At 32.9% G+C, this 71874-nt stretch overlaps 6 protein-coding genes across 23 annotated transcripts in view; 2 read left to right on the forward strand and 4 right to left on the reverse strand.

The window, feature by feature from the left end:
* Window positions 1–2468: 2468 nt before the first annotated feature.
* On the reverse strand, window positions 2469–8647 carry LOC106671337. The gene is made up of 2 exons (XM_014402230.2): window positions 8551–8647; window positions 2469–3501 (listed from the first exon to the last, which is right to left on the reverse strand). The coding sequence occupies exons 1-2, from the start codon at window positions 8610–8612 to the stop codon at window positions 3204–3206; spliced, it is 360 nt and encodes a 119-aa protein (XP_014257716.1). The 5' UTR covers window positions 8613–8647; the 3' UTR covers window positions 2469–3203.
* Window positions 8648–12749: 4102 nt separating this feature from the next.
* Window positions 12750–20627, reverse strand: LOC106672897 (ER membrane protein complex subunit 3). Its single transcript, XM_014404694.2, has 5 exons — window positions 20341–20627; window positions 17005–17105; window positions 15705–15860; window positions 13613–13774; window positions 12750–13544 (listed from the first exon to the last, which is right to left on the reverse strand). The coding sequence occupies exons 1-5, from the start codon at window positions 20487–20489 to the stop codon at window positions 13363–13365; spliced, it is 750 nt and encodes a 249-aa protein (XP_014260180.1). The 5' UTR covers window positions 20490–20627; the 3' UTR covers window positions 12750–13362.
* Window positions 20628–23040: 2413 nt separating this feature from the next.
* LOC106672731 (adapter molecule Crk) lies at window positions 23041–33667 on the forward strand. Of its 2 annotated transcripts, XM_014404394.2 has the most exons (9): window positions 23041–23292; window positions 27502–27640; window positions 28505–28642; window positions 30832–30945; window positions 31064–31186; window positions 31294–31498; window positions 31568–31696; window positions 31763–31864; window positions 33352–33667. In XM_014404394.2, the coding sequence occupies exons 4-9, from the start codon at window positions 30911–30913 to the stop codon at window positions 33547–33549; spliced, it is 792 nt and encodes a 263-aa protein (XP_014259880.1). In that variant the 5' UTR covers window positions 23041–23292; window positions 27502–27640; window positions 28505–28642; window positions 30832–30910; the 3' UTR covers window positions 33550–33667. The 2 variants fall into 2 exon arrangements, with proteins under 2 accessions (XP_014259880.1, XP_014259872.1); XM_014404386.2 differs by lacking the exon at window positions 27502–27640.
* An 863-nt stretch (window positions 33668–34530) lies between these two features.
* Window positions 34531–42032, reverse strand: LOC106672632 (GRIP and coiled-coil domain-containing protein 2-like). The gene is made up of 9 exons (XM_014404213.2): window positions 41855–42032; window positions 40477–40641; window positions 37828–37983; window positions 37573–37761; window positions 37305–37511; window positions 37140–37235; window positions 34916–35031; window positions 34702–34859; window positions 34531–34645 (listed from the first exon to the last, which is right to left on the reverse strand). Exons 1-9 carry the CDS (start codon window positions 41930–41932, stop codon window positions 34620–34622), a joined length of 1191 nt encoding a protein of 396 aa, XP_014259699.1. The 5' UTR covers window positions 41933–42032; the 3' UTR covers window positions 34531–34619.
* A 186-nt stretch (window positions 42033–42218) lies between these two features.
* LOC106672624 (dolichyl pyrophosphate Man9GlcNAc2 alpha-1,3-glucosyltransferase) lies at window positions 42219–51390 on the forward strand. Of its 2 annotated transcripts, none has more exons than XM_014404190.2 (3): window positions 42219–42340; window positions 48307–48684; window positions 50185–51390. In XM_014404190.2, the coding sequence occupies exons 2-3, from the start codon at window positions 48350–48352 to the stop codon at window positions 51293–51295; spliced, it is 1446 nt and encodes a 481-aa protein (XP_014259676.1). In that variant the 5' UTR covers window positions 42219–42340; window positions 48307–48349; the 3' UTR covers window positions 51296–51390. The 2 variants fall into 2 exon arrangements, with proteins under 2 accessions (XP_014259676.1, XP_014259686.1); XM_014404200.2 differs by lacking the exon at window positions 42219–42340 and adding an exon at window positions 42537–42640.
* Window positions 51391–57702: 6312 nt separating this feature from the next.
* Window positions 57703–71874, reverse strand: part of LOC106671441 (plasma membrane calcium-transporting ATPase 3) — a 118758-nt gene continuing 104586 nt past the window's right edge. For 8 of the 16 annotated variants that reach the window (XM_024227620.1, XM_024227623.1, XM_014402338.2 and 5 more), the window contains one exon: window positions 70203–70537. In XM_024227620.1, the coding sequence (XP_024083388.1) occupies window positions 70232–70537 (306 nt within the window). In that variant the 3' untranslated portion in view covers window positions 70203–70231. Of the gene's footprint in view, window positions 59241–61205; window positions 61271–62873; window positions 63005–63778; window positions 64323–66912; window positions 66982–70202; window positions 70538–71874 lie in introns of those variants that run through there. The other 8 variants (XM_024227622.1, XM_024227621.1, XM_024227624.1 and 5 more) reach the window with 6 other exon arrangements.

The following is a 71874-nucleotide window of genomic DNA, read 5'->3' on the forward strand; positions in this document are numbered from 1 at the left end:
ATCATTCATCGGAAATTCCTACCATAATTTGACAAACGCACCCCTCAAGGTGGTAAAACGGATAAATTTTCATTTTTATATATGTAGTGCAAATGAACACCGAAGACCAACATTTCATCATATTTATTATAAATTACATTTTTATGATGGATTGGACTTCAAAAGCAAAATCCCGATATTCAAGCCTTTATTGCTGAAAATTTCATCCCTACCCTAAATATAGACGACCTAACCATTCTTAAACCAACCTAACCAGACCCTATTCCTAGCACACTTAACCCAACCCAACCATTCGCCCTTCCCATCATATCGTCAATAATTTTCCCATAGTCGTTATAGAATGCGTGTTTATAAGTGAATTTTCAAATGGCTGCAGTTTAGAAAAATCAGAAAAAGAAGGAAAACACGGAGAGGGCTGACGATGACCTCAGCAGTTTGTCGGTCCATAAATTTCCCGCTTTACCCACACACAAATTTATACACAATACGCGCGAATTGCGTATACTTAACCGCAATCAGATATCCTTCGCCGTAGGTCTACGCAAATTTACTTCTGTTCAGCTTGAGCTTCCAAAATTCGTTTTTGTGCTTCACGTCTGAGATACTCAAGTTCTTCTGAATATGATTCTGTTACTGTTTAGAAAATTACCACCATAGGGTAAGTAACGTTTATTTATTTTTGAAGAAGCGCATGCATAAATAAAAAAATTAACTGGTAGGATGTACAAATTTGTTTTACATTTCGTCCCCATTATACCCTACCTTATCTAACCTAATTCGTCCATAATATGACCTAACCTTCCTTAACCTAAACTAAATAACACGAAATCGATTATGCAAAAGTGGTCACTAAAAAAAGTATATCCAGCCCAAAAACATATCGATGCATGTTATTGTATTTTGTAAAGTAGCATTTCAACTTAAAAGAACTACTTTATGAAACAAAAAGTCAAGACAACGGTCAAGCTACAGGTTCTTTGTAACAAGATGCAATCAGCTATCTGGATCTAGTCTACCTACTTGTTGAAATATATTTAGGGAAAAAAAATGAAAGGCGATAAGAATGTGGTTTACTCAAGATTTGTTATTGTATAATCAATCAGTTGACAAAGGATTAACGTAAGTTAGGTTAATGGAAATGATGAAGGTAGAGTGAGTATGTGTTTAACTTTTTTTAAAAGAACCCCTAGGGATTTAATTTAATGGCTGTGCAGCACACAGGATTCAGTTGGGCCCGTCTTGTTGAATCAAGAACAAACCGTAACATATGTAAAGCGTTCTTATTCTATTAATTTTAATTAAATTAACTGATACATTCTGGTTAGTTGGATAAAACAAAATAGAAAATACAAACCCAAAACCATCAAATGCCAATCCTCATTTTTAATAATGGATGTACTTAATAGTAAACATGAAGATTACTCATTTTTTAAACAAACACCTTTTCTCATCTTTTCTCCATTTTAGTCCAATTGTATTCTCTTTAACCATGGGAAAGCATCATCTGGAACCAAAAGTTTGCAATATTATTGTGACAATGAGTCATCGAGATCACCGGCAAGTGGATATGGCAGAGGCAGTTGGCGTTTCTCAGAGCACGGTCTCTTGGGCTTAAGCCCAATTCCAAGATACGGAAGTGCCAATAGGAGGCCTGGTAGTGGATCTCAGCACGTTATGAGGTGAAGGGAGTGCAGAAATATTGTCACTACTGAAAGACGGAATCTTTTTCATAGTGCCCGCCAGATCCTAAATGAAGTGCAAGTTGTTTTGGTAAGACTTCGATCGACACAAATGATTTATAATTGTTTGTGGGAAGTTGGCCTCACAACGTGTGCCCCTTTCAGACGACCTACAGCAACAGCCCTCCACCAGCAACTCAGGAGAATATGGTGCAGCGAGCACCCAGAAGAAAACCTTTTATGTTTACTGATGTGTCGCTTTTCTGTATGTATCTACTGAGAACAGGGGATGCGTACAATGCCCCAGTTCGTGCTCCATTCAGTGCAGGTTGGAGGATGCGGTGTAATGGTCTGGGCTGGAGGACGAACAAGACTCTATATTGTTGAAGGTCACTCACCGCAGTTTGTTAGGTCCAAGAAATTATCGAGGAATACATCCCTCAAACCAGGGATCACATTGGCAGGGATTTTCTATTTCTGGATGTTTGGAAACAACCTAATTGAAATAGACAAAACCCACAACTACACCTGCTAATAATGAAAAAGACATTACAGAAATTACAAACAGCTTTAACCTAGTTTTAATTGTTTGTAATTTCTGTAATATCTTTTTTGAGCTTTAAGCTTGAATTCCGAATAATTGAAAACAACAAACTGTGAGTACAAACTATCACGTTAGGTTAGATTGAATATTCATGTTTCTTTGATTTCATTTATTTCCTTTATTTTACTGATACATATTTAATAATTATATTACAAAAAATTGTATTAACTTATTATTAACGGGATGTATTTTTTTTATATGAACTCTATTATGTATTATTATGAGGCTTATACTGATCTGATAAGTAAGTTGAGTTTTTATATTGAATGATTTATTATATATTCATACTATCCATATACCACTGGCTTGGACCCCAAAAAAATATATAATTTTTTTTCATCATAATTATATAAAAAAGTTAGGGTTTAAAACAGTTTCACTGGAAAAACAATTTTCAACAGATTCTGATCTTATTTTTCTAATCATTTCGTCATCAAGAAAATCCAACATATCGAGAAAAAACAAACTGATATGAAGTACAACTGCATCCAATTTGGACAAGTGGGATAGAAATATGATACCCAATAAATACAGTCCTTCCGATATTCAACACTCCCTGTTTCCAACCTCAAAATATCCTTCATAGATAAACTAATCCACGACAGGTTGTCCAAGTTCAAGATAAATTCCAGAAACCAATTCAAATCAACATCCTTAACCCAGTCAGGCAGATATAACCCAGGGACCTCCTCCTCGATGCTAGTCCTTGATATGGTTGAATCTAAATCAACTCCACTTAACCAACATTGGAAATACAGCACAATTAAGATAATTACACATCAATTATTCAAAATCCAAATATTGTTAAATTTTTTCAGACAGTAATAAAGCACATGATGTCAGTTTTATTTATTTATTTTAATCCATGTAAAAAAGCCCAAATTTGTTGTTCACTTAATGACAAAAATAGTTTCCTGTTGTCATTCAAATTTGGCTTTCTTACATGGAGGTTCATCTAAAGAGTTCTCTGACATGTAACTGCACGCACTCTCCTCTTCGTAAGTAGCCTTTTCTCCCTGTGTAGATGCCGGCAAATAATACAAATCTACACCTTTGTAGTATTTGACAAGGTCACTTAATGAAGACGTGTCTAAAGTAGGAACGTTAGATTCTTCGTGTACTGCCGACTCAGTCTCCATAGGTTGCCACTTTGGAATTTGGCCCGGAGTTGGTGGGCAAAAGACACGATTAATAACCAACGGCTCATCACCAGGGATCCTGAAATGAACAGCAAAAATTAAAAATAAAATATAATAACTATAAATATAATAAATAAAATACTATTCAGTGGCTGAGGGAATATTGCGCTGAACCTGGCTGTACCACTTTGCATCAAGCTGTTTTTATGCATGGAGTAATTGATGATAAAAAATATAAAATAAGTGGGTTTCAATGATGAGGTCTTTTTAATCAGTAGGATATGAATTGGAACTTGTGTTGGCTTTATGTGCTCAGGTAGGTGTGAGGTCAGCTGACTACAGCAATGAGGAGATAATTTGGAGAGAAATTTAAGGTTTAAGTATTAGGTCAGTCACAGAAGGAATTTGGAAGTTTGAGTGGTTGGTAACCACTCAGAAGATTTTTCACTGGAGGTTTGATTTTTTTTAACTATTCAGTTCCAGTTTGTAAGTCCATATCACAGCCAGAAGGGCTGTGTAAAGTATTTTTTGTTATTGCCAAATTGTAAGTTAGATTGGTAATTACAATTTTTTAAAATTAATATTATTCTCTGAGCCTTGGTCGTCAAACACTAGAATAAATCTATCAAAATACAAAATGTGACACAACAGATGAGAAAAGTTGCTCATTGTGTCCTGCTTAAATGAAGCATTCCTTGGCACCGTGTAGAGAGTGTTCAGGCTTGCACCGATATGAGAATTGTCCTTAATTATTTGAGTCTCCTGTCCCCATTTTTGAAATGGACTGTTTTATTGCATAGTATTTTATAGATACCTTGTTTTGTTTATTTTTGTGGGTTTATATAGAAATTGAATGTATTTATTAGCTTGAATGTGTAGTGTGAGAGGATGGTGGAATATTAAGTACCCACCGACCCTCAATTCGATTAGTTATATTGTATGTATAAATGGTTACTCGAGCGAATGGTGTTTTCGACCAATACATTTGATTATAATTATTTATCACTGAGTGATATTGTTCATCACAATAGTAAAAATGAAACCCACACTTCTGGGGGAAAAAAAATTTAACAGTTTAAAAGATAATTTCAGGCTTTTTAGGTTCAACATCACATGGCACAAAAATGGCAATATAATCCTTCAATCAGTTCAGTACACTTTTACAAAGAATAAAGTAAAATAATAAACAAAGTAAACTGCTAAAAATAATAATTTAACATTTAATTTACTAATTGTCTATGGGTTAGATATGCAATATGTTGGGTTAGGTAAAGTTAGGTGGAGTTATGGGCCAATTGGGTTAGAAGAGCAGGGTTGGTAAAGTTAGGGATGAGTTAGGTTAGGTAGGTAGGGTTAGGGATAAGTGGGTTATTTAAGGTAGGGTTAGGGCTAGGGACAGGTCAGGTTACACATCCATGATTCAATATTTTTTTCGTGCATAGCTTTAAATAAAAAAATCTTAAACTTGTATTTATTCTGGTTGTGTAAACATGCACAGCTAAAACTGTTCCAAGATAATTTCTTACTGGAGAGGAATATTCTAGTACACTGCCCCATTTTTGGACACCTCAGAGATTTACATGACCTATCCATACGCGAGATATAATGATCATGGTGTTTGGATGACTTGTTTCATTTCCTTACAAACTTCAATCTAATAAATTTAAAAAACTAATAAATGAAGTTACAATGAAAAATAATAGTTTCAGTAGGAGTTTCAGCTTGTTGTTTGTTAATGGAGTGAGCGGCTGGTAGATCCACTTTATTAATTAAACTCATAAATTCATGAATAATTTAGATCTTGGTATGGTGGGTGAAAAAAACAAATTCAATTTTTTTTATTATTATTATTATTTACAGATAACACTGTCATGTACACAATTTTAACACAGTGACCCCAGGATAAGTTCCTTTTTTCATTCCTGCATTGGCAAAGCTGATCTCAACAATGCTAGGTATCTTCAGGGGAAAATTAGTAATTAAAAAATCCTGACATCTTATTCATAATTACGTTTTAATTAATTTCAGAATTTGAACCCTTTATAAAACACTTAATTTGTCAAATTGTAGACATATTTAAGATGGTTATCTCCTGATGATGACCTTAAAAAATATGCCGAAAGCTTGAAAGATAACAATTGAATTTGTTTTTTTCATCCAGACCATATCAATATCCATATTAGTTATGATTAAAATTGATTGATACATTTACACTCGCAGAAAATTCATAAGTCATTACAATCGAAGGCAAAATTTTTTATATTGTAAGTAGACGTTTATTTATGTCAACCATGTAAGTCATTAGAAATAGTTTCATTCACCTTATCTTTGGCATTTTACACAAAATTATATAAATACACAGCTGCAAGAAAAGAACAAAATTATGAATGCATGTAAAATCTCCAAACCTCACAAAATATTTATAGGAGCCAAAGGTGTAGGAATATGGCAAGTTGTTTTGCCTCGAACACTCAGATGATGTATTCGCTCTATCTACATATTTGGTTTGTTGTTACATTGCTTAAATCCAAACTGAAATGTATAAATCAATTCATTTAAGAAAGTGTTGATTTATACTAAATTTTTAATTATTTTATTGGGTTGTCCGGAAAATAATGCAGGATTTTGGTATTAAACAAAAAAAAAGAAACTAGTTACTTTAAAGCAATGTTCTTTAATCAAAATAATNGTCACAGGCGGGATTTGTCTTGATTTGTTTATAAGTTAGGTTTTTACTTGTGTTTTTTAAGTTAAGGAACTACATCTAGTTATGCTATTTATCCTGCACTCCAAGCATTCATTGAGGACAGTAATTTCATTTTAGCATTTGGCGACATTTGTTTGATTTCTGCGACAGATTTCATCATGTTTCATCATGTCTAGGACTTTTCTTTTTTAAGACTGTTTATGCTCTTGGTAAATTCTCATGAGGAGATATATTTGATCAGTAAGTCCGCTGAGATGATTTTGGACAATTCAATTAGTTCAATTCAAGATTTTAACTTTCAACTCATATTTAGCCATCATGAGCGATAGAAATTAAAATAAAGCATAATAATAATAAAAAAATAATAAAGCAATAAAATCAATGTTTGCATCTTAGAAAATTTTAAATATAACAAAAAATCATCATAAGACAGCCGAGACCCCCAAAAAGTATTCAGCATGTAAAAAGGTGACGCCCAAAATAATCAAGGAATGATCCAATATCTCAAAGACCTGGGAAAACCGAACAACTTTTGTAAGTGCAAAAGCACAAAAAAAATTCTGGGTAATAAAAAAGGAGACAAACTGACCGAAGGATCTGCAAGACCTCATCTATCACAATTCAGAATGCGTCCACATAGAACAAGCGGGCAAATTCCAGAGTGAAAATAAAATCATCATAGAAAATCTTAAACCGTCGAGAGCCCTAAAAGTATTCCGCATGTAAAAAGGTGACATCCAAAATAATCAAGGAATGATCCAATATCTCAAAGACCTGGGAAAACCGAACAACTTTTGTAAGTGCAAAAGCACAAAAAAAATTCTGGGTAATAAAAAAGGAGACAAACTGACCGAAGGATCTGCAAGACCTCATCTATCACAATTCAGAATGCGTCCACATAGAACAAGCGGGCAAATTCCAGAGTGAAAATAAAATCATCATAGAAAATCTTAAACCGTCGAGAGCCCTAAAAGTATTCCGCATGTAAAAAGGTGACATCCAAAATAATCAAGGAATGATCCAATATCTCAAAGACCTGGGAAAACCGAACAACTTTTGTAAGTGCAAAAGCACAAAAAAAATTCTGGGTAATAAAAAAGGAGACAAACTGACCGAAGGATCTGCAAGACCTCATCTATCACAATTCAGAATGCGTCCACATAGAACAAGCGGGCAAATTCCAGAGTGAAAATAAAATCATCATAGAAAATCTTAAACCGTCGAGAGCCCTAAAAGTATTCCGCATGTAAAAAGGTGACATCCAAAATAATCAAGGAATGATCCAATATCTCAAAGACCTGGGAAAACCGAACAACTTTTGTAAGTGCAAAAGCACAAAAAAAATTCTGGGTAATAAAAAAGGAGACAAACTGACCGAAGGATCTGCAAGACCTCATCTATCACAATTCAGAATGCGTCCACATAGAACAAGCGGGCAAATTCCAGAGTGAAAATAAAATCATCATAGAAAATCTTAAACCGTCGAGAGCCCTAAAAGTATTCCGCATGTAAAAAGATGACATCCAAAATACTCAAGGAATGATCCAATATCTCAAAGACCTGGGAAAACCGAACAACTTTTGTAAGTGCAAAAGCACAAAAAAAATTCTGGGTAATAAACCAGGAGAGAAACTGACTGAAGCATCTGCAAGGCTTCATCTATCGCAATTCTGCATGCGTCCTGAAAAAACAAGTCGACGAATTATAGAAGATGAATTTTCAACCTGAAACTAGAATCAATCCTTGCATCATGAAATTTAAAATCTTACAAAAAAATCATCATAAGACGCCAAGCATCCATAAAAGCATTAGGCTTGTAAAAATGTTGCATCCAAAATAATCAAGGAGTGCATCCAAATCTCCACAGTGATACAGTAAAACCATGATTAAAGAACCTTTACCAGAATTGGCAAAATCCTAATAAATGTCCTAATACTTCTGAGAAGAATGATCGAATCAATTGAACTGAACAAAAGTACTAGTAAAAGAAGAATAAGCCAGAAGGCTGTAGTGCTTGGGTAATTAACCCTTTCTTCCTAGTATTCCCTTATCATCATCATCATCAATAAATTTAGCCAGTAGATTTTTTTTTTAATTCAATGTAATTTTATCTGAGCCTGCACGCCTTGAGTTTGTTTTAATCAAATTAATCAGGACCTAAATATTTATTTATTGAATTTAATGAAAAATAGAAGATTGTTTATTTTCCTTAATTTTACAGGAATATGAACGTCTTTACCAAGATTCTATTGACGGGTATTTTATGTGTGAAATAATGACGGAATTAATTTAGTCGTCAAATCCGTTGATTGATCTTAGCAAAACTTCCAACTTGATCCTATGAAACTTTCAAGTGAAAAAATACATCAGAATAAACCATTAATTAAAACTACTAATAGTTAATTGGAAAATTTAACTAACCTTGAGTTTTTAGGTTCCATATCAGAGATATTGTCACATTCGCTTGTTAAATCGACAGCCATCTTCCGTTAATGGAGTCAGGAGAAGTTGAGGAATGAGGTTTATGATTTTTGACCGTTACGCTTTTTTTTAAGATCTATTTACCCAGTGCCGTTTATATTTTAAATACAAACACTGAAATTTATTTTAACAATAAACAATGTACAAAGTCAAACACCGAATTTCAATCGATAAAACTGTTCTGTGTAAAAATAAAATTAATTTATCTTGAATCATCAAAAAACTGTTAAAAAAACGTAAATTGGACGTGTATATACAAAGACAAATAATTATTTATCATACTAATTAGTTAATTTATTTATTATTGAATATCAGAGAAAATATATTTCCGTAAAGATATATTAATTTGAACTAATTATTTTACAAAAAAAAGTCTATTTTGGTTAACGTGTTTTGAAAACAAAACCCGATAGGGGTGCGACGTTAATATTGGTTTGCACGTGCTCAGTTTATGTATTATTCATTTTTCCCCTTATGAAAATTTTCGTCAATTTCCCCGAAAGATTTTCGTTTCTTTTAATCAAGCACAGAATTACTTAATCTTTATAATTATTTTCCAGACCCATTGATTACTTACACAGAGAGGCAAAAAAATGGCCACCCTTTATATTTTTAATTATCTCTTAGACAATCATCCATTGATTATCTTACAAAAATATTTGGTCCGTTTTAAAGGATTGGAGGAACAATAAATAAAATCATCCATTTGTTTTTACAATTGCGTTTTGTAAATAAATCTCAATCCCTTCTTTGTTGGTTTTTCGTAATGCTTCTTTCTAACATACCGGTTGCTTGATTTTTTTAAGTTGTTCCATTTTTTTTAAGTTTCAAATTTGTTTGAGTGATGGTTGTCAGCGATACAGTTTCGGCTGGAATCATAGCGTTGTTGGATGATGGAAGAAGTCAAGCGTATGTTGCCAGGGTGCTTAACATTCCCGGAACAACTGTCCAAAGGGTCTTCCATTGCAGATCACAAGAAAGCATGGAATAGGTGGTCATCGTGTCATATCTCAAACAGATTATCATTTTATTGTTTCAAATGTACTCTGCAATCGACATTCTATCACTGTTGAGATCAAGCAACGACTTCAACAAGTCTGAAATGTTAATGTCAATTTAAGCACCTGTAAGGTGAAAACTTTCAGAAGTTGGATTACGTGTGAGAAGGCCTGCCACTGGTCCAGAACTCTGACAAGGAACAGACAGCTCGGTTAAGTTTTAGCAAGAAATCACATCATTTGGTCTGAGCAAGATTAGACAAAGATCTTGTTTTCGGATGAATCAAGGTTTTGTTTGAGGTCTTCTGACATCCAAGAGCCTTTTTTACTTTCTGTCTCTGAAATAAACTCAGCCAGTCTGTCAACTGACTTTCTTTCGTACCATTGTTTTAAGCTGGAGTCAGTTGGTGGGTGTTAGGCTGTTAGATCCTCACTGAAGATGGCACAAAGCTGAAATGCGTTTGAGTTGCATCAAAAACCCATGACTACATGTACTCTACTGTAGATTAAAAAAAAATGCACCCACTTTTTATTTATTATAAGTCAATTCACCTGATAGACATGCACTTTATTATTACAAATATGAGGGTGTTAAAAATAAAATTATTTAAAAAATTAACAAAAATTTTACACAAATACGGAATCTGTCTGGGTAAATGGTCAAGTTACAGAGTTTTGAAACAACAATGGGCTTAAAAGTAGATGTTTTGAAAAGAGTTATTTGCTCTCACCCCAAGCAGAGGGACACCAATGAGGCCGATAAATTGACCAAGAGAAGTTCGAAGACACCTATTGGCCCTGAACTGTTTTGTAGTTCAAACTGCCACAAAATGTGTATCCATTTTAATGGACTAAAAATAAGTCCTCTGTTCAATGGGAATGTAGTCCAAGACAGAGGCAGGTGAAAAGTTGTTCAACGGACCATTGCAAAACCTAGCAGAACCAGTAAACCTAGGGCATGTTAGGACTGGAAGGATAGAAGGATTCCAGACCCCGGAGGCATATGCAATGACTGGAAATAGCAGAAACAGGCATATACAGATATTGCTAGGAAGAAGAGACACCGCAACATGTCCTCTGTGAGTGCGAAGGCTTATGTAGGCCGAGATATTCCTTGGAAGGAAAAGTTTACACACAGGAGTCCTTGAAAAAGCTTTGGGTTCCGGTAAAAAGCCTTAAGCTTAATGAGTAACTCTAGACAACAATGATGAAGTACAATAGACAAATACTGGTCGAGGTGCGCAGGTTGTAAAGAGACTGAGTCTATTTCTAATCTAATCTGATCTCACCTTATCTTTTTTCTCAATGATTCTCCATGGTTCAACATACTTACATTTTTTTAACACTGGCACCCCAGGGTTTAATATGAATTGCGAACCCCTGTAAAAAAATTTGAAGATTGAACAAGAATCCTATACAAAACTTATATTACTTAGGAATTCTTCTTTTAAGAATTTTCTTTCTATGGGCAATCAACAATGATTTTCAAAAGAAAGTTCATTTAGACAGATTTTCTCAAGTTATTCCTTGAAAAGTATCTCCAATCACACATTAAGGGCTAGATTAGATGTGTAATGTATTTGGTTAAGTTAATAAGAGTTAAGGGTGAGTGTTAGGTTAGGTAAAGTTAGGAAGGATAGGGGTGGGAAGTTAAATGTAGCAACCACTTTATTGCTCACAAATAATCTCTATCATGGTGTGGTCTTAATAAAAAAAAAAACAAATTCAATTGTTTCTGCCAAACTTTCAACCTATTTTAAGGTCATTAGGGCAAAACATCTGAAATATGTTACAAAGTGACATAATTAAGTTTTTAATAGATGATTAAGTTAGGGGGTGATTAGGTTAGGTTAAGTTAGATAGGGTTAGGGACGAGTTAGGTTAGGTTGAGTTAGGGACGAGTTAAGTTAGGTTGAGTTAGGTAGGGTTAGGGACGAGTTAAGTTAGGTTGAGTTAGGTAGGGCTAGGGACGAGTTAAGTTAGGTTGAGTTATGCAGGGTTAGGGACGAGTTAAGTTAGGTTGAGTTAGGTAGGGTTAGGGACAAGTTAGGTTAGGTTCAGTTAGGTTAGGTTGAGTTAGGTAGGGTTGGGGACGAGTTAGGTTAGGTTGAGTTAGGTTAGGTAGAGCTAGGGACGAGTTAAGTTAGGTTAGGTTGAGTTAGGGACGAGTTAAGTTAGGTTGAGTTAGGGACGAGCTAAGTTAGGTTGAGTTAGGTAGGGTTAGGGACGAGTTAGGTTAGGTTGAGTTAGGTAGGGTTAGGGACCTAAGTCTTTCAGACAAGGCAGTGAGTTGAACGACAAGTGTCAAGGAACCAATTTGGAACCGGCCAAACCCCTTCACACGCAGACAACTCGTCCGCCCAGGTCGGTGGCCATAACTCAGCATTAATTTTTCACACCAGTCAGCTTGAGTTTTTCAAGTAGAAATTTATACTAGTTTCGTTATATGGGGCATTTAATATGTGGACTGAACTTAGAGGGATATGGTACGGCAGTTGTGTGAAAGCGTCATTTTTTACAATTTTATAACAGATGAACCACACTTTTCTTTGACCTTTTTTTTGCTTCTTTTCTTGCAGAAGGTAAGTGCCCCGCTTCCTTGGGTAATACATCGCGCTTTGTTTGACTACAAGTTTCCTAAAATAAGTGTTCACAAGGCAGTCAACTAGTTCAGCGTCAACCAGACAAATTAGTTGAATCAACTGAACCACCTCGTCTGAAACTAGCCTAAACATGGAGTTTAAAAGTAAATTCATCGGCTAAAAACTTAAAAAATTAAAACAAGGGCATAAGTACAAAACTGCATTTTCAAAACGTGCATATTTTCTTTACTTCTCAGAATTAAATTAAAAAGTATACAATATAAGTAAAGTTCGTGTAGCTGTTCCAAAGCTATCACAATACATCATTAATATAAAATTTTAAACATAAAATAAACACAATGTTCAATAATTAATTAACAGCTTATAATAAGATTTGTATTGATCTATTAGAAATTTAATGTTTTCTATGACTCAGGTGCAGAAAAAAGTTTAGGGAAATTTTGTAACATGAATAATTTACCTCTCTCATTTTAAAGTCAGTATAAAAATACATCAAACTTTACTATCTGAGAATATCACAAATAGAAACAACGAAGCATGAGAAATGCAAAACAATATAACAGTAATTTATTTAATAATAATTACCCTAATTTAATAACAAAATGTTGAACTGAATTATGGGGAAAAACTACATGATTTTGCTACTGGTCGAAGATAAAGGTAATAATTGTATCAATTAATTAGAAGCCTTCCAACATTTAATAAGAATATACACATGTGTTCTCACAATTCCCGTTACGTGCTTTGCTCTTTTCCTCACCTCAAAAGTCAAGCAATTGAGATGATAAATGAAAATTTTTAAAAATTATTTTTACTAATTGGAATATCCCAACAAGATCTTACAAATATATATTTAAATACATAATAGCATTGGTTTAAAAACAAATAACTAATCGTTTTCGTACAAATCCATTTGTTTATTATGATCTAGTTGGAAATTCATACAGATTTATGTTAGACATTAAACGTTTATAATTACAGCATAAGAACCTATAGAACTAATTTCAATTTTCAGATTTAAAAAAAAAAAGGAAACAATATTCCAATAGTATTCGTTAATTTGTATTGTTTCAACAACTATTTCACTTTGTTTGTTGTCGTTGTTGTTTTGCAACTCCTTGAATAAATTAAATTTTTTTAAAGCGTTGGAATTATTCCTGTTTAAGTTTATTACTTGTACCAACAAAGTCTAATTCAACATTCGTCAACGCCCACTGGTGTTCATAAATTTCCAACGTTTCCCATTCGGACTTAAATGCCGCCTTTGGATCTTGCGGAAGGGCCATGGCTGCCCCTGACATCTGGTCTTGAAAATGTCGTGACTGATCGGCAGCTGTAACAATTACATGTACAAATGAATGTCATAAATTATGTTAAAAAAAAAAAAAAATAGAAAAGTACCATTGTTTTCTCCTAAAACTAATGTATATATGCTCCTGAGCCCGAATACGTTCAAAAAATACCAGGATGCTGATGACACCCATGAAGCATCTAAAGAGGCCAGCTCGATTCCCCGTTGTAACATGGGTTTAAATCTAAGGGTCAGTGGAAATGGAACTTTTGCTGTAACAAATGAATAATACATCAAAAAACAATATTATTTAATCTAGGCTATGTCTTTTTCAGCAGCAAAATATGAATTGGTCACGAGACTGAAGTGATAATTTTGAGTGGAATTGAATCAGGATTTTGTCTAGGTCAATAAAACAAGACATTTTTAAGTCTGAGTAGTATTTATACTGACAAAGAAATCTAAAAAAATATGATCGTGGGATGATTTTTCACTGGAGGTTTGATTTTTTATCAGTCAAGTCCATATCAGAGCCAGACAAGCCTGTACCTGTATTTGTGCAATTTAAACATTAATTTATAATATAGTAAAAAATTAAACAAAAATTACTATTATTCTTTAAGCAGTGGTCATCTGAAACTACAAGAAATCAATCAAAAGACAAAATGTAGCACAAAAAAGTAGATTAAGATTGCCTGATGTGTCATGTTTTGACTGCCAAAACCCAAAGTGTCATATGGTCAATTCTATTACATGTATGTGAATAGAGTTGTGATCATATACATAAATTAATGTTTTATTAATTTATTTTTAAAATTTTCATCTTTTTATCTTCTTGCTTCCTCGCTTTTGACCAATACATTTGATTATAAATATATATTACTGAGTGATATAATTCACCAGTAGTAGAGAAAATAAATCCCACACTTTTGAGAAAAAAAAAACAATTTTTTTATTCAGTTTAAAGTTAAGTTCAGTTTTTTAGGTCCAACATTATTTAGCAATGTAGTCAATCAATCAGTTCTGAACACTTTTACAAAAAGTAATACAATAAAAAAGTCAAACTTTGTTATAAACAATAATTTAACATGGATATGTTTTTGGGCTAGATATGCAATGTGGTGGGTTAGGTTAGATTCAGTAAGATTAGGTTAGATTAAGTTAGGTAGGGTGCCCAATAATATTCTGGCTATAATGGTCAAGGTTTTGGATGAGTTGTTTCGTTTCCACTTTTACAAAAAAATTATAGAATAAACAAAGAACAAATAAACTTTGGTATAAACAATATGTGGTATAAACATGGATGAGTTTCCGGGCTATATATGCAATGTGTTGGGTTAGTTTAGGTTAGGCTGGGTAGGGTTAGGGGTGAGTTAGTTTATGTTAAGTTAGGTAGGGCTTAGGGACAGGCCAGGTTGCATATCCGTGATACATATTCGGGCAAACTGTTATAAAACAATACAAATGTGTGAAACTTGTATTAATGCTGGGTGTGGAAAATCTGTACGTGTGTCACATTTCAATTCATTTCGAAGTGACGATGTTATGATTTAGATTTCATGATTAGGCCTAGAGTAAAAAAATAAAAGAGGATAGGGAAGGGACAGTTGAGCAGAGGTGAACAAGCCCATTCTAGGTAGATGATAGACAAGAGACGTGTGCGATCCTCAAAAGTGTTGTATTCCCTAAAATAGTGCTTCAGTCCACTGCAGATTGACGGTAAATAGTGAGTACATATCCACCCTTGTTCTAAATGGTCTGGCATACGCTTTGCAGGAAATTACTGTTTTGTTTAAATTTAAAAAAGTTGTAATTGTTTGTTTAAAATTTAAAAGGAAATTTATTGATTTTAATTATTATTTTCTTGTGTGTTTAATAAATTGTTTTTAAACTTTAATTAAATTTTATTATAAAAAGGCATCTGAACGGCTGTATTCAGGTTCGATCAAGACCTCTGGGACTCTGTTTCTCACAAAAAAGGATTCAGAGTTGGGCCCGTCTTGTGGAATCGAGAACAGATCGTGACAAGTGCACGGCAATGTCAAAAATGTTCCAACACTATTTGAATATCCTTTTTTCAAAAAGATAGTTCCTACTCACAGTAAGTTGTGAATTAAGCTTTAGAAATATAACGAAATTATGTAAGAAACAAAGTTAATATATGACCAATATAAAGCTAATAATTTATTATTTAATACAGACTTGTTACAAAACCGGAGAACATCCAATTAATCCAACCTCCAATTACAATCATTGGTAAGACATTTGTGATATTCCCTTTCAACATATCTGTCATTACACTAGGATCCGTCATTGGATTCTGTGCAGCTGAACTTCTCTTTTGAGTCTTAAAATAACCTGCAAATAAAATAAAAAATCATTAATGGGCTTCACATCGTTCAGTCTGTTTTACCAAATAATTGATTAAAACAAAAACGAGTAACAAACATTTAAATATTTCTATACCCAATAAGAAAGATTATTGAGGATTCAAAGTACAAAGATCATAAGTAATATATTTCCCAGTAATTAAAACAAACTAACAAAATTTGAAAATGGAAATTCAGTACATTCATTTGAATGAAGTTAAACATTATACAATTGTAACAATTAAAATGTTAATCTTTAAATTAAACCTTTAACTCTTTCAGCCCATTCAAAATCTGTAAATTCATCCGTCAAAATTCAAAAAAGTGGCTCAATTCTTTTAAAAATAGACTCTGAAAAAGACTATCCAAAATATCAAATCTTACAAAACCATCCCAGTATCATTTAAACCATATCCCTCCCTTAACTATTCCAAAGGCATAATCTTTGCCCCCAAATTAAAAAACTGTCCAAAAGAACTTAAAACCGAACTCCTTCCACATGGAGTTGTAGATGTTGAAGAATTTTGAAACATCAAAATGGAAAGAAACTTCCAACTTCTCTACTCTTACTCACAATTCAAAAACCTGAACTTCCCCAAAAAAATATACCTTTTGTTAAAACACAAATTAGGTCTCTCTGGAAAAAGTTTTGGTCATCCATAAACAATACCCCCCCCCCGTTTGGGGGTGGCAGTTGGTCCACCTGCATCTGGTGGCCTCCTTCTTTTCCTGTTCACTCAACTATACCAGGGCTTAAATAGTCTCTAAGCCACTAAGGTTGGCAGCCGGCAAAAAAAAAATATTTAAAAAAAAATATATATATAATGTATGTGTATATATAGAGAGAACTTCTAAATCTACAAACAGTTATACAAAAGTTTTTTTGGGGACTGTAACAGCAGAGTCATATTGATCCCGGCTGCCAGTATTTTTGAAAAAAAAAAAAAAAAGCCCATTTGTAGGTAGTCTGGGTTTGAATTCAGGGCTGCTGAAATTCGTACCTTACAGTGATGTCAATGTCTTAACTATTGCAGCCACCCCCATATACAAGCCTTGTTGATTTTTAACTTACACTACTGACAGTTAACAGCTAATTTATCTCTAATAAATTGTGAAAAATTAACTTTAATTACCGGTATCCTCATTGTTGAAATAGTGGCGTCTCATTTGAAACGAAGATTTTGTTAGATAACAGCCATTTTCCCTGAGATTCCTGGCTCTTATCAAAACTTGGCTGAAATAGAAGATGATCATTATAAATATACCATTTTATTAGAAACATTAAAATATGTTACAAAAAATGTGAAAACTATGTAAGTCTAATTCCACGATTAAAGTAGATATACAGCTTTAGACCTACGATCAGATTTCAATTAGAAATTCTTTATTAAAATACAATATTTTTGCAATATAATTGTTAGAAATAAGTAAATTAGAGGACTGTGACTGTCCGTGTGATCAGGGCATATGACATATCTTTGCAAAGCTAGCAGTTGTAGGTTCGAATCCCGGTTTAGCCCATGGAAGTGTAAAACAATTGGGTTAGGGTTTATCCCTTATAAAACAACCCTGTTTCTTTCACAAGAAAAAGAAAAATAGATCACACAAGACAAATCTCATACTATTATAAGAGAAATGAAAAGCAAAGCAAAATATCTAGGCATCACACTAAACAAAACACTGGTGTTGAAGGAACATTGGCACCACTATTAAGAAGGCAACACGAGCATTAATGGTGTGCAGAAGGATAGCAGGAAAAAACTAGGAATGTAGATCAGAAATTTTGCCCTGGATTTGCATCATGGCGTATTTTTCCTCAGATAACAAAACAGAAAGAACTTACAAAAATACAGGAACTCGCATGTGTTTGCCTAACTGGAGAGATGAGAACATGTCCCACAGCTGGTATGGAGAAGATATCGGGACTAATCCCCCTCCATCATATGATTATGAGGACAGCACAGAAAAACCATTATTCAAATTATTAAAGAGAAACCTCCTATAGGGCTAAAACTTAAATGGAGAGATAGTAACAGCTTAATAAAGGTACAATAGGACTGTTCATGAAGGAAGGAATAAAAGTTGAACACTGAGGAACTTGGTTGCATGGAGAAGTGAGGCAGGCAATGTGCACGTGAGTAATACAATCTTATGGAAAATGTGGCATCGGATTGGCATTTGGTCACGTCACGTTGTGTTATCTGTGTAAGTTAACTGTATTTGACAACTCCCGAGTTTGCTCCCCTCTTCTGTTTTTTCTAGACCCATTCTGACATGGAGTATTCTGTTTTTGCCACTTGTCCTTGTTATCCTGAGTATAGGTAGGTTCTGGGCCTATATCTTATCCTCCTCTAGCCAGTTTGTCTGATTTTTTATTACCCAGATCTCCTTTGTGCCCTGACATTGGTGGTAATTGTCACGATGTGTTTCCCCAAGTTTGGGAGATTTTGGACGCATTCACTGATTATTTTAGACGTGACCTTATTAGGTCATGCTTTTGGCTTGGTTGTCTGATTTTTTCTCATTGTAACCTGTCATCCAGGTAGTGATACAGCTCTATTCTGGTCAAAACTATCTGAAATAACACCCACATGCCATTGGTCAACTATATCAGGTTAATCAAGGTAAAAGGTTATTACCGTTAACTTTGATCCACTGAAACATGGTTTGACATATCGGAGATGGGATTGAACAGAGTAGGTTGTAAGGAGAGGACCAACAGAATAGAGGAATGAACTTAAACCCTGGGAGAAACCTGCAATGATGGGTTAAGGAGATTATATGGACTGGAAAGGATGCCAATTTCAGCAATAACCCTTGTTACCAGCTGGTTTATGAAGTTTACTATCCATATCTTAAAAAAATAAGGGCGAATAATAAGAATAAGACCTAGGGAAAAGAATAGCCAACAACAGTCAATGTCCTTCTTTTTAATAGAAGGATTGAGTCAGTTGAACTAAACTAAGGAACTACCAAAGCCTCTTCCTAACATCATCATCATCAAGGTAGTGCTTCTATACAGCTCTACAATGGTCACTGGCATCTGATAAAACACCTATACAACATGCAATGAGAAGGAAGAAATTGCCACTCTTATTATTTTCAAATACAAAGCAACCACTCAATGGAGCATAACCTAGAATATCAAGAAGATCTAGGCAGCAATCAAAAACCCCAATTCCTAGTAAAATGACACCACTTTCTTAACTCTCCTGGAGATGAAGAAAAATTGCTAGTGATGTGCATTCAACACATGGCAAAATTGGTTTTCCTGTTACCAAACTCCATGTTTTTGACAGTGTACAGCATATCATGAAAGAATTACGAGAGAATCCATTCAAAGATGATCACCCTGGGGGTAAATGGTGTGATGTTTTTAATAAACGGGTCCCAGGCTTATCCTTCAGAACTCCTGAAAACCTCACTTCATCCCGAGCTTTTGTGACTCAGGAAGATTTGAGGGTAATCCTTTTTAAAAAAGATGGTTCCTATAATTAATAATCTCTATTGATTTGAGGGTATGGTATTCACACGTCTATTCGCATCTAGAAAAAAAAAATCTTCCATACCCTGGGTGATGCTAGTTGAGTACATAATGCAGATTAAAGTGCATTTTTTTAAACCAAAGGGAAACAATGTTTTTGCTGGGAAAGGGTAAAAGAATGTTTACCAACAAGTAAATCCAGATGAAAAGGAATGCCTGACAGGTTTGCTGTCAGCTAGTGCTGCGGGTTTTTCACCAACTTCCATTGTGTTCAAGTATAAGAGAATAACATCGGATATCGCTTTCAGCATCCCGGCAACATGGGGGATCGGGCGCTCAGAAAGTAGGTGGATGAATGGACCACTCTTTTTTGAATACTTGTTCAATGTTTTTCATCCTGGGCTCATCAAAAAACAAATTCCACTTCCAGTGATTCTTTACCTAGATGGACGCTCCTCTCACCATAAATTCCAGCAAGTTTTGTGATGATAACGGGATTATTTTAATTGCACTTTAATGCTACTCTCTTGCTTCAACCCTTCGTCTTGTTCGTCCATTTATGTTGCATATTTATCTCATTGCCCATTCCCTGTCGGCTTTAGAAACATTCGCGAACCGACAAAGTCATCTTCTGGAGCGATGAAACTAATCTCGAAATTTGCAATTATTTTTTCTTTACATAGTGGTTTCTTACATTTTAAGGGCTAGCTGGCTAGGAGGAAAATTGTGCTATAAAACGAAAACAAGAAAATTGCAATAACACCACTACTAAAGTTTAAACATATCAAAATTCCGTGAAATTAACTTCAGTATGTCAGCTACATGGTGCGTTTACCCTAAGCCAAAGAGCTGCTTAATTGGCACTAGTAAGTTCTCTCCAGCAGTACCTTCCTCTAAACTAATTCAATTGTAAGTGTATTCAAAATTTTGACTTTGAACTCATGTTAAGCCTTGCAAAATACTTGATAATCGTGGTTGTGCCTACCTGTCCTGAACTTGCTGAATTTCCGCCTTTTTAGTGGAAGTCGTCAGAACTGATATGTAGTGGCGAACGATGCCGACGAGGAACGTGATGACAACGATCGGAAGGAAGACGCATCCGCGGATGTTCACGTCCAGGAGGAGCTCGGCCATTTTAATTCAAGTCGAACGGGTACTCGGTAGTCGTACACTTCCAAACTAAGTACCTATCATTTGGAAAGTGCCAAAATTTAAATGAATCAAAAAAATGACCTGCAACTCGGTAACAGTGAGGGAGGTTATATCGTTCTCGAATTAAAACAGCTGGGGCACCTGTGTGATAACAGTGCCATTGCCTTCCCCAAAAATCGAGTTTTGCCCGGGTATAAAAAGAAATTCAAATTTGAATAAACCAGAAAACACTTTTCTTCTCATTTTTGAGCTGTTCAATCAATTTTGACATTGTGCGTTATTATAAAAACCTAGCCTTTTTCCTGATAAAAATAATCCTCTCCACACAGTGTCAACACATTTTTTTTTAATTTTTAAAGGATAATTACAACTACCCACTTGTAGGGATAAAAACAAAGCAAAATATAAAAACTAGCGATGAAGCTACCCACAAGCACTCCAGTACGAAAAACCCCAAAAAAATGGCCAAGAAAAGTTCACAGCATATCAAATCACCAAAAACTTTCAATCCATTAGAAAACGAATTAATGAGTCCTGGGCTTTAATGGGATTGTATTCTAAGACAGAGGCGAAAAATTGCATTGAAGTACCATAGCACAAACTAAGGTAGAACTACCAAGCCTAGAACGTGTTAGGACTGGAATAACAGTAGGACTGCAAACATAGTGGCCTCCACAACGTCATTGTCCACAACGACCTCAATAATCCTTTTGTCAACGAACCGAATCCGATCTTTCTTCCAAAAGTACCCCACCAAGATTTTGATGCATCCTAATCCTACTGCCCAAATCTAAACTGACCCTTAAATCTCGGGAGCAAGAATTGGCTGGTTTCTCTTGACCCCTGCCTAGTAGTAGTACAATAGTACTGCAATTTTTCGATAGTGACCATCCTAATTTTGTGGAACTCCATAATAAGTTGATGGGCAGGAAATAAATAGCCTTTGTCACAATAGGGCGCGTTTCGGTTTAATATGAACCATCTTCAGTGACTAAATTACAAAAGTAGTACAAATTATACACTAATTATATACAGGTAATTTCAAAATTAAATTTGATACTTTTTTGAAGTTGTGCTGATAACGCAAAGGTCGCAGTTGACAGGTTTGATCCCGTCAAGGGCGACTAACTTTTATCACCTGGCTGTGGCTGTTAGGCTGATGCCAAAAAAAAAATGAGGAGCGGTCAAGAATGAGGCAGTTTGGTGTAATTTACCCAGGCCCTGAAGATGACCCTAATAAAGGTCGAAACGTCGGCAAAAAAATGAAAAAGTGCTTTCTAAACTGCCTCATTCTTGACCGTTCCTCACTTTTTTTTGGCATCAGCCTAACAGCCACAGCCAGATTATAAAAGAATTTGAGAAACATATTTTTGTATCTTATACCTTTGTTATTTGACAGGTATTCAATTTGCCAATCTATCTGCATCTGTAAATTGAATATAGCATGAAGATCTTTTCTGGGCACAAGCGCTTTTAGAGAATGCCCGTTGTGGTGGCATCTTCGGCAAGCCGATCTACGACATCATTATGTTTGAACCCTGTATGACCTTTGATCTAGGTGATTACTATTTTATACCCTTTAGACCTGATCATTTCTGTAAGTTCAAGGATTTCTATAATGATGTAGTCTGCTATATAGAACTTTTTGTCATTGCGAAAGTTTTGCACACAACAAAGCCAATCTGTACATATGACCACTTTCGGGAATTGCTTGTTGTTCGCATACTCATAGCTTCCCTTATAGCAACCAATTGTGCAGTATATATAGATAAATATTGTAGGAGTGAAAACTTACTGTAGTTTAGTACAAGATCATAAAATGCACAACTAGTCCATTTAGGAGAGATCCGTCGGTGTAAGTAAGATGTCCGTCTGGAAATCTGGCATAATGATCACTTAGATATTTTTGGGTGACTTTTATTCAAGTCGGTGTATGTAGGTATATAATATTGTCGAATACTTTCAAAGTTTGTGTTAAAATAAGATGATTCGTGTTTGGCTAGATTGGTGAAAGCGTATGTGAAAGGTGATTCTTTCTTTTTTTGTCCAGTATTTTTACGTCAGTACTTTACACGTCAAGAGGGCAATGCTGTAGTACAGTTGTGTCTCGCCATAAGTGACAGTACAAAATGACCTGTTAACACTTTTCTTCTATGGTCAAGCGGAGGTGCGTTTGCCTAAACTAGAAAAATGTCAATTGGTGTTTATCGGAGTGCTCCAACGCTCACTCTTAGGCATTTGTACTGTATCTTATCTAATTTTTGCAAAATAGTTTTGCCTGCTTGACCATAGTACTGTGCTCCAAAGTCAAAATTTGAATGTGCATGGTATTGAGCGCCCCCCCCCCTATTGAAAATTATTGGTAATCTTTAATTTTTTTTTCTTATAAAAATTATGCCAAGGTAGAAAATTTAGAAAATATTTAAAAGCCAAAAAATATGTAATGGTAAAAATGGTTAATAGATTGTTTTAATAAGTGATTTAGGTTGATTTTGTTCGTGTAACTGACATTGGACATTGGACAACACTGTCCGTTTACAATAGCTCGTACGGTTAACCCAGAAATTTGCGATCGCGTATTATTAAATGCGCTTCTCCTAGGGTCGAAAACGGCCGATTGATGTTCGAGCACGACTCGTTTCGGTTTTGCCCTCGGGAATATTTTTGTTTCTAAGAAAAAATATTCTAAGGAAAATCCGATCCGCCCTCGAACCGTGTTCGAATTAAAAGCAATCCCAACTCTCCGGGGATCAATCAACGCCTGTACGTTTAAAAACCATCCTCGGTGAGTACAAAGGTCAATTATTATTCAAAAAACCCTTTTCTCATAGATTGACATGAAAATTTCATCATCCTCGGCTTGCACGATGTTTTTCAGCCGAGGCTTTCGTTTTTATCGATCTTCTCATTTTGGCTCGTTTCACCCTGCACAAAGTCCCAGTTTTCCTTTTTGAAATCCTATTCTCACTTCTGCTCGTTTTTCGGTTCATTTTCGATTTATTCTCCCCCACTTTACACGCTTGAGTTTAGTGTAAATTGACCCGACCTTTCTTTTAAATTTCGGCCCCATTTTAAATCAGAAAACTTCCGTGCTGGTTTTTGAAAGAAAAAAATCCGAAAACTGTGCTGGAGATGGGAAAATTGAGAACGAGACCGACTCAGCTTTGGACCTGAACTTTTATTTTAAAATGGCCTTGTCAGAAATAAAGTCCACCTCCTATCCAACAATCCTTTATAATCTGTTCAAAGAATCGTTACTTTACTGTCACGATTCTCTCTTGAATAAAATATTTCAAAAATCGGTTCTTTTGGAAAGATATCTGGGGACAAATCGGTTAAAAAGCGGTGACATTGAGTGGTTTATTTCATATCAAGATCTTTAAGCTAATTGAAAATTTGAAGAACCGCTAGGTAATATACTGACATTTTTCCATTATTTAAAAATCAGAATGGACAGATCTACATTGTATAAAGGTCTCATATTCTACTTGGAACGAGGCAATAGCTTAGTATATAAAATTACTTTTAAACGCAGTGATCAAGTGGTTTATTTCATAACACCTCTTATCAAACCAATGAATGAAAACTGATCAATTTGAAAAACCTAACAATCATCAAGACAGAGAACCTCAGGTTGTCATGTACCATCCGGACAAATCAGCTCCGATGACATTGATCCGTTTCTTAAATAACAGAAAGGACATAACCCATCCGAAGGCCTTATTCTATGTTAACATGACAAAAATGCCCTTGCTTAACTATTTTTCTACAAAACTACTTCTAACAACAGTGATTGTGATCGAGTGGTTTATATCATAACATCTCTTATCAAGCCAATGGATCAAAAGGGATAGATTTGAAGAACCACTAGTTAAAATAATCAACACTGACCCTAAGGTCGTCATGTTTCATCCAGACACCTCAGCTCCAATAATATTGATCCATTTCTTAAAAGTCAGAAAGGACGGAACTCCACTGTTTGAAGGACTCATATTCTACTTGGAACAAGGCAAAACCTTGCTTGCCTTTTTTGCTATAAAATTACTTCTAAAAGCAGTGATCGAGTGGTATATTTCATAACATCTCTTATCAAGCCAATGATTGAAAAGTGATCAGTTTGAAGAACATGGCAATGATCAAGACAGAGAACCTAAGGTCATCATGTTCCACTCATTTATTAAGTAAGAGAAAGGACAGAACTACACTGTTTGAAGGATTCATATTCTACTTGGAACAAGGCAAAACCTTGCTTGCCTTTTTTTGCTATAAAATTACTTCTAAAAGCAGTGATCGAGTGGTATATTTCATAACATCTCTTATCAAGACAGAGAACCTAAGGTCATCATGTTCCACTCATTTATTAAAAAGGACAGAACCACACTTACCTTACTTGTACAAGGTCAAATTTTTCTTAATGAACTGCTTCTAATTAAACAACTTATATTATTATATAGCTGCAAAGAAACATCCATCTAATTTAGGCCAAATAATTTTTTTTTACCATAGGCTTAATTAATCAGTATTTCAGTTATTCAGTTTTTGTACTATAACACCAAACTCAATTACATATGTATATATTATATATATATTTTATGGCCGAAAATATATGAAAAATCCTTTACTCCAGTTTATATGAATTTTCTAAGAACAACAAATCCCATCAAATTTACTAATTTTCTCATTAAAAGTGATCTTTCCTCCGTGATGAATTGTTATCTAGTCTATTATTTTTGTAGCCTTATCTAAAGGTGTTTATGAGTATGATTGGGACCGCAAGAATATAAATTTAGCTTTTAACGAGTTTTACAAAGCATTCGATTTTTTAAATTTTTTATTACCAGATAGTCCAAGGATAAATTCTCACACATTTTTCTAGACGGTTCTCTTTTCTTAAAAGTTTAACAATCTCATAACACGTTTTCCATCCATCTAGATCTACAACCAATTTAATCTTATTTCAGGATTATTATTATATAGTCCTTAGCTGCTCATGTACCAAAAGATCTGCACATCATTAATTATTTTGCAGTTGTATACCAAATATACCTATATACATTCAAAGACAATAAATAAATAAATAAACTAATAGTTACTTAAAACATATATCAAGTGAATTAATTGATTTTTTAAATGAAGAAACAATAAAGTTGAGTATGCCATGCTCCACAATCCACGATGGTCTACAGTGGTTTAGGTCCTCCGGAAGTCTCGATCAAAAAGAAGGTAGTGATCGACTACATTGTACAACATCTAGAGACGATCGTTTTATCATACCAACATTTAACGGCTTCCAGGAGAGGTAGTTAACTCCAAACAGTCTGTAATGTAAGGGTGAGTTTTAAAATAGTCATCAGAAGGCTTCATGAGCATAGCCTAAAAAGACATCCTGCATCAGGTTCTCAACTACTGAAGAGAAAGGCGATTATTCGCAAATCAGCATCTCGCTTTGACATTTAAACAATGGGGGAGGGGTCTCTTAATAGATGAGTGCCGGTTGTGCCAATCAGATGACTGGGACCCTGTGTGGAAAAGACATAGAAAACGCTTTGCTTCATGTGCCACTCGTGAGTCACAGTCTTTTAAAAGACAGCTAGTTAAGGTATGGGTTGGAATCAACATTCACGCCCGAATCAAACTGGTTATCACACAGAATGGATCTTTGACTGCACTAAGGTATATTGAGGGTTCTTCTGGAAGCTGTGGTCCCATTTGCTCCATTTATTAGGAACAGATTCATATTAATGCATGATAATAATGCTCAACCTCATGTAGCTCGAGTGGTCACCAATTACTTGTAGGATAGGAATGACCACAATGTTCTTTAGAACACTTATGGGATATGATAAAGAGATGGGTTAGACATGGTTTGATGCCTCCGAGCTTTGAACAGTTTCAAATCGTACTTGTTAAAGAATTCTGTTTTACAAGACACAAATTGTACTTGTTAAAGAATTCTGTTTTACAAGACAAAATCCAATCGCTTATTTACTCGATGCCTAGGAAACTTAAGGCCTTCCATGAGGCCAGAAGAGGATACATGTTGCTAAGAGCAAAACTAAGTAATAAATTGTTTGTTAAATTTTAATCTATCTCTAAATGATTTTCCAGTGTTTTGGTTAATTTTCTTTCATATGTCATGGTTAAATAATTTTGATTAAAACTTAAATTAAACTGAATTTCTGGTCTCTTTACATTAAAATAAATGTGTGGTGGTTAGTGACCGTTAATTGATAATTATTCAGAAATCGTGAGATGCGGTCTGGTCATGATTTCTGAATAATTAAAATAAATGTATTGTGAATAATATAGCTATAAGCTTGCTAGTAACCCAAAAATTACTAACAGACCCAATGCTGGTTCAGCATAAAAAATACATTTTTGTTTTTTGTATTTGAGTGTATTTCTGGCGAAAAAAATCCCAAGGTTCGATCTCAACCTTACACTTTACAAATAAAAATTATTTAATGGGATTTTCACATTGTGTTTGGTCCACACGTATAATTTTGTAATATTGCAAGAAAAAATGTCATTATCATCGTTTAAAGTTTCTTAGATTAGTATCAATCGGACAATGCCTGATTCCTTGATTTTCTCTTTCGAAAGCTAATATATCAAATCGGTTAGTAAGTGTAAAGATTTGTTTCTCAATGATGCATTTTTCAACCAATTTATGGACTCAAAAAGGCAGAAACAAGCCTGTGCAGATATTGCTAGTAAGAAAAAAAAAATATAGGAACATGTCCTGTTTGTGCAAAGACACCTAAGAGAAGAAATGCCAAGAACAAAGCCAAATGGACTTACTTTCAGAGTGCAATGAATTTATAAAACCTCTGGATTTTTAGCGTACACCACTAATTAGGAATTTCCTATTCTTACAGTTGTATAGTAAAAATTGAAAACCATTAAACTATTTTGTAATTGTTAACAATATTATTTGGAAAGAAGAAAAAAAAATGAAATCTTTAATTTTCAAATTTTGTTTCTGTCATTACAGATAATTTTACGCACAGAATTTATAGATTTGGTAAATGTCTGATAAATTCAAAAATGAATCTGGCACTACGAAACACAGTGCCAGACCAACCGATATACAAAGGACAATGGCGTAGCTGAATTTGTTTATTTAACTAAAGGTAAATCCTAATAAATATGAAAAGGTTCACTTAAAAAAATAATAAAATTAAAAAATTAAAAAAATTGGCTGACCACACGGATTGTTGTGAATTTGTCTATTTGAAATTGTTTCAAGGAGACTTTAGATAATAGTTTTATTTGAATTCCAATTATGCAAGATAACAATGTTGCGGATAAAGTTTAATTTCAATAACGTAGGTATGGCAATGTAATTTTGAATTTTTTGTCTGAAAATAAGGTATTTTTTATATTTTAATTCTACGATCGTGTATTAATGAGAGCTTAGGAAAGATTAAAATTTTGACCAAATATTCACAAGTACTAATTCGTTTCGTATGTCGATCGTGAATCTTTTGGTTTTTAAAGTTTGAGATGTAAATTTGATTAGGAAACTAGGCAGTTTTGGAATGTTATGTAATGTTGATTACATCATCTTACATTATGGAATTTTCGTTCAAAAAGAAATTTCCCGATGTAGAACTAAACACTCTTTATTACACATCATTATGACAGTTTGATCATAAAATTTTTCTACAGGTTTAAAAAAAAAAGTAAAGCATTAGTTCACAAACATCCATCTACATATGTACTTTTTTTACAATTTATTTATATTGCATGGGTACATTTGAATGGAATGGATTGCATTTTAACAATTAGTTTTTCTTTATACAACAAATTCAAAAGAACATAACCATGCTACTTTGGATCAATAATAATTTAAATATTACATAGAATTGTATAGAATGTTACTAAATTCCTGTATAACAGAATAATTTAATAATTAAAAATAAATAAGATTAATTTAATTGATTAATATACATTTATAAATATTATTTCTAATCAATATTTTATTTTTGTCATAGAATCTCGTGAGCTGTTCCTAAGATAATCATTTGTAAATTATCCATCTAGAAACTGGAGATATAATTCATGGAGGAGGAGTTTCAACGATTTAGAGAATGGACCGTTCTCTAGTAAGCCTACAGCTTTGGAAAACCTCTGTAAGTTAAATAATATTTAAGTTGTTGGTAATTTTTTCTATGTGAGATTGGAATGTGTCTTGACAACCAATCCAGGCTGGTGCCCTACAAGGGAGCATTTTTGGTCCCACCCTATATACCATTTATACTTTGTATAGTATAGATACATCCCAACACTATATACTTACGTGGACAACTTATAGGACCTAAATCAGACATGACAGTGAATAACCAACTGTACAAAACATTAATTCGACCTATTTGGACATATGGAGTGGAACTGTATCAAGCCATCTAACATCCAACGAAGTCAAGCATTCCAATCAAAAGTAATCAATCCCAATTCTAATCAAAATCAGAAAAATCATCCAAGCTTATTACTACGTCTCCAACCTTACTATCTACAACAACAGTAATTGAATCATTTCTGCTTAATTAAGTTTCACGTCAAACTTTGAACCGATCCTAAACCTACTTCTCAAGCCCTTTCTACTACCTCTCATCCCGAGAACCATCCGTGTCATCAAACAATGATGGCCCCGAGACCTCTCCCTTAATCCGATGACATATACAGAGAGTGGGAATGTTGGCTGGCTTCTTTTAACGTGTGTCTTCCAGGTGCTGTACTAGCCGTAGTGTTAGTGTTTTGCACAGGATTTTATAGCATTAGAAACAATACTATAAAATCAATGTAACAATGTAATGTGTGTAATTCATGTACAAGATACAAATAAATAGTGAAAACAAATTTTTTTGGTGGTTGTTGGATTTTTTGGTTGTTAGGATCCACTATGTTGAAGCAGGTGTAATGTAAGGCACCATCCTTGGTACAATTCTCTATTCAGTGTACACGTAGACAAATCTGAAAAACCAGACTACGTAGTGGTATTCAGGAACCTCCAGGACCATTCTTGTTTAAATGAACAGTTCAAGAAAGAAGGAGGATCAGACTCAACCTAAATAACCTTCACCCTTCTATTACAATTTTATTTCTCTTCCAGCAACCACCTATTTGGGACTTTTTTAAGGCTTGCTTTGATTCATATAGCCAGTGTCCCGTGTTGCCAGCAACACCACCCGCACAATTCACGTGAGCCGAAGCCACCCTTGAAAAGAGACCTAGAAGCAATATATATTTATGCTTTTTTAAACCTTTGGGAACTCCGTCTTCTCTTGCGAATGTGTTGGGAGGATGTGGACTTTTTGACAGTGCTGTAAAACGATGTAAGTAGTTCCACATCTTCAAAATTTGCCCTGAGTGCTCCACTCCTCTACCCGACGATCAGCTGGCCTCCCAAGCATCGAATTTTGTTTAAATAGTACCAATCTATTTAGGTACTCCGTTACCTTGCAATAAGGAGTCTATATACACCACCACTTCCTATGCCCACAAGGTCTCATAACTAAAAGGTTTAATCATTTCCCTCTGCTGGGGAATCCAGTTTAATAGGCTCTTCCTTTATGTCTTGTATTCAGGACAGATAAAGATAATGTGGAGCAATTAGGCGATGGCCTAAGACTAATTCGGTGGAAGTAAGATCCACAAATACTGTAATTTGTTCTTAAGCATGTTTGAGGCTGAAAAAATTGTTTGCTACCGTACTCTGTAGAAAACCATGGAACCATATTTATTTCCAAGAACATTGATTGATAGAACCTGCTGAACCACTGTTGTACCAAATGCCATGGTCTTTTACTCATTTATTATTCAAGTAACATTTTGTGTCAGGTTTTGGCAATTTGATGTCAATGAAATCCTAAAATGATAAGCCAAAGTTGAAAACAGATCTAATAGTAGAACTTTACATCGACAAAAGACTGTAACATACATATAATCTAAACTTTCACTACACTTCATCTCATCTACATCATTACCTCAACCAATCTGAATGGAATTGATCTGTTGGATTCAATCAAGCAATTCAACCTCCAAATAATCCGCTCTAGTCTAAAATCTTTCGAACCAACCAAGCTCCCTACTTTGTACCCAACTTATACAGACCTTCCAATTCCATTTGTCCTCAAACTACAATAAGTTGATACAGATGCCTCTAGAAAACACTTGAAACTCATCCCAACACCTTTTATCACAAATCATTCCCGACATCTTCTTAAGGTGCCTGTATGATGCCTGGTGTTTAATCGATGGAAACGTCCCTATTTACTGTTCTTAAGGAAGATTGTTCAATTTATTTTTTCTTTACTTACAGACATGCAGCTGAAGAAGCTGCACAACAAACTTCAACCTCATGCATGCATTTAAGAGTTATCTAGCTTTACATATAGACAATGGCTACGTCATTTGACCCTTATGACAAAAATAGGTGGGTATATTACTGTTTTATACATAAAAATATAATAATATGAAAGTAAATCATTACAAAAAGTATTTTCTTGGATTTGTTTACTTTTTGAAAAAATTGTTTTATTTAATTTTTTCAGCTGGTATTTTGGTTCTATGTCAAGGCAAGATGCAACGGAACTGCTCATGGGAGAAAAAGAAGGTGGTGTTTTTTTAGTTAGAGACAGCATTTCAATTGCAGGAGATTTCGTACTTTGTGTCAGGTTCGCAATTTTGTAAAATATTTTGTAGTGTGGTTGTCATTACTCTAATGATTTGCAACATTTGTTTGCCCATTGTCTGTGTATTTACATATTTTTGTGTGCTTTAGAGAAGACAGCAAAGTCAGCCACTATATAATTAATAAAATTCAGCAAAATGATCAAGTGAAATATAGAATAGGCGATCAAATGTTCAACGATTTGCCTGGTTTATTATCATTTTACAAATTACACTACTTAGATACGACTCCATTGATTCGTCCTGCCCCTAGGAGGGCTGAAAAGGTTATAGCGAAATATGATTTCAAAGGAAGCGTGAGTTTATTTTAGTTTTTCTTCAATTGTTGCTTACTTTAAATACTAATCTTCCATTGGTAATTTTAGGATCAAGATGATTTGCCATTTAGAAAAGGTGAAGTGTTGACCATTGTGTCAAAAGACGAAGAGCACTGGTGGACAGCGAAAAATTCCTTGGGTCATGTCGGGTCCATACCAGTGCCATATGTGCAAAAGGTATTTAGTTTTTATTTAAAGGTCCTAATTTTTTTCTTTTCTTTATGCGAATTAATATCGTTCCAGTATGATGGCCAAGAAGGAGCATCTGATTCTACAGTAAATTTAGTTGAAACACATTCTCCAAGCGGAAGCCATTCGGAACCAGTAAGAAGGCCGAATGTACAGGTAGCCATTTAAATATTTCCATAAAAAGTTCTGTTAGGTTTCAGGCATTTCTTTTATTAACCTAACTCATTTCTAACATAATCTAACTTGTCCTTAACCCTAACCCATACCTCTAACCTTTACATAACTTAAAATAACATCCCTAATCCTAATCCTTACCTAATATCCATAATCTTAACCCTTACCTAACCTAACCTAACACCCCTAATATTAACCCGAACACAAGTTGTCCCTAACTCTTAACTAACATAATCTAACTCGTCCCTAATCTGTACCTAACCTAATTAGTTCCTAACCTAACTCATCCCTAACCCTTACCTCACCTATTCTAACCCGTACATAACCTAACCTAACTCTTCCCTAACCCTTATCTAACATAACCTAACTTGTCTCCCTTTACCTAACCTAATTCATCCCCAACCATTATCTAATAACCTAACATCCCTAACCATAATCTCAACCCTTACCTAACCCAACTTGTCTCTAACCATAAACCACCCTAATTTTAACCCTAACCCTTCCCTTACTTAACCCAACTCGCCCCTAACCTAACCTTTAACACAACCAAACTTGTCCCTAATCCCTAACCTAGCCTATCTTGTCCCTAACCCTTATTCTCACCATACTTCTTCCTAATCCTACATATCTTACCATAACTTGTCCCTGGCCCTACATAATGTAACCATTTCTAAATTAATCTTGGTTTTGCTTTAAAAAAAATATCAAAGCATGGCTAATGTTCATCTGCTTCACATTTTCATGTTTCCTCTGCTTAACAAAAGAAAAAGTGGTAAAGTCGTATATTTTTTTAACCAAACTTAACTCATCCTTAATCATAACCTAACTTATTCCTAACCCTACATAACTTAACCTTTTCTAAGTTAACCTAGGCCAACCCAAGTGAACTCCTTGGTAATAAGAAAATGAACATACAAAAAATTTGTGTATCTAGCCCAAACATTTTTCCATGTTTAAAATAAGTTGTTTTATAAATGTATGAAGGGTTTCACTGTTGGTTTAATAAATATTCAATGTAAGCTCCTGAAGGAATGGGACTTCAGCTCCCTCTTTTCCTTTCATTTTGTTATAATTCGCTAATCTCATCACTTTGCTAGCCAATGGCATCTGGCCTTTATGTTAACATTGCTAATGTTCATGTGCTTTGAACTCCCATATTTTGTCCCCTTCACGAAAAATCTTGTAGATGTAACTTAACCCTTACCTTAACTTATCTGCAACCCTAACCCAATCTAACTCTTTCGTAACATTAATCACTACATAACTTAGCCCAACCCAAGCTTACTCCCCAGCCTAAAAACATATTCATGTTAAAATAAATTGAATGTTACAATGTTTTTTTTTTTAAATAAATATTCAGGGTAGGCTACTGTAGGATTACACTTTGTTTGGTGTAAATTAAAGAAAATTTCAATGGATTTGATACTAGTATTAACATTGTAACCACGATTTTACATTTTTGTTTTCAGAGGAAATTACCAGCGCTTGCTAAAGTGAAACAAGCACGGGTGCCTAATGCTTATGATAAAACTGCACTCAAACTTGAAGTGGGAGAAGTGATTACGGTAACAAAAATGAATATCAACGGCCAGTGGGAAGGAGAATTGAGAGGAAAAGTCGGCCACTTTCCTTTTACCCACGTCGAGTTTGTAGATGCTGAAATTTAAAACTTCTAGATCTAGTGATATAGTACAAACAACTGATTTTTCCATCTTTGAAGGAGATCACAACACATTCAACGAAAGCGGCGATGGACTGAGTAGTCAGTTGGTAAAAAAAGAAAAGCTGCACGGCTCATTGCACTATTTTCTGAAGCACGATGCACATTATATAATTATTTCACATGTTCTCAAGTTTTTTGTTGAAGTAATGTTAATACAATAAATGCTCATAAATATTTTTTTTTAATAACAAAAAACTTGTTTTAGAAAGAAGAGTAGTTTGAATCTCAAAATATTTGTTCGTGTTTAATTTTAAATCGGGTTGTGATCTCCTTTTTATTATATTTATATATCCAACCTAAATATTCACTGAATGTCCCGCTTAAAATTTGCAATAATTTTCTGATTGTTAGTTGTAAATTAAATGTTGTGGGGTGAAAATTTAATCTTTAAGGATTATCAATGAGGTTGTGATTTTTGAAAAAAAAAAAGAAGCGTATTTTTTTCTGTAAATAATTTTTTAAATATGCTTGCATATGTTTTTCTTATTTAGGTTATACAGAATTTGTACTTTTAAAAAACAATGTAAAATATTTGTTCATAAATTTTATTTCATTTTTTAGATTATAACGTAACTATAAATTATTAAATAAAAACATTTTCAGAAATACAAGTTTTCCCTTTTTTTTAATTCTCCTATTTCATGAAATTTAAATGTGTTAATAGACAAAAACTTGTGAATTTTTTTTCTATACAAAAAAAAATCCTACGTGATATGCGTGTGTGCTGAAGCACAGATCACTTCAAACATAAATATTTTGTATGTTTATGTGATTATATATTAATTGGAATGAAAGTATTTATTAGCTAGAATAGAGAGCTTCTGTTACCTGGGGCAGCATGAATTCTACCGTATTTTTAAATGTGTAAGGAGGTTGGAAGAGAAAACGACACTGTCATACAACTACAGTTAAGGACATATAAATGTTCAAATTAGCAAACAATATTTTATTTATACAAAATAACTGTAACAATATATAACAATTAGATAGTTAATTTTAGGAAGCTGACACAAGTTAGTTCATACCGTGCTTTTCTTGTGCTAAAAATATTATTTATACAAAAATACATTGTTAATTAATAACTAATCAGTTTTACCTAATTTAAGCTGAACTTCTTCTTTCTGTTTTAAAAGGTTTGCATGTTCTTTTTTTATTTCGTTTTGTTTTTGTAATGCATCGAAGTGTCTGCTTTGAATTTCCGTAAGTTTCCTTTTGTGACTATGCAATCTTTCTTCCGACAGTTTAGCATCTGACCTGATTTCAAAAACAATAAATAGGAGGTATAGGAGGAAAAATTTATATTTATTTACTTGTATTTTTCAAGCAAGCTCGGCAACCAGCTGTAATTGCCATCTTTCTCAGAGACCATCACCGTCTTTTTACTCTCCGGCCGGTCTTTCAACGAAGAACAGATTATTTTTAAATCCTACCGAAAAAAATATAAATTATTAGACACAACTTCAGTTGGCAATTTTCATACCAACTAAAGGGAAACTGTACGTGGGATTACTGATTTAAAAAACAATCTAAGATACTAGATTGAAAAATGGTGGGCACATATCTGAGCGTTCTTTTCTTCAGGGCCTAGGAGCTGAGAAAAATTTATGTAATTTACATTTTTAAATATGAAAATATACTTTTGCCCTGCATATATTTCAAATTTATTATATAAGTTGATTTGTGTTTTACCTAAGATAATAAAATAATAAGCAGTATTTTATTAAATAAGATTAAATATATCAAAAATTACAATTTTTTTTTTTTTTAAAGCAATAAAACAATTCGGATTCATTTTAAACACTGTTTAAAACTTAATTTTTGTTCTTTCTTTCTTTATTTTTAGTGTATTTCAACTATGAAGTTATACGATCATTTATCCTGTTCTAATATACACATTTTTCCATATGTGAAATTTATAAGGTCCTGTCAAGTTTCCTATAGAACCAATCATCAAAGTTATTGCAAGTTTTGAAACAAAAATCAAGGTTTTAAGTGAAAAATTTGAAAAACAAAATTCAGCTTTCAATTTTAACAAAATTTTTGTGCCAAGAGCTTTTTTGGAACAGAAAACAAATATAAACTTCTTTTTTTTTAAATCTACTTTACTACATTCCTTGGTTTCTAATTTGCTGCCAGCATGTTGATTCCTTTCAAAGAGGGTTAAATTGTTTTTACAAAGCAACAAAAAGTTAATTTCATTACTTGCACTCCTAAAAACCCCTGAATACAAAATTTTGTTAAAATCAATAATTAATTGTTTCTCTCAAATTTTTCACCTACCAGGCTCAGTTTAGTGACTGGGAGTTTTGTGGCCCTGAAATGGGCCGGTGTTGTTTCGTAGTGTCGAGACGATGAATTGAGGCTGAGACCGTGTGCATGGTGCCATTGGTGGTGGTCTGTGACTGAGTAATCCGTTGGATGAAGTCCATGGGCCGTGAACTGGTTGACTCCAGAGAGGCCGAAGGTACTCGAATGCAGCAATTAGCCGAGAGCAGCAGTTGGCGTTTGTAGCCAGGTCGGCTGTGTTTAGAAGGCGAGAATCAGGCTAATGGTGCGAGTACTCTTGCTGTCATCGATGGTGTTCCGTTAGTGATGAGTGAGACCTCATTGTGTCAACGAGTCTGTTGCCATTGTTGATTAGTGATGGGCGAGATCTCGTCAGGTTGATGAGTGTTTCAGTGGGGCAGTGCCTCTGCTTATTCGGTAGGGCTCTTCTCTAATTGGCTGCATTTTTTTGCATGCAATTTTTTAAGTGAAACGCTGTATGGTGTGTACACCAGTGAGAAAAAAATTGCCCTTGTCAAACCCAACACACAAAAAAAAATTTTTTCCCCCCTGTTTGCTATAAAAATTAACTAATTATTCAGAAATCGTGAGATGCGGTCTGGTGTGATGTAGGTTTCAGAAAAACATTTTCTTTATCGTGCCAACGTTTCGATCTTTATTGAGATCATCTTCAGGGCTCAAAGTGTTTGTCTTCTGTGTAATTGTGCCATTCTTGCGTGTCGTGTTGAGAGTGCCCAACGTTGTCAAATGTTAGCACGATAAAGAAAATGTTTTTCTGAAACCTACATCACACCAGACCGCATCTCACGATTTCTGAATAATTATCGATTAACAGTCACTAATCACCACACATAAAAATTAACATTTAAGGGCTTAAAGTGTGCTTAAATTGAACCCAAATTGTTTTATTCTAAAGCCATTTTTTTGCCTACTTCACTAGAAGTGACTTTCGTTGTAACTTTTTATGGAACTAATATATACGAAAAAAATCAACTGTTACATAAAAAACCTAAAGTACATGGACAACAAAAGAATTTAAATAATAATAATGCACATATAATATGCCTTTTTTGTTTTTTTTATCGACTCCAAGGGCCAAATGCTAAGAACGATCAGAAAATGTCTTAATATTTTTGATCTAGTATCATAGGAAAAAGTGAACGAGTGATCCCACATCCATAACAATGTAATTAAATGAATTCTGACCACCAATTTAAATGTCTATGCTAAAATATAAATCATAATTACTTTTATTCGTTGTACAGAAGTATTATTTATTTCGTTGTCGAAATGTTTCTGTTCGATGTCGTTATCGAGTAGTGATTGAAACATTGCATTGTCTTGCTGTAAAGACACATCAAATGGTAATTGATCGTTAATAAGAGATGTTTTTTATGCGAAGGAAATAATTACCATTAATCTATTTTTTTCACTTTCTTTTTGCAAACACACTGTTTTCATCTGTTCATACTTATTTGCTAATATTTTTAAATTGTTCAACAATTTCTGCCTTTTGCCTTCAACTTCATAAAACAAAGACGTACCGTCATCAAGGCGTGTGGGTCCCGATTTAAGAGTCGCCAATTCAGACAACATAATTGCATTTTGTTCTTGCTCTTCCTAAAACATTTAAAATAAATTATTATTATCCCCATGAAAATTTAAAATCGACTCAGGGAACCTCCAAGGCAAGCTTCGCCGTTTTCAATTTGTCTATGGTTTCAGCAGAGGACGCAGAAAGCTCAGATTGTTCGTTAGCCAGATATTTTAATGACAGAGCAATATTCTCCTTATCACTGGATACATCTAAGAGCTCGGAATCTAAATTTTTATATTTTTCTAGGGCACTTTTGATATATACATTTTCATCCTTTTAAAAATAAAAGTATTATTGGTAAATATAATAACAATGATAAAACTGACACTCTTGAATCACCTTTAGTTGTTTTAATGTGTCCAGTAATGCTTTATAATCAACGGGGTCTACTTGTTCAGACATTTTCTCCAAGTGGGCAATTTCTGATCTATGCTTTTGAGAGAGAGATTCATTTTTTTCTTGGTACGTTGAAACATCTTTCTTCAAATTTTCTATCTGTAATGAGAGAATTTCAAGAAGTACAAGCAGTCGACTAAATTATACTACACTGATGGAGAAATTTAACACACCACTCAATTTATTTAGTTTAAAATTAAATCACTTATCTTACCACATTAGGTATAGGTAATTCAAATAAACAGTAAATAATGCTTTGTTTACTTCCTTTATTTATTTTTGTACTGATTAATCACATTTGCACAAAAAGTAACATTACACCGTTCCATTCTGCAATGCCTAAATATCGTTTTCAGTTAATCTTTTTCTATGGCTCCAGTCAGAGGTGGAACTCGCCAGGGGACTGAATGTAAATCACTCTACAATAGGACCTTCGGAGAAACACAAGAAGGCCAGGACAGGGTGGTATACAGACCAGAGCGACGATAAATTCATCCGTCATCAAACTTTACGAAACCACAGCATTACAGGAAATGAGATAGGAAATCTGATAACGCGAGACCGAAATGCTTTGATTTCCTTCAGAAAGTAAGAAGGTTCAATGGAAATAACTTGAGGGCCTGGCATCCAGCACATGAACCTCTCCCATCACAGTTTAGAATCTGGCCAAGCTTCAATTGAATACCGGTGAATATTGAGCTGAATTGAACATTGGGAAAGTTCTCTTTACAGACGAGGTGAGAGTTGGCCTCAAATCTTCAGAGAGTGTAATTTTATATGAGATGCTCAAGAGAAAGGTATGTCTTATGTTGTGCGGTTCTCAGGTGGGTCATTGGTGTTCTGGGGTGGCATTTCCTTGGACGTCCACACCGAATTGATTGTTGTGCGAGAAATATCTCAAACTTTACAGAGGCACTTACAAGATATAATCGAAGAACACATGTAGAATGTCGGCGAGAGATTCTTGCTAATGCAAGATGATACTAGGCCACATTCAGCACTTTTTGTGGATGGTTATCTGAAGGAGTTTGGAATCGAGTGCTTGGTGTGGCCAGTTCAAAGCCCAGATTTGAACCCGATTGAACACATTTGGGACCAAATTAAGCGACGAGTACGACGGCGAAACCCAGGTCCTAACACCCTAGAAGAGTTGGAAACGGCTGTTCTTGATAAATTGAAAAAAAAAAAATTGCATGATTTTACCAGAAATCTTTTTGAAGGAATGCAAAGGCATTTAACCCGTATATGCCCAGTGTTGCAAAAACGCAACGTCCCATTTTCTAAAATAGAATTTTCTTTTTCTTTCCATTAAATGTTATTTCGGGTTCTATTTTTAGCTTTACCCTCCAACGAAATATGACTCATTTGCTTTTCCGTTTTATTGGCAACCCTCGTTTGTGTTGTGTATTCCAAATTGAACGTTCTTGAAGGAGAAATGTCTCAAGAAAAGTAAGTTTTTCTATTACAATATTACTTATTCTTTTACATGCAACGTTATTTTCGTTTTTCTTTATACTGTTGAAAATAACTGTGTGCAAAGGCTCATAGATATTCCGCAGCTCATAAAAAAATCCAGGTCCAACAACTGCAAATGATAAAGTCTTACAACCAAAACATGGGGGGGGGTATAGACAGGAAGGATCAAAACGTTGCCACTTACCGTACATCCATCAGGTCTAAAAAATGGCGGTGACCCATATTTCTCTGGACTGTAGATGTGGCTCTACAGAATGCCTGGTTGTTATACAGAGCTTCTCCAGGAAAGACATTAGATTTTTTGCAGTTCAAGAGAAGTGTTGCGAATGAACTGCTTGAAAGATTCGGAAATGCACCTAAATGAACAGGGTATTCGACATCAACTGTTATGAGCAGCATTTCGTCGGGGACCCGATTCGACAAAATTGGGCATTTCCTAGGGACGAAAGAAAAACGAACCCGATGGAGTATGTAAATCCACAACCATTAAACAATGTGTAAAATGCGGAATCGCATTGCACGAAAAATGTGTTCTTGAATTTCACCAAAACTAGACAATTGAAAAAAATTTGTAGTTACAAAAAAGAATGTTGTAAAAATATATATATAATTATAAGGTTATTATGATTCATGATGATTTTAATTTACCTATGTTTTCGAATATAATCCTAATTTCATACATATGTATAAGACAAAGGTAATAAGGAAAAATGACTCCTCAAGTGACTGGTGTTGCGTTTTTGCAACTAATTTGCATACTAAATGCCTAGCTATATAAAAAAAAAAAAAAAAAAAAAAACGGCATATACGGGTTAACAGACATGATTTTGCCCGAGGTGAAAATAATCGGTATTAAAGGGGACAAGAAAGTTTTTTGTTTTACATTTTTATTTGATTTTGAATTTTCTGTATATTTATTTATTTTTGTTTGCTCTTTACTCGATAACTTTTCTTTTTAAACATCTTATTTTTACAACCAAACCTAATTTTGGTATAGCATTAAAATTTAAGGCATTAATTTTGTCCATCAGCGTATAATACAACATGACAATAATACAATACAATATGACATTTACATAATTAGAAAAATGCATGCAAATATTTTGTTTTTATTACCCGTTCTTTTAATGAACACAACTGTTTGACTTCGTATTCCTTGATTTTAGCTTCTTGCTTGGCATGAATGGTATTCGTCTCCTTGCGCAAAATTTCAATTTCCTCTGAAAGCGATTTTATCAAACCCTTCGGTTTATTTATCTCATTTAGTTCATCTCTCAATTTCTATGTATATACAAAACAAAAAATCTATTAACATTTTAATGGAACTCAGCTCAACCAAAACAATTTCAGTAAAAAATGGTGTGTGAGAATGAATAGAATATACTTTCTTTTTTCAAATAAATTACATGATATAACAAAAAATTAAGTGTTTTACAGCATGGATTTTATTCCGTCTGTGGAAGGTATTTTTCCAAATAAGTAAATAAATTTAAAAAAAAATTAAAATTAAAAACAATAATAATAACAAAGAACTTGTGATTCTCTCTAGATTGCGAATACAGGACACATAAGGCAATAGGCTTTTAATACACAACAAACTTGTCCTTGATGTATGCGAAGTGGAGAACGTATCATTCTGCCTGAAAAACATATTTTGGTCGACTGTCGCACTTTTTAACCCTTTAGACAAAGGCTCAGCCTATCGAGTGATTTAAAGGAGTTACTGGGTGTTTCTCAAATTTATTGGAATTTATAATGAGATTTAGCCCTTTTCCCAAATTGTTATACCATTGAATATTTGTCTGGTAGTGTCTGAATGAGAGTTGTGCGTGCAAGATTTTTTTTTTCAGGAATTTTTGAGGCTGCCGGAGCTTAAAAATTAAATAGAAGAAAATACAAATTGCAGGGTGTGTCAACAACATTGACAGGGACATGTCCATCAGCCACAGTCAGGAGGACTCAGACAGCCACCATCGAGACAGTCGTTAGAAAAGGCAGTGGCAAGGACACGACGTTGACTGTCGAGTGTCTCGGAAGCAGCGGACAGGAGGGCGGACTCAATCAGCCACAGTCAGGAGGACTCAGACAGCCACCATCGAGACAGTCGTTAGAAAAGGCAGTGGCAAGGACACGACGTTGACTGTCGAGTGTCTCGGAAGCAGCGGACAGGAGGGCGGACTCAATCAGCCACAGTCAGGAGGACTCAGTCGCAGCAGCAACACTCACTCAACTCACAAACTCATTCCAGTCAAGTTCAGGACTCAGTCAAGCAGCCACACTTAGTCAGAGACATCGAATTAGTCGGCTGTCGAGGACCCAGGATGGTGCGGGAAGAGGATGTGGAAGCTGGTCGGGTAGGCCTCTTGTAAAAAAGCTCATCCCAGGGTTAAGAGTTGTGACTTACTTGTTTGACTTTTTGTTTATTACAATATTAAGACGGGCCAGTGTTGGATGTTTGGAACCTGCTTACACCCTAAAAACTGCTGTGACATACCTTGATGACGGTTTCGAGGGATTTGATATTTTCGACCACTTCCTCCATGGTTGACAGATCGGCTCGAAGCGAATCCATCTTCGCCCGGTACGTCCAACGGTTTTCCGACGAAAGCCGGCGGCCGGCAGGAAGGATTCAAGCCGAGTCGCGACCGCGCTCCTAGCGGCAACCAGTCCACTGCGATACGAATATTTCCTTTTTCTTTCGCTTTTCCCTTTCGCCCCGGTTTTCCTGTTCTTTCCGATTTTATTAAACTTTCAGAGAGAGATTTTTCCTTTTTTGTTTATCTGATGCGGCCGGGGATCCGCGACTCCGGTCGGTGACAAACGTCGGCATTTCAGCGCTCAGCAGAAGGTTGAACTTTGAAGCGTTGCCTCGTCACACAGAGAAAACAGGCGATCCACAACGGGGCCGCTTTTTGTTTGCCCCTCGGGCCGACTGCTTTCAACGAAATGCCGACTTAATTCACAAAACATTCCCGATTCGGTAATTATCCTCTTTTTTTAAAAATCCAATATATTTTTAAAAAAAATTTCCCCTACTTATGTCTTGTTGACAAACACAATAAATATATATTTTTTTCGTTTGAAATCTCCCTCGAACATGTCGAGTAGGATTTAAACGTGTTAAATGTGATTATAATCAGTGCTGACGGCTCTCTGGCCTTTCGATTAGTCATTTAAGTTCGTTATCAGTAGTGATAAAAAGGAAACTGCCGTGTTTTCAAATTCACCGGTCAGTCTTTAGTCTGTACTCAGTACTACTGGTGATTCCGCCTCCTCTTTGGTTTGTAAATATTTCATTCGACAATTATTTAAATATTAAGGTTCGTTGCCGTAAATATCCTGACAACGCCACTGTTGTTTGTCAGACTGAGTTAAACTTAGTCATTGTCAATTTTTTGGGGTAAAATAAAGCAATCATTTCATTTCCATTGTTTAATAACACTGCCGATGCACAAGACTTAACCGCCACAATCTGGACGCTGACGCTTGCAATGCAACAAACATACGATTAAAAGAAAGTGACAGTGTCGGTGAGAAGCTCTCACGTATCAAGAGCGCTTTCGATACATGGCCGTCGGATGACCTGGCTCGTAGAAGAAAGGTCGTCCTCGCCCGATTAAGTATATGCGAGGTTGACGGACATTTACTTTTCGGCCAGAGGCTGCATATGTGTCTAGCATGAGAGATGCTCGATGTGTCCTACCAAATTGACAGGTGCAATTCCTTGGCTCCATGTACAGAACATGCAGGAGTGCCACCTGATTTGAGAATTGTGCATGAGTACAGCAGTATTTCGGTCCCCTGTTCCGATTCTTGGAGGAAATGGTTTTGTTTCATTGTATATACTATATAGTAATGTGTGGATTTATTTAGAAATCGTGAGAAGCGATCTGGTGTGATGTAGGTTTCAGAAAAACAATAAAAGCACAACAATAAAGAAAATGTTTTTCTGAAACCTACATCACACCAGACCGCATCTCACGATGTCTAAATAAATAAAAGTATATAGTAATAATAGTTGTGTATACCTAGCTTGTTTGGAGAGTGAATGTATTTATTAGCATAAATGTAGAGTGTGAGAAAGCCAATGGCAGAATACTGAGTACCCAATTGACCCTCAATTAGGTTAGTTATATAATAAGTGATTGTTTTGTTTATTATAGTATTGATAGTTTTGTGTCCCAGGCGTGTGTTGAAGGTGGATGGCACGCATGCATGTCGATGGTGGAATATCGAGTACTCCATAGCAATTGAGTGAATGGGATGTAAATGGGAGAGAATGAATGGAGTGTGAACTGTATGCATTGGGTGCTGAATTGACCTAGCTGTTGACAAAACTTAACATCAAAAACGAGCAAGTATAGATGGACCCAAGCTGGTTGGATACGTGTTCACTGACTCGCTGGTCAACATCAACTATCAGCTTTAAGCCTTAAGTCAGTTAAAAAGCCTTTTCACACAACTACCTCAGAAACGTTTCAATTCATCCTTCCATTAAAAAGAAGTCATTGATGATGTTACTGCAATTCCTGGGTCTTGATATCCTAGGTTATTTTTCATTGAGCATTTGCAAAGGTGGTGGTTTCTTCCTTCTCATTGCATGACCCACATATTGGGTGTTTTGTCAGATGCTCGTGACGTTATAGACCTGCATCACTACCCTGATGATGATGCTAGGAAGTGGGCTTTGGTAGTTCCTTAGTTTAGTTTAATTGAGTAGAGTCTTCTATTAAAATGGTGGTCATTGACTCTTGTTGGCTGTTCTTTTCCCTAGGTCTTATTCTTATTATTCGCCCTTACTTTTTTAAGATGTGGATAGTAAACTTCACAAACTAACTGGGAAAAAGGGTTGTTGCTGAAGATGGCACCCTTCCCAGTTCATATAACCTCCATAACCCATTATTGTGGGTTTTCCCCAGGGTTTTAGGTCCACTCCTTTGTACAATTTTTCTCCAGGATCCTCTCCTTACAACCCACTCTCTTTAATCCCATCTTCAATATGTCAAACCATGTTTCAATGGATCAAGGTTTAAGGTTTTACCCATGTTATGTTGGTGTTTCCTCAGATGCTGGTGACAGGTATAGAACTGTATCACTACTCTGAAGATAGTAAAAAAGCTGCAAAAATGAAGATTTTGGTATTGTATTTATTCCGGCTTATTGTACTTTGCCTAGTGCCTTTCTATAGCTCCATACTAGGGCCTAATTTAGTTCCATTGACATGATCCTTCTCTTAAGAAGTATTAGGTCATTGACTGTTGTTACCGCAATTCCTAGGTCTTCTGAATATCCTAGGTTATGCTCTATTAAGCGGTTACTTTGTATAGCAAAATAATAAGGGTGGTAGTTTCTTCCTCCTCATTGCATTACTTGCAAATGGATTAATTTTTGAATATAGCCATGTTGTGTGAGAGTTTTCTCAGATGCCAGTGGCAGGTATTTAGTCCTATCACTAGTTTTACTCTCTCTAGCTGTAGCAATTTTCCAGTTTTGGTGAGGGTTCTTTAATCATAAGTTGACTACCTAACATCTCTTGTATTCGCCCTCATTTTGTTTTTTGTGGGGCCATTCTGAGATGGAATATTCTGTATTTGTCCTTGTTATCCCAAGTATAGGTTCTGGGCCTAGATCAGATTCTCCTCTAGCAAGTTTGTCTGTTTTTTCATTAACCGGATCTGCTTTGTGCCTTGACACCTTGATTATTGTCAGGTTGATTTTTCCCCCGGTTTTGGAGATTTTGGATGCATTCACTGACTATTTTAGATGTAATATTTTTATGTGCTAATGCTTTTATGACTGCTTGACTGTCTGATTTTTTTTGTCGGTGTAATCTATTTTAAGATTTTCCATGACACCCGTGACAGGACAGATACTTGGAAGATAAAAATAAACAACCAGAAATCAAGACATGTTGACTTCACAAATAGAAGAATCAGTAGACAAATCATCTTTAATGATTAAGTTGTAATACGAGATTCCAATAAAATATTTAGGCATGATGCCAGATAAAAAATAAAATCGGAAAGAACTTGACTTCAAATATCGACTGTTGAGAAGGAAATCCAGACTACACAGGGTGTCTCTTTGAATCTTTCAATATCACTTTTCTCGAAAACAATTTACGATATTTCAAAAAATAAAAAATTAAAACTGGAAAAGTGAACACCCCTTGTTTTTCCCAAGGATCTAAGGTAAGTGTTCTAAACCAGTTTTTAATGTCACAGAAATAGGTAATTGTCAACATAATTTTTCAAATGAGACCTACCTAGTCTTGATATTTTTTCAAAAACTAGATTTTTGAATTTAAAAAAAAACCAAGAGTAATTATACATTGGTTGCTTGATCTCATTTCTGTTTTGCAAATAAACCTACTTTTGTAATATGCCAAAAATCTGCTCTAACTCGTACTCGCACCAATGTCAAATTAAAGCTGTGAAATGATAAATTACAAACATTTTCAATTAAAAAACAATTTAAAAAAAATAGAAATTGATAAGAGTTAGTGATAGGTAAAACAAAAGGAAAAAGTTAATCGATGAAAGAAAGTTTATCTTTGCAAAATAATAAGATTAAGGCACCAATATAAAAGTACACAATGGCTTATTATTTCATTTTGAATTTACAATACCAATACTTCATTACCACTAGTTATATAATATTAAAAGATAACAGAATTTTTGCTGAAATTTCGATATTAAGACGTGCATTATAACAGTGCAGTTCAAGATTGTCTTACATTCATAAACTGCATATAACTTTTTTCAATAAAATTTAGACTAAATTACTGGCAGGCTTCGAGAACCACCCACCCCATTTGTAGGCATCCAGGGTCAGACCTTGGTTTTATCCATCCAGCCACTGAGGTTAGGCTCCAGGGGCTACCAACAACAAGGTCATTTCCCCAGCACAATCAGTTCATAAATCTATTCACACCCACCCACTCTTAATTAAAATTTTTCTTAATTCACTAAGGGTAGTGGTGTACTCAATATTCCTTTATATCCATACATATAACTAACCTAATTGAGGTTCAATGGACTATATTCTGCAATCGGTCCTCTCACACTACACATTCATGCCAATAATTACATTCACTCTCAACACTCACTAGGGGACACAAAACTGTATACAATAAAACAACCTGTTTTCATCCAAGAATCAGAACAGGGGACCAAGATATCGCCATGATCAAGCACGATTATCATACACGCTCTTTGTAAAGGGGACAAGGAATTCACTCAAGTGGGACATATTGAGCAACCCTTTGCATGCCTGAAACATAACATACACAAGCTTTGACCGAAAGTAAGTGTCTGTGCGTCAACCTCGTATGACCTATCCTTAATTGGGTGTGATTGACCTATGAGTCAGGTCCTCCCAGTGCCATCTATCTACAGTGTTCTTGATATGTGAGAGCTTCTCTGCCGATCCGGCCCACTGACGCTGCCACTTTCTTTTAATCATGAGTTTTATTGCATTTTTTACGTCAGAGGGCTGGATCGAGGTGATTTAAGTGACGAGGTCCACCCTTTTGCTGAGTATGCAAAATTAAATATAAAAATAAAGTTCATTAGAGTTCGTGGTCCGATTGACCGAATAACGTTTTTCAATTAATTAATCTTTATATAAGGCATTGGTTGAGATAAAAATGTCAGTGTCATGAGTGGGATTTGAACCCACGACCCTCAGTGAAATACGCCGTTGCTCTACCACTTGAGCTATCGTGACTTCGATCCACTCGGACACTAACTTCCCATCTCAACCCCACTTTTCGTATTTTCCATCCTTTTTGCCATTGTTCAATGGGAAATGATGATAGCTCAGGTGTTAGAGCAGCGGCATATTTCGCCGAGGGTCGTGGGTTTGAATCCCACTCATGACACTGACTTTTTTTATCTCAACCAATGCCTTATATAAAGATAATTAATTATAAAAATAAAGGATTCTTTTTTTAATTGAAGATAAAGAGATTTAAAATTCAATATAAAAACGAATGATTTTTTTTTTACTAATTCAAGATTTTGTTTTTATATTTAATTTTAAACTGTTAACTGTAATTGATTTGCATGCTGTATGTTAGATAAGAATATTTATTTTTTAGTTTTTACAAATTATAAAATTAAAAAGAGAATTCTTTTTTATTTCTATATTCAATTTTATATAACTTTTAATTTTAATTATAATTATTTTTAATATGGTCTTCAAGAGGCCAGTTATTTTATATTTTAAAAAACCCTCAAATGTACAGGAATTTTACTTTACATCCTTTATTTCATACCATCTCAGAATTTTTTTTTTAATGCTTTAAACAAAAGGTTAATTTGAAATTAAAAAGGGTTAATTTGAAGTTTAAAAAAAATACCTTTAACATTAAAACTAGGCTAATTTGAAGTTAAAAAAAAAGTTTCCTAAAAATGTTAATTGAAGTTAAAGATGGTTTATTCGAAGTTAAAAAGGGTTAATTTGAAGTTTAAAAAAATACCTTTAACATTAAAACTAGGCTAATTTAAAGTAAAAAAAAAGTTTCCTAAAAATGTTAATTGAAGTTAAAGATGGTTTATTCGAAGTTAAAAAGGGTTAATTTTGAAGTTTAAAAACACCTTTAACATTAAAAATAGGCTAATTTGAAGTTTAAAAAAAAGTTTCCAAAAAATGTTAATTGAAGTTAAAGATGGTTTATTTGAAGTTACAAAGGGTTAATTTGAAGTTAAAAAGGATTCATTTGAAGCAAAAATGTTAACTTGAAGTAAAAAAAGGTTAATTTGACATTAAAAAGGGTTAATTTGATTGAAAAAAGCTTTGCCAAGAACTATGAATGGGATTAATGGTATTTTTGCTCAATTAGATTGGAAAGCTTTTTAGCTGTGCTTCCAGGCATTCCATATGGCAAGCTTCAAAACTTTCCATATTCCAACAATTAATTATTTGTTATATTATTGTTTCCAGGTGGCGAGCTTATAAATAACAAAGCGTAAATGGATTTGTTAAAATGGCTGTGAACTTGAGCACCCTGATAATACTTCTAAGCATTTTTCTGAGATGTTCCGTTTCCCTGTACGGATACTCAGGGGAAGGAAGCCCGCCAATGTACGGAGACTACGAAGCCCAGAGGCATTGGATGGAGATAACATACAATTTAGACATTAAAGACTGGTATTTCAATTCAACTGAAAACGATCTTTTGTACTGGGGACTCGACTACCCACCGTTAACCGCCTATCACAGTTGGCTTTGTGGTGCTATTGCTAATTACCTCAATCCAGAATTTGTGGAATTGACCAAATCAAGAGGATTCGAATCACCCGAACATAAACTTTTCATGCGGTAATAATATTACATTTGTCTACTTAGCTCAAAGAGCACATTGTAACCCCCTTAAGTTTGTGTGGTATATAACAGTTTTTAGATTGTACAAAATTCAGTTTACATCACAGCAGTATATAATTAATTACCTGCAAACTGACATGTACAGATAATGCGTAATAATAATAAATAAATAACTGTTAAAAGAAAATTGAAAATTGCCTGTGAATTTACTACACTATATTCATATATTGTGACTAAAAGTATAATCAGCTGAAAAATGGTTTCAATTCTTTAAGTATGCTTTTGACTTTTGGGTCTTGGCAGCCAGAGTCAGCAGTCTTTTCCGTTCTGGAGCCAAAGTCCAGGGCTGTTAACTGCTAGGTCATTTCAGCCCCCAACGCATCAGTTTTTAAATCTTAATCCACTCATTCTAAAAAAAAATTCTTTCCTACTTATCATTCATTCAAGTAGGGTAGTGAAGTACTCGATAAGAGTACTCACAGCATTCCTCTACAGCCCTTCTAGCATTTACTCTCGATGTACACAAAAAGTAACACAAAACAAGATATCAGTTCTGTGTACAATAAAACGGCCTTATTTCCTCCATAATGTAAGTGTGTCTTGCCTATTCTTAATCAGGTGAGGATGATTTAAAATACAGATCCTCTGAGGGCCACCCATCGACCATGGTATGTTTTTCAATATTATACCATGAGCAATCTAAATAAACCAAAAACGAATATCTATTAGTGCTATATAAAACAGCTCTGTTTCCTCCAAACATGAGAACAGGGGACCCAAATACTCACCATCAAGCACAATTTTTATTATTGGGGCCTATACGCTCTCTATATGGAGCCAAGGAATGACAATAATTTGAGAAGCCTTTCTCTACATGCCGGTCACATAAATAAGTGTGTGTGTCAACATCACATAACCTAATCCTTTTTTAAAAAAGATAGTTCTTACTCAAAGTAAGTTGTTTTCCAATGATCCGGATTTCGAGCCCTTAGCTCATCATCAGGTTGAAGGATTTCTACAACGCCTCTCGACATGAATTGCAAAAGTGAACTCGCCGATATCCCCACCAACGCGACTTTCCAGTGAGAAGCTGGTTTTTTAATGGCGCTCAATTTGAACGAAAAATTTTGCAATTCATGTCGATAGACGTGGTTGTAGAAATCCTTCATCCTGATGATGAGCTAAGGGCTCGAAATCCGGATCGTTGGAAAACAACTTACTGTGAGTAGGAACTATCTTTTTTAAAAAAGGATTGAACACCGCACTCACTCCATCATTCGTTATTTCTATCACATAGCCTATTCTTAATCAGGTGAGGAGGATCTATGATTCAGATACTCTGAGGGCCACCCATCATCCGCATCCTTGATATTTCACCATCTGATGCTGCCACTTCCTTTTGGTCATATTTTTTTATTGCATTTTTATTATCAGAGGGGTTCAATTTATATAAATTAATTTGTACAAATAGTATATTATAATAAATGTTATTTTCAGGTTTACAGTAATTGTGGCTGACTTGCTTACATTTATGGCTGGTGCTGTTATTTATTCCATTTTGGCGAAACCTGAAGATCGAGACATACAACTACTCATCCTTCTCGCCTATCCAGGTCTAATTCTTATTGACCATGGTCATTTCCAGTATAATTGTGTGTCGCTCGGTTTAGCTCTGTATTCTATTATTGCCACGATTAAAGGTTTTGATACCACTGCTGCCATTTTGTTTTGCTTATCACTTAGTTACAAACAAATGATTCTCTACTATTCTTTACCTATATTTTTTTATTATCTAGGAATTTGCAAAGACATATTTTTCAAACGTAACTTTTACACAAGTTTTGTCAAGTTTTTTTGTTTAGCTTTATCTGTGATATTCTCAATTTTCATTGTTTGGTTACCATTTATGTCCAGTTACAGTCAACTTGCTCAAGTCCTACACAGATTGTTTCCGTTGGAAAGGGGTATTTTTGAAGACAAAGTGTCAAACTTTTGGTGTATCGCTAATGTAATTTTCAAATTTAGAAATTATATGTCCAATGAAAAGATTGCTATGGTGTGCGCCATTCTGACACTTTTGTTTTCCATCCCCTCTTGCATAGATGTTTTCAAAACACCGATTAAAGACAAGTACATACTAGCAACAATAAACACTTCTTTAGCATTTTTTATTTTCTCTTATCAGGTACATGAAAAGACCATCCTTTTAGTCGCCCTTCCTGTCATGCTTTATTTCAACAAACAGCCGTTGCATTGTTTTTGGCTACTTAACATTTCAACTTTAAGTATGCTACCTTTATTTTTAAAAGATAAACTGTTAATACCATTTTTAGCTCTCAATTTATTATTTCTCATATCGGTGTATGCTATATGTCATACTAAAGATATAACATGGTTGAAAAGAAAAGTTATCAACAATATTTTTGTTTTCTCCCTAATTGTTGGTTTCGTACTGGCCTTGATTCCAGTACTTTGCAGTCCTCCACGTAAATACCCCGATTTATTTTCTTTATTGATATCCGTTTATTGTGGTCTTCATTTCATGTATTTTTTAATATACTTCACAAAATTACAGCTAACATTGAATGTGAAATTGAAAACATATTGAATTAAATGTTTGACTATGTAAAATAATAAGTATGTGTTCTAAAAATGTAAATTGTGATACCACTTTCCAATAAATACAATATTTTGTGATAGAAATAGTTTTTTCTTCTTTCCCTTTTTCATTGTACATATTGAACCTAAGAATCGATTCACCAAGTAATCACTTTAAAAACTGATTGTCTAATATAAATTTCATTTCTAGGCTAGCTCAAGAACAATGAGCAAGAATCATTAATAGTAAAGATTATTAATGATATTATTAGTCTGTGGAAACAAGGATCATAAGACTAACAATGTAAATAATAAAGAAAAATTGATGAAACAGGATTCTTATTATGGATAGTAAGTTTCACCCTCTGTACAAAACCTCTGATGAACTTTAAAATGAGCAATTAAAAGTAATAAAAATTAAAACCAGATATGAGATATTTAACCTAAATTATCGACCATGGTAACAACATGATACTAGTTGCTCAATGCGGTAGAGGTTAAGGATAAAAGAAGATTAAATCAACCAATATAGTAATAAATAAATAGTATACATAAAGTGTACTCTTTTGTTGGTATTTCACATAATTTTGAATGGCACTGTGCCCAATAGGTAGTGTGCGCCTGAAAGACAGTGGCATATGGTAAAGATAACGCTGCCTACAGGATGTTAAATAATATTGTTGATTACAGCTAATTTTTATTTTGTTTTATTTTAACATGGATATGTTTTTAGGCTTCATCAATTGTTTTGCATGACCATTATCGTGTCTCTGGGGAGTATGCATTGGTTGGGTTAGGGTTAGTTTAGGTAGGGTTATGCCATAGAGAGGTTAGGTTCGATAGAGTTAGGGGTTGTTTTTTTTTAAAGACAAATGACATGAAGCACAATAAAGTTCTATCGATATCCACAAAAATTTTAGGGAATTTTAAAACATTTACTTCTTGTGAAGCGTAATGAGTTGTTTAGTTCCATCTGTCTGTATGAGCGAATAGAATATTCTTTTTTGGTGATACTCATACTTTTGATCTTATGTTTTTGGACTTCATCAGTTATTTTATGTGAACGTTTTCACATTACTGAGTGTGCATTGGTTGGGTTAGGTAGGGTTATGCCATGGACAGGTTAGGTTCAATATGGTTAGGAAATATCCAAAAAAATTTTAGACATTTTTAAGACAACCCACACATTGCTTCCTTCTCATGAAGCATGATGAAGTCCTTTAGTGCCACCAGTCTGTTCCAGTGAACGGAACCCTTTTGATCTTCCCGGCATAGTGTTCAATAGCTAGTCTTCACCAACAAGACAGAGGTGTATAGTAAAATATAATGATGCCTACAGGATGTTAGTTAAGTAGGGTAGTTGATTACAACTAATTTTATTTTATTTTAACATGGATATCTTTTTGGGCTTTATCAATTATTTTGTGTGCCATTTTTGTGTTTCTGGGGAGTATGAATTGGTTGGGTTAGGATTAGGTTAGGTAGGGTTATGCCATAGAGTTAGGTTCCATAATAGGGATAAGGTTGTTTTAAAGACAATTGACATGAAGCACAATAAAGTCTTTTGATATCCACAAAAATTTTATGGAATTTTGGACAACTCAGAGAATGCTTTTTCCTCATAAAGCAAAATTAAGTCCTTTAGTGTCACCGGTCTGTCCAAGTGAATGGATATTCTTTTGTTGGTAATATACATGTTTTTGGGATTCATCAATTATTTTATGTGACCATTTTTGTATTACCGAGTGTGCATTGGTTGGGTTAGGGTTAGGTCGGGCAGGGTTATGCCATGGAGAGGTTAGATTCGATAGGGTTAGGGTTTTTTAAAAAGACAATTGACATGATGTGCAAAGTCCTTTCGACATCCACAAATTTTTTGGCTATTTTTAAGGCTAGCACACACATGCAATTTTTAATTGCACAACAGTTTCGAAACTTTTTGGTTCATTATCAACTAAACTGCGCACATTTGAGCAACTAAGTAGTTTAGTTGTAGGTTGTGATTACACATGCAACTAATATATTTCAGTGTTATACTGGGCTTCGTCGAGTTAGCTATTTGTGTGTTCTTGAGTTAAGGAGAAGGCAGAAAATGAAGAAAATACACGATATTAGTGTATCCTCTTCATCACCCAATATTTGAAAAAAGGGCAATTTTATAAATTGCATAACATTTAAGAGACAATTACAAGAAATATTGTTTTCAAAAATTATTATCAAATGAGTGTCAACTCTTCTGTATTTGATACATCCTAACCAAGATACCAAGCACACAAATAAATTATGCAATTGTTTAGTTTGTGACAAAACACAAACTGTTTAGTTGGCCAGATTTTCAGTTGCTTTCAAACCCTGCGCAATCACTCCCGGGACCAAACTATTGTGCAACTAAAATTTGCATGTATGTGCCTAGCCTAAGGCAAACCATTGATTGTTTCTTTTTTATTCTTGAAGTGTAATGAACTCCTTCAGTGCCACCTGTCTTGTCCGAATGAATGGATATTATTTTGTTGGTAATACACATCCTTTTGAGCTTATATGTTTCTAGGCTTCATCGATTACTTTTGTTGATCATTTTCGTGTTACCAAGGAGTGTGCATTGGTTGGGTTAGGTGGGTTATGGCCAGGGACAGGTTAAATTAGGTGGGCTAGGGCTTTTAAGACAACTTGGACATTGTTTCCTCCTCTTCAACAGTAATGAAACCATTTGGTTCCACCTGTCTGTCCAAGTGGATGTATATTCTTTTGTTTCTAATACACATACTTTTGAGCTTCCTGGCACCGTGTTCAATAACCACAGTCCCTGCCTGAAAGACAGTGGCATATGGTCCAAGTTGTCCAAGGATAAGATGCCTCCTGGATGTTAGTTAAATAGTGTAGTTGATTAAAATTACGATTTTCTTTTTGTTTTATTTTAACATGAATATATTTTTGGATTTCATCAGTTACTTTGCATGAACATTTTCGTGTTTCTGGGGAGTGTTCATTTGTTGGGTTAGGGTTAGTTAGGGTTATGGCCAGGCACGCATTAGAGTTTTTTTTTACAATTGGACACACATTCTTTTCATGAAGCGCAATGAAGTCCTTTCGAAACTAACAGAATAAAATATATTAATTAAGATCTAAGGAAATAGTGATCATTTCATGATATTAACTCCTTTAACCCTGCATTTTACTTACTTTTAATTTTTGATTAGGATAAATTACTTAGTACATATTCTTGCAGGTATAATTAACAATTCAAATTTAAGGTTAAAAAAATATATAAAAATTCAAGAAAGAATAAGTTTTTTTAAATAAATAAGTAGAACAAAGCAAACACAGGATATTTGCTTTAGCATATGCTAGTATGTCATTTAAAACAAAATATGATTTAAGTATCATAGTAGCTCATTTAAAACATTTCGGTCAGGGCGAAACTTACAAGTGACAACTAGAGTTAAATTTTTCAACTTGAAATTACATAGACAAGTACATTTTCATGATACCGTAATACATTTTTTTTTTGTTTTTCCAGGATTCATTTATAATTTGGCTAACAGTTTACTTGTTTAAGACAATTAAAAAAAAGCATTATCATATTTTTTTCTCAAATGAGTCTGCTATTCCAGGTTCTGTAAATCAGTTCTATGGTAAGTTCATGAAATCCAAATAATTAATAACTTAATTCGACAATTAATTTAAAATAAACTTAGATTATTTTATTACGTTCCCCATTAAAAAGTGTTACAGATGAAATGAAAGATAAATAAGTAGCTTGTTATTTATGTATACAAGAAAATGTAATCTGGGATTTGGGAAATATAAAAAAATTCGTGTATATTTTTGACTTACAATTGTTTTTTATTAAATCGTACAGGGTAAAGATTTGAGATATAAAAGGCACACTATAATAAAAATTGTAGTAATTATACTTGGGAGAGTTTTAAAATAAATAAATTTAAAAAAGCTTACATTGTTTGTTCTTGAATTGTGGTGTTTTGGCGTCTGGTCAAGTTTTACAGTTTGAATTTAAAAGAAAGCCTAAATTTTTTAAAAAAAATCCGTTAGGAAGAATTCGGGTGGGATAAATTCAAAATGGGATATATAATAAAGTGTTTTGTATACAGTGAGCATGTTAATATTCTGTATCAATATTTTATTTTGTTTGTACATATTACAATTATTATAAATGAATTAACAATATAAATACTAGTCCTTTTGACTAAATTAAAATATTATGTTTCAACAGTATAGTTTCACTGGGCTCAATTTAGGAGTAGGTCCACAAGGAAAATTTGCTGAATGTGACAATTTGCTAATATCTTCCTATTTTTTGTACTTTTTTTGATTTTTATTTTTTAAACGTGTTAAATGAGCATTGTGTGATTTTACATGTAAGTGGACCTAATCCTGCAAGTCTCTCAAATTAGGAAGTATTTTTCATTAATCATAAGATGTCGTACAGTGGTTTAATCTGAAAAATATCACACAGGGCAAATCCACTGAATTGTGTCCTTTCTACATAAAATCCCATTGCCCCATTGTCCACAAAAAAGCTCTCAAGCGTTTCAAACCAAAGAAACCACCATTTCTCAGAACAAAACAATTTATGTGCTTCAAGATCAAATTTTTTGGATTTTATAAAAAATTATCTTATTTTATAACACTGACAGGTACACATACACTTTTTTTCTGAAGGTATGCAGTTAGGCTATCACATAACTTATTTTAATAATCACGTTGTTTCTTTATTTCATTTTATCTCTGAATTTCTCTTTCATTCCATGTAATCAATTAATAATATCAATGAAAACTTTTTTACTGTATTTATAAAACAATGAGGTATTGAATTTAATTTGGACACAATTTAACTAATGTCAGAATGATTTTGATACGGCTAAATAATTCTCAATTCTTTCGATTCCGTAAAATCATTTTTTGTTCTGTACTGAAGACTATATCAAATTAAGTGAGCAGAAAAAAGAAAAAAAAACGATCGAAAATTTTTTTGTTTTTATATTCTGAAATCCATTAAATTGTGCAATTTTTAATAGCAACAGAAAATTGAGAAAATCATTAATGTAAATATATACTATAAATTAAGTACACACAAGCTTTTTCTTAATTTAATTTTTTTTTATTTTCAGGTAAAAGGTAATCTGTAACTTATTATAATTTTATTTATAACTATATACTAAAACTTTTAAGTTTTAAACATTAACAAATCTTGTTTAAAAGATGAAAAATAAATTAAGTACTGGATAAGGTACGAAATGTAGATTTTGTATACAACCAATTAAAAGTCGATATGATGAAAAAAAAAATTATTCAAACACAAAAAGCATAGGTAAAAAATGAATAAATAAAAACACAAAAAAGATGAACTTCTAAGATAATCAAGGCAATTATGATTCGACTAATGAACACAAAAGTAAAAAAAGTACTTAAAAATTATTAAATACAAATATTTTCTCCACCATTGTGAATGGCACATATTTAAGGATTTGCTTACTAACTCGGGGGGGTAGGTCTTATATAAACGTGTTAATTGGATGAAATTGTGGCAGTTATTCTCAATAAGAATAACTAAAATGCAATGACTTATTAGAAAGACCGACATATTCCCTACTACTTTTTTTACACCATTTCAATGATGTTAACGCCCTAAGATGACCATGACTTATTGTGTCTAACATTATTTTATTTACATCTATGTTTATAAATACATTTACCTTTTGTTTAGATATACAGATAAAAAAAAAATCTCAAAGTACATCCAAACGTGGTAAATGTATTTATAATTTCATCATACATACATATTAGAACAACAACAATATTTATAACATGAGATTGGCTTGAGGGTAATTAGCTGTTTAAATTGATTTAATTTTGTTAGTATATTCAATAAATTTATGCCTAATTACAATATGTATGCACAGTCACAAAAGATCTAATATGTGTGAAAAAAAATACACTACACATGTAAAATGTTTGCAATTTGTTAATAACAATGGTTTAGAGAATTATATCAATGAACACAATGAACTTTAGAGATAGTTAATAACATTTGTGTGTCAAAACTAATTAATGCAATAAACATTATCTAGTGTATATACATATGGTGTGTTTTCATACCTTTAAACCTTCTCCGAAGTTTAAAGGACACAGGTTATACTTATCATATCTATAGTACCATATAACAAGTATATCATAGCAATGAACAAACAATGCCATTTAGACTATAATTAAATAATATAATTTCAACAATAAAAGCAAATGACATAAGGCACATAATGCTGAGTAAATTCAACAACACAATCCTTGATAGAGCCTCATTCATAGGGAGGACACAAGCATCTATGGAAAGAAAAAATCCACACACAATTTCACCGTTACAAGTGGGCCTTCTTTAAATGTTTACATTATTATTATTACTTTTTTTTTTTTTACTTTTTCATCCTGCAACTTAACTTAGCATTTTTCGACACAACTGTTCTATCTAAAATGGCAAATTATATGCATGGCACATAATTGAAGCACCAAATAAATTACTAAATCCAGTGTCTGATTCACTAATTTTTTTTTTCCATGAAAAGACAAAGTTGTGTTTTTTTTAAATATTTTATTTATTATAAAACTAACGCGACAGGCAAACCACAAAGTTCTACAAAGTTGTGTTTTTAAGTTTAAATTTTGTCTTTATCGAATTATTTCAATCACATCTTATTGAAAGTGTTTTTTTTTCTCTTTTAAATCTTGAATAATTTGAAAACTTGAAAACACACGTTTGTTATAAATTTCTTTTGGAATAAGCCATCATGTTATTTATTTTTATTACACTTAATTGCACAATGTCTCATAAATTCAAATTGTCTTAGCCTGACGAACTGTTCTGCCCAATTTTTTCGTTATTAACATGTATAAAGGGAATATTTATGGAAATCAAATTAAAAGGAAGGATTTTGATTATTAAGTTAAAAAAAATCGCTATACATGTAAAATAATTAAAAGTCATATTTAGTAAAACGAAAGGGATGAAGATTAAATCTATACAGTTGGTCCTCATCCACTTTTAAAAAGTATTTTAGACTAAACAGTTTAATGATCGTTTAGAAATTTAACAATAATATTTATATATGTACATATATAAATATGTTAACAATTTTACAGTCTCCCTAACGAGTTTGAGTCTGTGTGAATGCGTGAGTGTGTGTGCCGAAAAATAACAAATCTTTGTAAATTATATTTTAAACATCTTATTTAAAAACAATTAAAGAAAAAATATTAATATTAAATGTTATATTACAAAATGCTAGCCTTGTTTTTTTTTATTTTTAAACCCTCTTGTTAAACTATTAGTTCTAATAAGTAATCCTATAGTTAAGAGAAGAAGTTTTTTAAAATTTATTTATAAGATAGAATTCTAAGCGATTAGGGAGACTGATAAATTAATGCAGAATATAAGGAGGCCATATAACAAGCAAACCCATCCCATGAATCAGAGAAGGTAATAGGGCGTAAATTGAACATTCTAATGTAAATAACATTCTACAAAGTTAAACAATAACCCTTTTACATAGTTTAAAACATCTTGTTATTGGCTATATTATAATGTACAATAATTACATGTACCAGACCTTAATACCCATGAAACAAACAACAATGGGTAATGGAGGCCTGTCTTTAGGCAACAGTGTATTTTTCATTTTTTTTCAGTTTTAAACTTTTGTGTTTGAAATATATTAATTTAAAGTAAATAATGACTAGACTGCTGTCTCTGTATGACTATGAGAGGAAAGTCGTTCGACATCGATTTCCGGTATCATCAATTCGTCGTTTACATTATCTGCGTAATCAATGGAAGAGGTCTGCGAGAGACGTTTACTAAAGGAAGTCTGCTTTCTGAGGACCTCTGCAAGCGACTCTCCATAGCGAGCGTCGAGACCCTGACGGAAAGCATTTACTACTCGTATCTGAAACGAAATACAATGAAGAGAGGGATTCCAATTTTTATTACAGTTATTTGTGTGTTGTAAAAACATGCTGGGACATACCCTTGTGGTTGTTCCGATCTCACCGCATGCCCTAATGCACAGAAGCACACAACTGCTGCATGCATACGAGCTGCTGCAGTTCATTTACATGATTTCTGTATCATTTTTGTCTTTTCAATTTTTTTTTTTTCTTTTAAACCAGTACAGTGAACATTCAGAAGACGCCTTGATATTTCGTATATGACTCATTTTTGCCCTGCTTTGTGTGTGTGAAATTTTTTTTATTTATTTATTTATCTTTTTTTGTGTGATTATATTTTTCGTTATTTACTTCCTAACCCAACTTTATGGTACAGGTCTAAAGAACTGATGTACTCACAAGCTGTTTTGTAAAACTTTTTTATACTTTGAGCCATATTTCTTTTTGTTTGAAAGAAACACTATTTTAATATATACAAAAACCTAGAATAATGTGCAAGATAAACACTCCGACACAGATAATTATATTTACTTTATACAATCAAGTGACAACCTTTTATTTACAATAACTAATTCATAGTTAATCCATAAATAACATATGAATTAATTACCTTAATTAACAAAATTTAATAATTAAAGATGATCTATTATAATATTGAAATAAAATTATGTATATATTTACATTAATTTGTTTTTATAGAATACTGTTTCTTTTTTTTTCACATGGAATCATTTATTTTTCTGTGCCCTAAATATAATTTTTACACTATGTTTACTACAATTTAGTGTTGTGGTATAAAATATAATAAAGAAAGAAACTTTTCTTATGGTCTTTTTTTATCTTTCAATAAATTTTGCAGTACTTTTCATGCTTCTACTAATCGTAATATTACATATGTCGTAAATAGTTAACCTAGTTTATTTATTAAATAGATTAAACATCGCATAAACGCATATATATAAACATATACATGTATGCTATGTGCACAATTGTATAAATATCGATAAATTATGTACCCCTTTTGGAAACAATTTTTGATTTAAAGTATTGACAAAATCTGTTTTTAAAACATTTGGTTAAAAAAATGAAAAGACACATTTTTAGCCAATTGTAGCATTATCAGGAACATTTTTTGTTTTAACTTAATATATTATTGAAAAATAAAAATACTAGAAAAGAAACAATTACATCTAAAATTTTATCTTATAATTTTAAAAATGTGTTTTTTTTTCTCTCTCGCTAAAGTAGCTATGTTTGATAGATCAGTACATATATGTACACAATGTATGATTAAATCTTTAAACATTCAGTGAGCTCTAAATTTTTTTCTCTCTTAAATTGCTGATTAATTAAATACGTGTGATGTTTATTATAATTTTTTCGATTAGCAACTATTTTCTTCATAGCGAAACTATTTTTACACTAGTGAAATAAGAATAGAAAAAGAAAGATTGTAAATTTTTTATGACGAGCAAATTCACAGACATACCATACTATATATAAATAATAAACAATATTCTTCCTAAAGGCTAACAATTTAAAAATGATAACAATAACATCAGCGACAATAAAACAACAATAAATAGCACCAGCAATCAAATTTTAGGTATATCTGGTTGAATCTACAAAATAAAACGTTTAGTTTAAGGTTTAAAATCTTATCAATTTTTTTTCTTTTTAACAATAACAAATTTCTTAACATTGACTAAAAAAATAAAAAGTTTTTTTTTTATATTACATAATATCCGCTATATGAAAATAAATTATATAGTTTTAATTTTCTATCAATGCACACATTTTATGAACTAAAGTTTTTTTTGGTAATATTTCACGATTTTTTTTCTCTCTCTCCTGCTTTATGAAATTGAAAATTCAAACTGTGGATGATTTGAAGTAGATGATTGAATAAACTCAATTTCTGTACTCACACTTTTACACTGTTGGATATGATGGCACAATTTTTAAAATTTTTTTTAAATTTCATCTTTCATTTGAACCGTCTGCTAATAGTTTACTATTTACATTTTTCCTGAAAAGAAATTCCCATAAATTAAAGTTTGTCATGTAACTCGTAATCAAAAATTACGTCCTTACCCTTACAAACAAGTTTTTTTTTGTTGTCAAATGTTAATTTTAATTTAAAAAAGAAATTTAACAAAGTAAATGTGAAAATTTATAATCCTTAATTAAAATCAATATAAAGATTTTTTTTTTTTTGAGAAATATATTGATTTTTTTTTTTTTAACTTCACGACGGTACACAATTTAATTTGTACACAGCAATAATATCTACTTTATGATAAAAATACATAAAAATCTTACAATTAAGCATTTGCACAAGTCAATTGTAACAATAACATCTATATAGTTTTTCAGTGACACAAATTGGCATACCTAAGATAAAGCAATTGGAGACACACTTAATTTTATTGTTATTATTTAAAAAATGCAGTGCATAATACCATTAACAGCCCATGCAAAATGTGTCACATTAAAAATATTAACTCCGAACATAGATATAATATTTTGGCAATGGTCAAGTTTTCCATATAAATATTGAAAAAAAAAAAATGTAAAAACTTTCTGTAAAAAAAAAAAAATCATTCAACCAGAATATTATATTTGTATGATCGAAATGATTAATATTTAAATTGCTTAACACTTTCGTTTCATCACAACAAAACTAACTTTAGTGCAACTTTTAACAATCTACTTTTATACACATCATCATAAAAGACAAGAGACAGAGTAATAAGCATACAGTCGTGTAATTCATTTAAAAAATAATATTTTCCTTTAAATATTCATTATGTATATGTATGTGTATATATAAATTCTAGGGGAGGTAGGGGAGAGGGAAATATGATCAAAATCCTGATATGTAACAAAATTTTGGATATATCTGAAAATAAAAAGACACATATTCATGCAGTCATTTGCTCTTCAAACTATTATGTACTTACAAACTATTGACATGGCATGAACACAGGTTTTTCGGGTCGATGCCAGTGTGTAGTGTAATTTGAAAGTAGCCATCGGTCGGAAAAATTTAATTTCGGCCGATGTATACTTTCCACTCGTGTTGTCACTTATGTGTGCACAAACATGCACACATATATACATAAACATAAAAAATATAACAACATATAAAAAGCATAGAGCAGACACATGAAATTACCTCACATGCTAAATAAATTGTATGAAAATTCTCATACAGCGACAATAAGAAACGCTCGTTTTTTTTTTGTTTTGTTTGTTTTTTGAACATTCATCACCAGTTATAATATTGATAGTAATGAGACAAAAATAAAAAAATAAAAAATAAAAGTGGAAAGGGACATTAACTAAATAAGCTACATTTTACAAATTGACTTAAATTATAAATCACATTGAATTCTAAGGATATCCAGAACATAACATTATAAATAGAATAAATGCTTTAGCACCCCTAACATGAACCCAAATAACACATATAACAAACACATTTGAACATTGTAATAATTTGAATAGTAATATATTGAGCTTAACAGTGACACGGCCGAAATGTGAGAAAGTAATTAAAACAAAAAAATTATCAGCACAAAGAGAAGCATATAATGTAAGCCGAACAAGTACTGTGGTTATTATACTCACAAAATAAAAGCGGACGTTAGCGCGACAGAATAGTGATAGTGGTCTCATGCAGTGCTTACGATGGGGCCACTTTGCTTTCATTTAAGGTAACAAGGTGATGCGCAGAAGGCCACGTATCCGCCACAAAATTCTGCAATACTCAAAAGTTAGGGCTAAAATTCAACAAATGTTTAATTCTTCATTTGTAAAATTTCAGTTCGCAAACAAATAATTGGTAAATTTATGCCAGTAGGAGAGGGGGCAGGGAGGTGGAGAAAATAAGGCGTATGCTTGATTTCGAAGAAAATAAATTGAGAAAAATAAAAATAATGGAATGTTTCAATAATAATGGAAGAAAATTACAGAAAAAGCTAATGTGAGACTTAAGAAATCATTACAGAATCATGGCAAATCGAAACAAATCGCATGGTTCATATCAGGTTGAATGCTAAAATATAAGACAAAATATAAATAGTAATAATATAAATGATCAAATAAAATAATAGTTGTGATAAAATAAATAACTTTCTATAAAATATTCTTAAAAAACAAAAGTGATAAAATAAAAAAGAGAAAAAATCAATATAAATTGACATCTCAGTTTAATAACATTTTTTTATCTCTTATGATGCATTAAAAAAACAAAAAACAACAGAAATATGTTATAACAATGAAAAACTCATTATTACAAAAATTATAATAATTATAATGCATTTTCAATACTTGAGAGGTGAAATGGTGGTCTCCATTTTATACTTTAAGCTCAAATTTACCTTTAGGTTTGACTACTAAATAATTGTGAATTAATTAAACCATTTTTTATTATAATAATTTTATGTATTCAATAATTCTAATACAGTAAAATATACGAAGACCACAATCTCACCGTTTCTTGTTGCTATTAAAAGTTTAATTTGAACATTAATTTTTTTTGCAGTATCCCAGTCCACTACAATAAATTATAAACAATAAAATACATCCAATAATATCATAGGTGATGCATTACATTATAGGTAAAAAATAGTGCAATCGAGTGAGGATACGCAGTGATAACAGAGGTTTAAAAGTTTCTAATCAAAAATAAGTAGAATAATTTTCCACCTTGAAGAACAATATGATGTATTGAATAGCTGAAGATGTCCGAGGCTTGGCGACAAATTGAAATAGTAGTACGATGCGCTCAGAACTAATCATAAGAACAATATTTTAAATAGTATATTTATAAACAAATACTCAGCTGATTAGTTATATACATATTCAATTTTTTTTCTCTGTTTTATATACAATTCGTAAATATTTGATAAAATAACACCTTATCGTACAGTTCTTTTCTCTTCTACTTATTACAATACCTTAATCACACTCACACACAGTTGTTGGGCAATTAACCCCCAATGTAATTGGGAAAATAAACAAAGTTATAAGAATTTGTGCTCTGAGAGGCCAGCTCCCCTGAATGTGCACTGCATCTGAAATCAACAGTATATACAATAACATTGCCTCCCTTGAAATCTTTTAACTAGGGGGAAAAAAGGTCTACTAGTACAAATATATGTTTGCGTGTGTTTATATATTTCAGGGGTGTGTATATAAACACAAACATAACATGGGTTATTCCATTGAGTTTTAATTTACAAGTGTCATGGTTTTTTTTTTTTTTTTAATATCATTACTCGTTAATTAATAAAATACCAAAGAAAATTAGCACTATTTTAAAGATTGATAGTGCAAATTGAACATCTTTATAACAATCTAAGAAGAGAAATGTGCAATATTACAAAAAAAAATTCGTACAAAATTGTGTATTTAAGCATTTACAATAGATTATTATAAATATGCAAATGTGGTATAATGCAGAAGCATTTTCTAATAACTAATTAGTAATGTATAACTATGATTGGTAATATAAGATTTTAGCATGTGGAAAAAATGTTTATAAATATCATACAGCTATGAAAAAATGCACCACTTAAATTACAGTCGCTTTTTTAATTTTTTTTTTTTTTAATTAAAAAAAATGTTGTTGACACTACTGCTGTAGACACTAATCAAACCAAACAACCCATTGCATAAAAACGCAGCAACCAAGCAATTAATTTTATTCATTGCAAAATTGGAATGTGTGCAAATGCACACAAATACTTAAAATAAGACACACAGCCATAAAAACACAAAAAACGGGTAATGGTGTAGGATATAATAATAAAAAATCGAAAAATAAATATGTAAATAAATTATTTTAAAAAAAACAAACAAAAAAACGCATAATGAACACTCATGTATGTAGCTGCACCATGCAGCCTCAGCAAAATGGAACAATTCATACACTCATTTCAATGCTAATTGCAAGATGTTCAAGATAGGCTTTTGTAAACCCCAAAAAAATGAGAAAATATTTAGTAAATAAACGGACTCTATAAATAAGTTAATTGTAATATTTCGCTAGCGAGTCAAAGCGCCCGCTTGCCATGCAAATAATTTGTGTAATAATATTCCCCAATTTACCTTGAGACATCATTAGCAGGTTTCCTAAACTGCAATTGCCCTCAATGCATGTGTGTATGAACATATAGTCGATTATATATTTAAACACACATGCAATTTTACGCACCACACATACAATATATATATACCGTATTTTTTTTTTCCGCTACACTGTTAAGTTGGACATTAAGTAAACATATTACAACGTATATATATTTATGTATATCATGTGGTATGAGTTAAAATTTTCAAATATTGTTAAGGCAGGGAAAGAGGTGGCACTGCAACACAATCAAGGATCGAATAGGACTGAAAATGTACTAGTCAAAATATGTAAAAGCAGATTCACTTAAAACAAACAAACAAAATCAAACAAAATAAAACAGCAAAGGAAAAAAATAGCTTGGGTACTATATGATGAATGCAAAACTAGACTTAACTGTAGCTTTCGTGTACTTTCTGTATAAACAATTCCTTCCTTCATTTAATTTTAAAACGTACATGCACATAAATTACACCTAACCACAATATATTGCAACATAACAAAAAAAACAATACATTGAGAGATAAACCAAATATTACTTAGAGATAAAGTATGTTTATTTTTTTATTTTTTAAGTTTACTATATAAGCAAAATTTGATCGTTATTGATTCATTATGGTCTAAACTCGCTGATTTGGTCTGAACACAGACCGAATTAATCTGTTATAACCAATTTTCATGTTTTTCCGCAGATTTTTTTTATATTTTAAATAACGACTGCTTTTCTCTAAAAAAAGGAAAACAATACACTTAACACCTAAAAAAAAAATAGTGGTTCTACTAGCAAACTGGTCGAGCTGTCTTCACATTCGTATAGTCTGAGCAGTTAATAAAAATAACAATAATGTGGGAAGTTTAGGTTCTGACAGGTAAGATCATTGTCAGCCTTCTGTTTGTTCTTACTTCTTTTTCTGGTCTTTCTTTATTTTTTCAACCTGCGGTTATTTGAGCGTCTTAACCTGTTGCTGCTTTCATTTAAGCATTTAATGATCAAAATGCGCTTAACCAGTTTGTAAGTAGAACTGTAATTTTTAACTATTGAATTGATTATACTCCATCATTTTTTTGTAAGAAAAAATTTTTGTCTAAATAAAAATATGCATAGTGCTTTAATTAGAGAGAAAAAAATGCATAAATTGTATAAAAAATGCAGGGCCCCTAACAAACAAGGTATATTAAAGAAATGTTTAATTAATTTTAAAATAATTTTATGAAACCTGTTCAAGTAGACAATGAATCTAAGCTGGCACAATTCATTGTTCTAACCAATTTTCCTATTGCATGCACTTTTCTTTGTTTAAAAATGAACGAAAATTTGACTATGTGGCTTTTTTTTCCAAAGTAACTTTTCCTTTTTTTTTTCATCAAAATATTTCTTTATTTATTCATGAAGGTATTGTTAATACATCAAAGTCATCATGCATATAGTTAAGGAAAGAAACACACTATAAGAGACACAGCAACAGCAATAGCATTAGCAATCACAAACTGCGAACGAGCGGACAGTCTGAGAATGTAGGAAAGTGTCTTACAGCTTGGTCAGTGGAGCTCTTGCTGTAGGGAACTGGAATCAAACGCTCTTGCAATTCACCACCTATCACCTTCAAGAGTAAAGGCCAATACAGCAGTGAGAAGATTGTAGAAACAACATAAAAAGGAGAATAGGGTGCTTTACTACTTAAAAATATTTCGATTTTTTCTGACCTTTTGCAAACCGAATTATAAATAATTACACCTTTTTTTTTTAATTTTTAATATTAATTTTCATTTTTTATTTACCATCTATTGAAGATGTTATGTTTATGATCTATTTATGTTAATGATTAATAAGCAATATTAATCATTAACATAAAGAGAAAAAGTGTAATTGTTTACAAAATTGGCTACAAAAAATATTTGTGTCAGTAAACTATGATGCTGTAAGTGAAAAGTATTATAAACATTAAGAAAGTCAGGAGGCATCATTTGGAAATAAAATTACTACAATGTGAGCATTATGGCTGAGATGATAGTGATGTATAGACAAGTAATGTGGTATTAACCTTTTCGGGACTGATTTTCGAATGGTAAAACGCGTTCCCTCGCTTATAGCCTTGGCCCAATTTTAAAACGTTGCTTATGTTGCAATTATGTTCAAAATTTGACAGTATGTTCCTCAATAAAAATTAAAAAAAAAAAAAAATGCAAAAATTACTGTGAACATAATGTAAAACTAGCCCCATTTGGTAGATAAAAAGCGAAAAATCAGAAAGACAGAAGGGTAAATGGTAGGACGGGTAGGAGATATTGTGGCCGAATTGTCTTCTAGAAAAAAGAAAGCGCATTTTTGCAAAGTTTGAGGGAGAGGACAGATTGTGAAAAGGGAGAAAAGAGTGATCCATTGATTAAGAAGGGAAAGGGAGGATGGCAAAAAAAAAAAAAAAAAAAAAAAAAAAAAATGCCGTGTCCGGCTAGGGCTCCTAGAAAGAAAAAAAAAACACGAGGGCGAGATAACTCGTCGCAGGGCCTGTGGAGTGTGCAAGCCCAAACAAGATATCTCGTCACTAGTCCCGAAAAGGTTAAAAAAAAAAAAATTAATAAATTAATCATATAAAAAAAAGAAAGAAAAAAGTGTTTTCAAAACAGTATGTCTACACAGTACAATTAATGAATTTTTTAAAAACTTTTGGTAGCTTTGGAGGATATGCATCATAACACAAATGTTTTCAAAATAAAACTGTAAATGTTCAGAACATAGGACTTAGAATAATAGAAAGAAGGTACAGAAAGAAAATAAATGTAGGATGGGAGAAAAATAAAAATTCAAGCTTCATTTTGGGGCCAGTCATTCATAACAATACAACATTCATCTAATTGATAAAAAGGTAAAGGTCAGGAGAAATGTTGCAGCCCCTCTTTCACTCCTTATAATGAACATATTAAAAAATGTTAAGCTGTTGCAATCTGAAACTCCTAATAGATGAGAACAGGCCAATTAAAAACAATAAAAACTAAGTAATAGTTTATTTTATCCAGATCAACAAATTATTATATATTAAAGCCTTTTTTAATATATATATATTATATATACTATTGATAGTATATACTCTTTACAATTTTTTTACATAAAAATATGAACACACATTACTTATAATTTTGGCTTATATAAAAAAGATAAATAACATACTTAGAATGAATAGTTTGCAATAGTTTTCTATCCAAAGAGAATTTTAAGTTTAGCCAAAGGTATAAGAAAATGTTCTAGCAAATTCAGAAATATGGAAAAATAGTTAGGTTCAATTTACCAATAGATCAAGATAAAAAAAAAGAAAGAAATTGGTGCATAGAAGGCACATTTTGTTAGTTGATTCGTAATTAAACCATTATCGATTTCACAATTGAAACTGAATGCGATAAAATTTGAACATATCAACATACAGTGGAGTCTTTTCAGATTGCATTAGCGATGTATATAATGTGATATTCATTTATTGCCAGGTATCACCTCTATAATAATGCAGACAGGTTACAAGCTAATTACAATAAATATATAAGAACTGCTAATTGATGACTTAACATCTAAAAAAATAATAATAATAAAAAAATAATAAAAAACTTCAAAGGTAACTAAAAAAATAAAGTACAACAAAAATACTACCACAATAGAGGAAGCATTAAATCTGGAACTAAATTGTAAAGTTTTTTAATTTTTTTTAAAAAGGTTTTCTTTCTTTTTTTAATAATAAAATAACTTCTAAATACAAAGGGCAATTTTAAAATGAGCAAAGAAAAACAAGACACAAAATACGAGTTAAAAATACTTAAGATATTAAGGAAATCAATTATGGCTATATACTGACTTTTAACAATCGCACTTTCTCCCTCATCTCACTCTCTCCCGCACGCACACTCTCTCTTTCACACTCTTTGTTTTTTCTTTTAAAATTATTTATGTTCCCTTTTATTGATGCCTTAATTTCTTTGATTTTTTTAAAAACTAATTCGAGTTAAATGCAATACAGGTGTATTTTTAGAACAGTTCTTAACAAGCTTGAAAATCCTATTTGTTTTTCTTTAAGCTACAAGATTATAAGACAAAAATATATACATATATTTTTTTTGTAAACAATATAGTATTTTTTTTTATGTTTAGCTTGTTACTACTTAAATTAATGAAATAAATTCTAAACAGTCCTCGTTATTAAATTGAAATATCTTAAACATTCAGTTCAATACTAACGTTACCCCTATTCTTCATTCTAAAGGTTACATATAGTGAAAACAAATGAAGAAAAGATTAAAATACTTATTATTTTTATCGCAAATATTCCACCAGTGTTAAGTACAATATAGTAGGTTTGATTAGAAAATATTCTGATATGTTTTGATATTATTCAGCATAGAAATTACCATTATTTTGATGTAAGTTAAAACAAAAAAAAGTTATTTAGAGGAAAGATTCATCTCGAAAAATTTGACCTTACTGAATAGCCTTGTAAACACTTGAAAAAAAAAAAAAAAAAAATGCAATCCTAGTTTGTGCATATAGATATATATGTATAAAAATGAGAAATTTTATACATATATAGGTATATATACATATAGATTTTTTTTGTAGTAACAAGAAACAAATGGGAAAATATCATTACTACTAGCAATAACAGTTAAAAAAAAAAATATATATTTTTTTCACTTTATTTACACAATTAATGAAATATTTGAAGAATATATTAATTTATTAATTTAGGCAAAGTTAGATAGCCATGTTTCATTTTAATGGGAATCACAACCACTGTTGATATTTTGCAAATAAAAACGGGTTAAAATGGGTGAAAAAAAAATCTTAAAGGTGTATTGTTTGTGTATTTAGGACTAAATACTGGTTTCATGGGGTATTTTTGATAAGTCTGTTATTAAACTACTCGAGGCAGTAACTGTGCGGCGATTGGGATCATTTGGGATGGAAAGTGTGCTGCGACTTGGTTTTGTTAAGAAGGAGTTGTTCATTGGCGTTGGAGTTTTCACAGGGTCCTCATCAATAAAGGTGATGTCTGACAGTGGTCTTGGGCCTGTGTGACTTCGTGAGCTGCGCAAACTGTGTAAACTGTGCATACTATGCACAGATCTGCGCTCTTCCAGGTCTTCTAGCGTCGACTTGAATGCTCTTATTACTCGGAGCTGGAAAACACAGGGAGGGCGTTGAAATTATCCCTGATGATTGCGTCTCTCTGAATTTTGTTGCCCATGCCACGATTTTTCCATTAACACACTCATACCAATAGTAATAAGAAAAAAGATAGAAGTCTGACAAATGAAAGAGCCTGATGAACTGACATACATACAGTTATATGAAGTATGAAAAATGAAGTGTTCATGTATGCTATGATATGATGTGAAAGACCTAGCATTTTTACAAGTTAAGACTGTATAGGAACATGCATACCCAAATTAACCACACCACTAAATTTACCAGAAAGGTAAATAAAAAAGTAGGAACGTGCATGACTTGCACGACTAAAAGAACGACGGATCAAGTGAAAATAGGGAAAATAATTGAAAGTATAAAGGCATCTCAAGGGACTTAAATAATAAGTCTTAATAAGTATTCAACTCAGTAATTATTATAAGATTGAAATTGTAAATCCCATTAAATAACAAGAAAATTTTGAAGTGATTCTTATTTGTAAAAGAATCAAATAAAAATATAAAAGAGGTGGAGCAACAAAAAAATTAAGCAGCAACATTCCCTCCATCATAATTCAATGCATTAATTCCTGCTTATTGTCATACAGAAATCTAATAAAAAATATTAAAACAAAATAATCAATTTTTTCTCAATTAACATGTGTAATGAAAAAACGAATTAATTAAAACTTCAAGGTATGGGAGAAGGTATAATAGATAATTGTTAATTCGGAATGAGAGAGAAGGAGAAATCTCTAAGCAACGGTTTAAAAAATAAATAATTGCGTGTTTACAGGTCAAAGTGGAATATACCCGCTCTGTTAGACCAACAGGGAACAAAAGTAACTTTTACAAAAGTACACCTTTTAAAACATTTTTTTTTGTATAAACAATTTATCTTCTCATTCATGCTAAAGTAAAGCATTAACTTTAAACATGATTCAATCCTATCAGAAGTAGTAGTAAGTACTTTGCAAACTAAAAAGTGGGATTTGATATTGATTTTAAATAAAATAAACTTCCATTCTCTTCTCTCTCACACACACACAGACACAAGCACAAAATCCTTTGTTCTTTATATAAAGTTTTCTTACTTAATTTATGCACAAACTGAGAGAGCATGTTCATATAAAACTAAAACACAAAGTTATACAAATTCCTTAATCAATTGATTTTATATGCCATACTTTTCTTACATATAAAACATCGATAATTTATTTTATTATCAACGTCGAATAAATTTCAAACATAGCATTAGTGCTTTTTCCACTTAAAAAAAAAATATAGTAGTGCGTGTTAAAATAAAATGTGTTAATACGAAGTGAATGTAG

The sequence above is a fragment of the Cimex lectularius genome, unplaced genomic scaffold, assembly GCF_000648675.2.
Source record: "Cimex lectularius strain Harlan isolate CLEC.00 unplaced genomic scaffold, Clec_2.1 scaffold160, whole genome shotgun sequence".
Classification (NCBI taxonomy): domain Eukaryota; kingdom Metazoa; phylum Arthropoda; class Insecta; order Hemiptera; family Cimicidae; genus Cimex; species Cimex lectularius.

Excerpts from the sequence above, each read along its gene's own strand:
- LOC106671337 (XM_014402230.2), bottom strand. The coding sequence starts at position 8,612 with ATGGCTGTCGATTTAACAAGCGAATGTGACAATATCTCTGATATGGAA. Across the intron at positions 3,502-8,550 it reads ATGGAACCTAAAAACTCAAG|GATCCCTGGTGATGAGCCGT; the intron begins GTTAGTTAAATT and ends TGTTCATTTCAG.
- LOC106672624 (XM_014404190.2), top strand. The coding sequence starts at position 48,350 with ATGGCTGTGAACTTGAGCACCCTGATAATACTTCTAAGCATTTTTCTG. Across the intron at positions 48,685-50,184 it reads GAACATAAACTTTTCATGCG|GTTTACAGTAATTGTGGCTG; the intron begins GTAATAATATTA and ends TGTTATTTTCAG.
- LOC106672897 (XM_014404694.2), bottom strand. The coding sequence starts at position 20,489 with ATGGCCGAGCTCCTCCTGGACGTGAACATCCGCGGATGCGTCTTCCTT. Across the intron at positions 17,106-20,340 it reads ATTCAGCAAGTTCAGGACAG|CCAAGTTTTGATAAGAGCCA; the intron begins GTAGGCACAACC and ends CTTCTATTTCAG. Across the intron at positions 13,775-15,704 it reads GTTCTCCGGTTTTGTAACAA|CAAAAGTTCCATTTCCACTG; the intron begins GTCTGTATTAAA and ends CATTTGTTACAG.
- LOC106672632 (XM_014404213.2), bottom strand. The coding sequence starts at position 41,932 with ATGGATTCGCTTCGAGCCGATCTGTCAACCATGGAGGAAGTGGTCGAA. Across the intron at positions 37,984-40,476 it reads TGTGTTCATTAAAAGAACGG|ATAGAAAATTTGAAGAAAGA; the intron begins GTAATAAAAACA and ends CTCTCATTACAG. Across the intron at positions 34,646-34,701 it reads AGAAGTTCAGCTTAAATTAG|CACAAGAAAAGCACGGTATG; the intron begins GTAAAACTGATT and ends TAATATTTTTAG.
- LOC106672731 (XM_014404394.2), top strand. The coding sequence starts at position 30,911 with ATGGCTACGTCATTTGACCCTTATGACAAAAATAG. Across the intron at positions 31,187-31,293 it reads GATTTCGTACTTTGTGTCAG|AGAAGACAGCAAAGTCAGCC; the intron begins GTTCGCAATTTT and ends TGTGTGCTTTAG. Across the intron at positions 31,865-33,351 it reads TAAGAAGGCCGAATGTACAG|AGGAAATTACCAGCGCTTGC; the intron begins GTAGCCATTTAA and ends TTTTGTTTTCAG.